We start from the raw sequence: 72,089 nt of genomic DNA, 5'->3' as shown, positions 1-72,089 counted from the left end.
GGGCTGGGATTTCACCCCAAATGTGTTGACATCTTTATTTATCAATAAATAAGGAAGATCGTAAGGAAGATCAGAAAAGATTCTCTCAGAAATATGATACACTCAGTTGTCCATCATTTTGGCATCAAATCAGTGTCAGCATTCTGGAGATAGTTTAGAAAACGAAACCTAATATACCTCTTTCAATAATGTTAACTAGCTCTGAACAAGTAATTAATAACAAATAATTTTGGAGACACACTCTGCCTCCCTATTTGTTCAAGGGAGACTTGTGAATAAATGTTGATTTTTCTGAAATCCATTTGTTGTTCAAAATTATTTATTGAAGTTTCTGCAAATTTTGTTTCCTCTGTGGCTTGCTATGTGAACTGTTTTGCTTAGCTGTGATAGGTCACATGAGGGACATGCATTGTTTCTTATTCTCTAGTTGGATGCATGTGACTCTAGTTACAAGACTTCTGATGTGAATGTTCTTGGAAAGTGAATTTAAAATGTGCCGTCTGCAACTTTTTGAGAATGTGAGTTTAAAATGTGCTTTCTGAAACATTTGTGGTAGTAAAACTCAGTCTCAGGAATGTTTGCAGAAAGAAAACTCCAGTGAGCCTGAATACAACCCTAAACCAATTTTTAAACCAATTTTGTAATAAATATTTGTGGAAATATTTTTACTGTACTTGGCCAGCTCTGATGTTAACAATATTTTGGTGCTTACTCTCTAGGGAAATGGAGAAATTAATTAAATAAATAAAATCCCCCAATAGATTTCATTTTGTTAAGAAATTAGTATTCCAATAATATGGAAAGATGGATTCAGTCTAAAGGAACATTGTGACATAGTCAACTATGTCAAGGTATATACATCAGTAGGAAAGCTGGAAAATAAGAACATTATTGATGGAAATATCATGAGTTCACTTGTCAGAAAGGCATTATAATTTTCTGGTAGGGAAAAAAAAACAAAGATATTAATGATTAGCTAAATAACATACATGTACAGATTTTTTAAAAATAGTAAGACAAAGTCCTGCCAATCTACAAGAGAAGTTGTTCAGGTGCAAGAGATTATGGAGAAGATAGGCTGTATTAGTGAAATAAGGTATAAAAGGAAGTATTGGCTTGTGGGAGAGGCCTCTGGGCCATGGAAGGAACAGACTCTGAGCTGAGAAATCCTGTCTGCCACAGGACTGTCCCTCATAAAGGAATGGAGACCTGATATTTCCTTTTATTGGATTCATGAGGCTGTTGATGCAGTGTTCTCTTGGGTATTTTGTGTGGAATAACTACTCCCTGGATTATGAAATAAAAGCCTCCTTATTGCTAACAGTTGTGTCTCAACCTGCTTTGTGAGCCCCAGTTGGCTGGATATTGCATTCTTCTTGGGGCTGCCACAAAGACACATTGTTGGTGTTATCTTTAAGACCACTTTTTCATATTTTACCATTGCTGCACAGATGTTTAATGTTGCTTTTGAAAACTCTTTATGTTTCATTGTGTTTCAAAAGGCAAATTTTTATTTGAATATCTTAACTCCCATACTTCATTTCAAAGTGGATTCTTAACTTCCACAAGCTTCAAAAGCTCGTTTGACACAGTATCTGTTGACCATCCCAATGGCATTGAGTAGCTTGCATTAAGTAAAAGAGATGGTTTCTTTAAAAGTTTTGTGAAGGGTGGACTAGGAGAAGAAGCTTGAGCATGGTCCCGCCTTTTCCTCAGGTTGAGTGATTAGAATAGTTATAGGTTTCAGAGTAGCAGCCGTGTTAGTCTGTATCCGCAAAAATAACAGGAGTACTTGTGGCACCTTAGAGACTAACAAATTTATTAGAGCATAAGCTTTCGTGGGCTACAACCCACTTCTTCGGATGCATATATACTAATCCTTTCACAGAGATGAGCATTCATGACAACTGGCGTGCTTTTACAACTAGGGCTTTATTAACAAAAGCAAGAGGACAGTTTGTGGAGATCAGCCTTGGAAATTTAGGAGCCCAATTAATGTCATGGCACTGCACTGCCATGTGATGGTTGATTTAAGGACAGTTGAACCTTAAAGAGCCTGGTCATTTTCAGAACCAAATAAACTTTTCTGGGAGATGCAAGTGCTCAGCACTTCTTGAATTTGACCGCAGATGCTTATCCAAAAATACCTCCTTTAGAAACTGGGCTCTCTCATGGGGTTCATAGAATCATATGAGATTAGTGTTGGAAGAGACCTCAGGAGGTCATCAAGTCCAACCCCCTGCTCAAAGCAGGACCGACCCCCACTAAATCATCCCAGCCAGGGCTTTGTCAAGCTGGACCTCTAAGGATGGAGATTCCACCACCTCCCTAGGTAACTCATTCCAGTGCTTCACCACCCTCCTACTGAAATAGTTTTTCCTAATATCCAACCTAGACCACCCTCACTGCAACTTGAGACCATTGCTCCATGTTCTGTCATCTGCCACCACTGAGAACAGCCTAGCTCCATCCTCTTTGGAACCCCACTTCAGGTAGTTGAAGGCTGCTATAAAATCCCCCCTCACTCTTCTCTTCTGCAGACTAAATAAGCCCAGTTCCCGCAGCATCTCCTCATAAATCATGTGCCCCAGCTCCCTAATAATTTTGTCGCCCTCTGCTGGACTCTCTCCAATTTGTTCACATCCTTTCTGTAGTGGGGGGCGCAAAACTGGACATGGTACTCCAGATGTGACCTCACCAGTGCTGAACAGAGGGGAATAATCACTTCCCTCGATCTGCTGGCAATGCTCCTACTAATGCAGCCCAATATGCTGTTAGCCTTCTTGGCAACAAGGGCACACTGTTGACTCATATCCAACTTCTTGTCCACTGTAATCCCCAGGTCCTTTTCTGCAGAACTACTACTTAATCAGTCGGTCCCCAGCCTGCAGCAGTGCATGGGAGTTTTCTGTCCTAAGTGTAAGACTCTGCACTTGTCCTTGTTGAACCTCATCAGATTTCTTTTGACCCAATCCTCCAATTTGTCTAGGTCACTCTGGACCCTATCCCTACCCTCCAGCATATCTACCTCTGCCCCCAGCTTAGTGTCATCCACAAACTTGCTGAGGGTGCAATCCATCCCATTATCCACACCATTAATGAAGATGTTGAATAAAACTGGCCCAAGGGCCGACCCCTGGGGCACTCCGCTTGATACTGGCTGCCAACTAGACATAGAGCCATTGATCACTACCCATTGATCAGGGTTTCCTGATGGTGTTTGAAAGGATGGCTGAAAACACAGAATTCTGCCCTTGGTGATGTCATGGGGGAGATACTGTTCATGTATAATACCTTCCCAGTTCCATAGGGTTGGGAGAGAGTAGACCTCCATGTTTGATGGACAGGCATCCATGAAGGACCTTAAAGGGACCCTGGTCCTCTTATACTGCATGGTCAGCGGACACCTCTAAAACAAACAGTCCACCAGTATGCTTAAAATTAGATGTTGACATTGTCTCCCACTACCAAATCCCAAGCCATTGGGAAAGTGGGGGAGGAGAAGGATCTCCCCTGGGCCTCTAAGCAAACCCCAATACATATCATATTTATTTGGTGGGGAAATGCCAGTTTGAAAATTGGCTTGGCCCCTGTTTGTGAGGATTGGTCAGCGGATTGTAGAGCTGTCTTACACCTCTTATATCCTCTTAATCATGGACCAGGAAACAAGTACAAACCCCATATGATCTTTAGCAAATGAACAGAATAGTCTGCAGGCAATCTTTGATAACTTCCATGCTAGGCAGGCAGAATAGTGAAGGTGGCTTCACTCCAAAATTATCACAACAGAGACCACACAGATGGGGAGATAAGAGTTCTCTGTATAAGCTCCAGACAATGCACACCATTTTATTCAGAATCTTAGGGATTCAGAGGTAAGCCACCTGCATTCTGATGACATCACAGAAATAAAGGACAGTGCCTGATTGCTTGATGGTGCTCTTTTATTATCATATATCAGGTGTCACCTGCAATTTCATGCCTCAGGCAGTAAGACAGAATCCATCTGTCATCTACCAGTGAATCTCAGTGAAATTTCTTTTCTTTTTTTTTTAAACAGAGGCTGCTAGACTGGTGAAGCTGACATAAGAAGGCCCAAATATTAAGAAAAGATTTGAAAACTGGTAAGGAATAAAAACATAAGCTATTTCATGGAAATAAACTGATGCTTAATTTATAATGCTGGCATCTTAAGCTCTATGAAGAAGAGCCTCTACTTCATTAAATTTAATTCCTGTAAATTGGAGGTATGTTTGGACATATTCTGCTATTAGTGTAAAACCTCATACTGGTGTAAATCAGGAGTAACCTCATTCAAGTCAATAGATTTACGCTGGTGTAAAACTGATATGGGGAGACAATGAGGCCTGTTGAATGTAGTCATAGAGGCACTGCCTTTACATGTTGGGGAATTCAGGATGTTCCCCCTAGAGCTGTGACACTCCATATGAACCACATTGGAATCACTCATCATCCTGGGGGTGAACTCTATGGGTGCAAGGGGAGTGGATCTGCTACTACACTCTTTGTGGAGTGTAGCTTATTCTTATTTGCTGTGACAGACCTGTCACTTTGCCATCCCTTTGCACTATTGGGTACCCTTGGAGAGTAGAGAGGGAACATGCCTTCATGCAAAGGGGGAAAAGGCTGCCATTGCCCCCACACTCACTGAACAACCATGTAAGGGCAAGGAAAAATCTGCCTCACAGATCAAAGGCCATCGTCTGCCACATTTACTCATGTTGAGTAGTACCATGAGGCATAGTAGTACTGCTATTAATAGTAGTAACCAGTAGTACCACTACTCTATGAATAGATAATTTCAGTGGGACTACTTCCTAAGTTGAGTACTACTCAGTGTAAGTAAGGGCCCACTTCTGCTGCTCTAAATATTATCTCGTACTTATATTTTATAGGATCATAGAAATGTAGGGCTGGAAGGGACCTTGAGAGGTCATCTAGTCCAGTGGCTCTCAACCTTTCCAGACTACTGTACCCCTTTCAGGAGTCTGATTTGTTTTGCGTACCCCCAAGTTACACCTCCCTTAAATACTACTTGCTTACACAATCAGACATAAAAATACAAAAGTGTCACAGCACATTAATACAAAAAATTTGCTTTCTTTCTCATTTTACCATATAATTATAAAATAAATCAACTGGAATATAAACAGTGTACTTACATTTTAGTGTATAGTATATAGAGCAGTATAAACAAGTCATTGTCTGTATGAAATTTTAGTTTGTACTGACTTTGCTAGTGCCTTTTATGTAGCCTGTTGTAAAACTAGGCAAATATCTAAAAAAGTTGATGTACCCCCTGGAAGACCTCTGCATACCCCCAGGGGTACTCATACCCCTAGGGGTACTCATACCCCTGGTTGAGAACCACTGATCTACTCTAACCCCCTGCACTGAGGTAGGACCAAATAAACCTAGATGATCCCTGACAGGTGTTTGTCCAACCTGTTCTTAGAAACCACTAATAACAGAAATTCCACAACCTCCCCCCTTGGAAGCCTATTCCAGAGCTCAACTACTCTTATAGTTAGAACGATTTTTCTAATATCTAACCTAATAGGTTAAGCCCATTAATTCTTGTCCTACCTTCAGTGGACATGGAAAGCAATTGATCAATGTTCTCTTTATAACATCCCTTAACATATTTGAAGACTTTAATCTGGTTCCCCTCTCAGTCTTCTTTTTCCCAGATTAAGTATGCACAGTTTTTTTAACCTTTCCTCATAGGTCAAGTTTTCTAAACCTTTTATCTACTTTGTTGCTGTCCTCTGGAATCTCTCCAATTTGTCCACATCTTTCTTAAAGTATGATGCCCAGAATTGGATGCAATACCCCAAGTGAGGCCTCATCAGTGCCATCCAGAGCAGGACATTTACCTTGCGTGTCTAACATACAATATTTCTGTTAATGTATCCCAGAATGTTATTAGCCATTTCACAACTGCACACTTTGTCAACTCATATTCAATTCATGATCCTCTATAATCTGCAGATCCTTTTACAGCAGTTCTACCACCTCTTCAGTTGTTCCCCATTTTGTAGTTGTGCATTTGATTTTTTCCCTCCTCAGTGAAGTATTTTGCTCTTGTCTTTATTGAATTTCATCTTGTTAATTTCAGACCAATTCTTCAATTTGTCAAGATCATTCTGAATTCTAATCCTGTCCTCCAAAGAGCTGCAACCCTCCCAGGATGGAGTCATCCACAGTTTTTATAATCATTCTCTCTACTCCATTATCCAAGTCATTAATGAAAATATAAATACTACCAGGCCCAGGACTGACCCCTGTGGGACCCCACTATATATGCCTTCCCAGCTTGACAGCAAACCATTGAGAACTACCCTTTGAGTATGGTCTTTCAAATAGTTGTATACCCACCTTATAGTAATTTAATCTAGACCACATTTCCCCAGTTTGCCTTTGCAATTATCATATGGGACTGTGTAAAAAGCCTTACTAAAATCAAGATATGCCACATCTACTTCTTCCCCTAAACACTAGGCCAGTACTCTGTCAAAGAAGGAAATTAGGTTGGTATGGCATGATTTGTTCTTTATAAATCCATGCTGGCTATTTCTTATAACTCTAATATCTGCTAGGTGCTTACAAATTGATTGTTTAATCCTTTGATACTTGGAAAGATACTGGAACAAAGTTAGGCTGACTGGTCTATAATTCCCTGGGTCCTCTTTGTTCACTTTTTTAAAGATAGGTACTATGTTTTCCCTTCTCCAGTTCTCTGGGACCTCACCCATCCTCCAGGAGTTCCCGAAGCTAATTGCTAACGGTTCTGTGATTATTTCAGCTAATTCCTTAAGTACCCTTGCATGAATTTCATCAGGCCTTGCCAAGTTGAATACATCTAACTTATCTAAATATTCTTTAACTTGTTCTTTACCTATTTTGGCTTGCATTCCCTTCCCAGTGTTTTCTCAGGAATTGAAATTAGAGGAGGTGTTTGAATTTACAGGGGTATTGTAAAACAACTAAATTGGCAACATGGAAATTGTAACTAGTTAACCACTGGGAGGGGGGAGGAGGAGTTGGGGGGCGGAGTCTAGGGAAATCCTCCTTTCACCTTGTTGTTAATATTAATTGTGTTGAGTATCTGGTCGTTGTTAACCTTTTTAGTGAAGACCGAAGCAAAATAGGCACTAAACACCTCAGCCTTTGTGATGTCATCAGTTATTACCTCTCTTTTACAGCAGTATGTTGTACTGTGACATGTCATGTCTCATTATGACATGGTATTATATACCAAAATAATAAAAATGTGTTGGGAAATGTTATGATTTTTCCCAAGTTACTCACAGTATTTGTTTTCATACAGAATGAAGTAAAATGATATCACTAATAACAAGGTACAAAATTTATGTTAGCTTTTATTACTGAAATGGGACTATTTTAAGTTATTGCAAAGGACATGCCTTTTCAATAGCCTTGATTCTGTAAGAAACATTAAGTCTCCTTTAAATTCAATTACTATGAAAGGGTTTCCAAGTCTTGCTTTTTACTGATTGGATTTGAACTTTTACTGGCCATATATGAGCACTGTCTGAACTGCTAGCAGACAGGGGCTCCAGGGCAGCAGTAAAAGACAGATTCTGTACAAGAAAATTAACATAAGTCAAGGGCCAAATACCACATTCCTGTTGATGTTCTGAGTTTGGCAATGAGTGTAAGGGGGTAAAAAAACAACAACAAAACCCACCAGACTGAAACTGTTATTATTTCATAGACAAAGAGATGCAAAGATTCTGAAAATTAAAGGAGTGGGAATCCAGGTTTTCCCACTGGAGACCATTGTTTTTAGTACCATGTTCCCTTGTCTCTAACTCAGGGTATGTCTACACTACAGTGGCAAAGCTACAGTCGACCTAACTGTATCTACAGTGGGGGATAGGTTGACCTAACTATGTTGCACAGGGTGTGAAATTTTTCACAGCCCTGAGCAATGTAGCCGGGTAGACCTAAGTTTTAGGTGTAGAATAGGCCCTAGAAATCCTGTAAATGCCAACGTTTAGCATGCAGTGTAGTTCTACCTGTGTCAGTCCCAGGGTATTAGATAGATTTGAAGAAGAGCTCTGTATGGCTCGAAAGCTTTTCTCTCTCACCAACAGAAGTTGGTCCAATGGAAGATATTACCTCACCTACCTTTTCTCTAACGTTTAGCATGATATTTTCCTAACTGGCAAACATTGTCATCCTACGATCTGACTACCTGTGCTGAAAATGCACCCAGTCCTGGGCCTTTCACCAGAATAATCAGTATACCCAGTAGTGTTTGCAGGCTCGAGCCCTATGAAACAGTTAATTCTAGCTTTTTTAAGAGTGGCACTGTCAAAGAAACCCACTAGATTGTGACTTGGACTACGTGTCTGTGCACAGAAGTTGGAACCTCCTCCTCATATCCCTGGGTTGGCACCTTGCCTGCTTACTCACTCAAACCCTGGAGCAAGTGGGCAGGGAATGGGTGGTCCTGCAAATCACTGACCATCACAGCTAAGCCAGTATAGGGGATGTATTTATTTGATGTTAGTATAGGTCAGCAGCAAATTTCTATGTCCTTCAAGCAAGGAGGAAGCAGCATGGGATTGTGCCTAGAAAGGTGTCTCTAAGGCATATGCCCCTTGGTTCTACTCCCAGGATTGTGAAGCTTCTCCCTTGCTCAGGGCTCTGCTCTGACCACTCCATGCTCACCTGTGCAGGAAGGTGAGTCACAGCCTTACTCTCCCTCCCGGCCCTTAATGCTAGATGTGCTCTAGGTAGAGGGTGCATGGTGTAACCTCATGCTCCCTTATGCCCCTAAACTGAAGCATATTGCCAATGATGGTCTAACTCTTTACCAAAAAAATATCATATTTTGTTAAAACTTTCTTTCAAAAATTGCCCCTTTTCAAGTGAAAATAAACCTATTTCTAAGCAAAAAGGGGTACCTTCCAAGTTGAAACTGGTTTTGACATTTAAAGCTTTTGCATGTTTGAAATTCATTGTTTTACATATTTTTGGTGAAAAATGATTATTTCATCAAATTTGTCAAAACAGTGAAAATGTGATGGGTACAAAACTCCTCAGAATGAAATGGTGAAAATTGTTGTGTATAATTTCACAAACGTTTTCACCAGCATCCTACAGCTCTCTCATGTTGTCAGCATTATACAATGCTGATGAAATTAGCTCATATACAGTACCAGTCTTCAGTTACCATCAAATCCATTGTGCTCCTCATTCTAGCCAGTGCCACTCTTAAGCAAAAACAATGGAAACAACTTATTTTCAGAGCCCTGCATAGACTCAGTATCACATAGGCCACTTGAGGAGCAGGAGAACTGGTGTCAGAGGCAGTTTAAACCTGATCTTCCCATTAGCAGTGGACCTAAAGAGGCAACTCGTGGCTTGATCTTTTCTCATAGTAGTGGGACCAGAGCCAGAGACAGCATAGCCCAATCTCCTCCTCTAGCAGCATGAGACCCTGCAAATTGGAAGGCAAGTCCTGCTTCCATCTCTCTTTCAATCTCTGCAGTAGCAGAGCAAAATAGAATTATGCATAAACTGTGACTAATTTGTGGGGTTTTTTTAATTTCTTGGTGCACAGTGAGGGATATTGTTTTCAGCAGATATTTAGCATTTGGAGGTCATACACAAGATATTAGTTTCAAAATATATCAAATTTAGGGCCTAACTTCTTTAATAGTACCTGTCTTTTAAGGGAGGCATCATTATCTAGTGATCAAATTAGGAGACAGAGAGTTAGTCAGGAAGCCAGTATTCCATTCCCTATTGCAACTAGTTACTGGGTAACCTTGGGCAAGTCACTTAATCTCCCTATGTCTCAATTTCCCCTTCTTTTAAATGGAGATATTTCCCCATCTTTGTAAAGTGTTTTGAGGTCCTTGAATTAATGACGCTAAGAAGTACAAAGTGTTATCTCTTTTATATCCCAAAGGGAAGTCTGTTGATATATGTATTGACTTGTTAACACTAGAAGTTGGTAACATCTAAAAGTGGCTATTTGATATTGGCACTCTGAATCAGTTTAGAGCAGGAGGTAAAGATGATAATGTATCTGATACAACTGAGGTTAGGCATTGTCTACCCTGAACAGATTCCTCTGCTTCTTAATCAACAGGTAAAAATGTTTGGACTAAGGATTTCATTCTTAATAAGCTACACAGCAAAAGAAACTTTAAAAACTTTGTTGATCAGAAATGCAAATTCTCATCTGTTCCTTTTTTAATTAACTTTTTAATTTTCAAACACAAAGATAGTGTTGATGATGACTGGTAAGCTTGGGCCGAGAGATGTACTGATCAAATGCTGTTCTTTGGAAATCTGCAGAGAAATGAATCTCAGGGAACAAATGAAATGATAATGGGATTTCAGTTCATCAGAGTTCAGTTCCACAAAATAAATGTTCAGTTTCACAGATTGTTTCATAAATGCCTTTTTCTGTAATGCACAAAACTGATTCATGACTCAGATGGTAGTTGAAATTATTATTGTTATTAATACTATTATTATTGTTGTTATTATTTCATATTATCATTACAGAAAGGCCCCAGTCAGGATCAGGACCCCATTGTACTAAGCACACACATGAAGACACTGTTCCTGCCCCAACGATATTTGAGCCTCATAAAATAAAGGCTGTGAGATAGGGATACCATGAAATGTACTGTAGCCTTAAGAGTATCTGAATGGAGGAAGTGAGAGCAGATTATGTTAAAATCCAGCAATTCATGAAGACTCTATTACCATTTCCTCCTATGGCTGCATTTAAGGGCTTGTCTACACTGCCACTTACAGCGCTGGAACTTTCCTTGCTCAGGGGTGTGAAAAAACACCGCCCTGAGCGATGCAAGTTTCAGCACTGTAAAGTGGCAGTGTAGATCGTGCTACAGCGCTGGGAGCCGTGCTCCCAGAGCTGGTAGCTATTCCCCTCATGGAATGGTTTTTTTACAGCGCTGGGAGAGCTCTCTCCCAGAACTGGAGCTGCAACTACATAGCCACTTTAATGTCGGCTGCGTAGACATACCCAAATTAAATGTAGCCGTAGGAGGAAATGGTAATAGTGTCTTCATGAATCAGTTCAGACAGATATTTCATGTGTGGGATAAGGGATAGTGTGGAATTAGGTGGAGGGTCATTAATGAGAAATGCTGCCAGATGGATAGACTAGGTTGGCATCACTGAACAGCAGAAGAAGCCAGCATGATGTGATAAGGGCTTGATGCTGGAAGGAGCGCTGAGTGCCCTCTATTCCAGTTGATATAAGTGGGAGGGAAGTGTTCTCAGCACTGTGCAGGAACAAGCCCTGTGGAATTGGTAGATAGTAAGAGAGGCAGAGTTGAGAAGTGTCTTGGAGGTGAGGACAAAAGCGTGGTGAAACAAGGCAAGCCAACAGAGGGAATCAAAGGGGGAGCAGGAGTTATGAGTAAGAAAAATAGTTTCACAGTTGAATTTTGAATAGACTGGATGGAGTGATGAGAAACAGAAATTACTGAAGACTTGTCTAGATGAATATTTTCAATGGGCCTGGTTTATGTGATTACTCATTTCAATGCAGAAACCATTTAAGGCTATTGAAAATAAAAATAACCCTGTTTTTCCAATTGGCAGAACACTGTGAACACACAGGGCTGATTCTCATTTACAGCACTTTACACCACTCTAACAATGTTGACCCCAACTGTAAGGCCTCTTTATGCAGCCAGGGTGGTGTAAAAGGGCCTTAGTGTAAATGAGAATCTGGCCTATGGAATTTACAGTACTTTGAGTCTTAATATTGCCTCTCCTTTCTAATTTGTGTCAGAATGGGAGTGAAGAAAAAAATTCCCAAAGATAAACTTTCTGATAGCTTTATAAACATTTGTTCATATAAATGATGTCTCTCCAAAGCTAAGAAGTATAATAATCTTCAGCAAGCATACCCTCATAAAGGTATGATTGGAACTGGCAGTGAAATGTTGTGACAAAAATTGTACACCTGTAGGGCTTTATGAGGGATCTTCCATTGTACATGATGTGACAGTCTATACTATTATGTTCACCACTTTTACAAGACTATGATACATTTTGTACAAAGTATGCCTTGGAAAAGTCATAATCTGCTGAATATTATTGTCCTGGTAAAATGTGTGACAACATTCTATGTAACATTACAAGATTCTACTGTATAACATTGTTATAACATGCTCTGAGGTTAAGAAAAGCAGATCCAAACCAGTTCCTCAGAGACAAAGGCACACTGGCACCCCCAGACAGGTACCAACAAAATCATGTGGGCCATGACTTAGTTAAGTGACCATTCTCCAGCAGGGGGAAGGTGTGAACCATCACAGGGATGATTCAGACCTCACATCCCACAAGAGACTATTTGTCACCTGCACCACAGCTGGGGTGGTATAAGAATGAGAGACCGTGGCCTCCAAATTACCACTCTTTGTCCCCATTTCTATTCATGGCATCTACCACACTTGAAAGACAAAGAAAGCATCATTGAACTGAGGGAAGGGTGGTCTTGGCTGGAAGGCTTTTCAGCCAGTACAGACTACCGTAAGATTATGAGAAAATCTTATAGGTGAGAGAAACCTTTTGGTTTTTAAATTCACTTATCTTGCTAAGTTAGGTATTAGCTTGTGTTTTACCCTTTCATTTCTTTTGTAACCAGTCTTGACTTTTATGCATCATTTTCTGTAATCACTTAAAATCTATCTTTCTGTAGTTAATAACCTTATCTTATTGTTTATCTTAACCAGTGTGGTTAAAGTGTGTGGGAAACTCTATCTGGGATAATAGGGATGATTCATATCATTTTCTTTTGATGAAATGACGAACTTTCTATGAGATTGTACTATTCAGAAGGGTATTGAGCAGTACAAGATGCACATTTCTGCAGGACAAGACTCGGACTGGGAGTTTGCTGGTGTTGCCCTGTATGTAATTCATGTAATGCTGGCAGAGCATTCATATAATATAGCTGGGAGTGATTTTTGCCTGCTAGAGACTGTGTGTGAACAGGCCAGGAGTGGATGTTCTGACAGCAAAGCAGTGTAAAAGGCACTCCAGATTGGAGAATTGAGGGAACACAGCTGTTCAACAGTCCACATTGTACCCTGGGGAATGGCACACATGCCTTATGACTTAGGTTGCTGCAGGGTCAATAAGTTCCTCTGGAGTTGCCAGGTAAGTGTACTCTGATTGCTTAGCCTATACTAGAGTAATTAGATGTACAAAGGAAACGCACAAATTAGTGGATTACAGCAGTTCCTTTTAATGTTTTGTTACTAGTTTTTATTTGACCAACGATGGAAATGCTTGTTTTTCCAATTTACTCTTCCATCTTTAAGTGTTGGATACACTTTTTCTTTTTATGCAAGGAAAATAAGAAGAAAAAGGATTAACTGAAAAAAAATAATGAATTGAGCAAAGTGCTGCCTGACAGAAGAATATATCATGGGCAAGTATGTAGGAGGATTGTGCTTGTGTGTGTATTCATAGACTCATAGAAACATAGAGCTGAAAGGGACCTCAAGAGGTCAGGTAGTCCCAGTCTCCCCTGTGCTGAGGCAGGACCAAATAGACCTAGACCGTCGCTGACAGGTATTTGTCTAACCTCTTCTTAAAAACCTCCAATGATGAGGATTCCACAACCTCTAGACGCTTATTCCAGTGCTTAACTATTCTTATAGTTAGAAAGTTTCCCCTAATATCTAACCTAAATCTCCCTTGCTGTAGATTAAATCTGTTATCTCTTGTCCTACTTTCCATGGACATGGAGAACAATTGATCACCATCCTTTTCATAACAGCCCTTACCATATTTTAAGGTTCCCCCTCAGTCTTCTTTTCTCAAGACTAAACATGTCCAGGTTTTTTAACCTTTCTTTATAGATTAGGTTTTCTAAACCTTTTATCTTTTTTTGTTGTTCTCCTCTGGACTCTCTCCAATTTGTCCACATTTTTCTTAAAGTGTGGCACCGAGAACTGGACACTGTACTACACCTGAGGCATCATCAGTGCTGAGTAGAGCAGGGCAATTACCTATTGTCTTATATACGACACTCCTGTTAATACACCTTAGAATAATATTAGCCTTTTTCACAACTGCATCATAATGTTGACGCATATTCAATTTGTGATCCACTATAACACCCAGAGCCTTTTTCAGCAGTACTACCACCTAGGCAGTTGTTCTCCATTTTGAAATTGTGCATTTGGGCATTTTTCCCCTTCCTAAGTGAAGTACTTTGCACTTGTCTTTATTTAATTTCATCTTGTTGATTTCAGACCAGTTCTCTTATTTGTCAAGGTCATTTTGAACTCTAATCCTATCCTGAAAAATGTTTGCAATCCCTACCAGCTTGGTGTCATCCACAGATGTTATAAGCATATTCTCCACTCCATTATCCAAATCATTAATGAAAACATTGAATAATACTGGATCCAGGACTGACCCCTGCAGGATCCGACTAGATAAGCCCTCTCAGTTTGACAGCAAAGCACTGATAACCACTCTTTGAATATGATCTTTCGACCAGTTGTAGTTTCATCTAGACCACATTTCCCTCATTTGCTTATGAGAATATCTTGGGGGACTGTGGCATATATGGGACTGTGTCATGTGTGTGTGTATGGGTGTAGAGTCATATAGATGTGTGTGGTATACGTATGTATCTATTCTACTGGTAAGCCATTAACCAGAAATAAACAGTATCAAAAAGTCAACATGTAGTGTACCAAACTGCAGAATTAATAGACTTTATTCCTTAGAAGCAAAAGACCTGAATAATCATGGTACCTCATTACCTTTTTCTCAGCAACACAGAGCCTCTACAAAGTCTGACATTCTTGCAAGGCTGTTCTACTTCTGAACCTGGCTCAAAAAAACGGAGGGGTTCTATCTTAATACAGACAATGTATTACATGCAGAAATTAAACCAAGCAATGGGTGGTTGATGGAAGGGGTGAATAGATAATGATTTTAAAAAAAGTAAACTAGCAGTGGTTACATTTTCTATGGTAGATATAATTGATATGTTTGTTTTCTGTGATTCACACATTATTTTAAGGTTCTGTGGGTGAATTTTATTACAAAATATTCTGCATTTTTAAATACCATTTAATTATGGTTTGTTTCCTTAGGGATTATATCACCATGAGATTTTAATTTGGTATATACCCTAAAGGGCAGCATATTTTCAATTATGAAATATTTCCTCCAGAAACAATAACGGTTCAATGATTTATTGCAGGATCTTATTATAAGGTGCCTCATACAAGTGAAAGCTGAAATGCAATTGGCTTAACAGTATAGTATAGGCAGCACTAAAATGCATGTGAACTGAGCATATGTGCCTTTTGCACAAAAACTATATTTATATACTTTCATCCTTTGCATAATACTTCAATTATTATATCTTGAAAAACTAACTTGGAAAGCTGAGAGCTATGAAACATTTACATTATTATCTCTTCAAAAAGTTCATTTTTGGACAAGTATCATTTGGATAGGGATTAACTTAATCAGAGATTTTGAATCTTCTTTACTTTAATTTTTAATCTCTTTTTAAAAATATGTCTGAATCTTAAAAAGGCCTAAACCTGTAGTCACAAAGCACTGCTTCAAAAAAGGGGAAAAAAAGAAAAAAGAAAAAAGAAAGTTTTTAAAGCAGCCACCAGCTGTAAGAGAGATAGTGCAAGCAGCAGATTTGTGACAGAGTGGAGCATGAAACCCATCAGCTGATGAGTGAAAATCCCTGGTTTCTAATTAATCGAGGTACACAGGCCAAGGGATGAAGAGGATCAGGGAAATGAAATCAGGAAAAAGATACCATCAGTCATTTCTGCGGCCCATTGTCATACTTCAGAATCTGCTGTAATGAATCACTCAGGCATTCCACAGATACATTCAAATGGTGAAGAAAATTCATTGTCCGGTGAAGAGTGTTTGATAAAAATCTTTCTTTTCCCCCCTCTTTGTCAGAAGCCTATGATCAGAAAAGGAAATCCAGACAGCACAACAGGTGTGCTTTTGCAAGCCTGGTGAAATCTGCAAATGAACTGAGGTACTAAAGAATTTTTTTGTACTAAAATTTCTCCAAAATGAAAAAAAAGTATCTTGTAATAGCAGACAGTGGTAAAATGTACTGAAAAAAGCTAAAGATTAAGGGGATAAAAGGTATAAACGTTCTTCTGGTTGGGAAGCTCCTGTCCCTATAAAATCTTCTTATATGAAAAATGTGAGCAAATATTTTTGTAAAATATATTTGCAGAGTTTAACATTTCCAGACATGGACGTCTACTTTGAAGAGCTATTAATCCACAGGCTAGCTCTAATTTAAGAGAGTATTATACTGTACCTTTCAAACTTGACTGGAAAAAAAAATTTACCTACCTAAAAGAGAGCAGTTTTGTTTCCTGCTCAGATTTCCTGGTGTTTTTCACAAAATACAAGGGAAGCACATACCCCTGAGTATTGGGTTTCTATGGGCATGTCTCTCTATAAGTTCTATTTACAGGTCCCAGAATTCAGGACTGAATTGCACTGAAATTCTTTAAGGATTTCATACCTTCTTTGTTTTAAAAAATATTGAGAACATTTTCCCTAGTATCTCACAAATGACACTGAATGTGAATTTTGCCTGTGGCTCAACTTTTTGACCCTGAACAATTCCTTTAGGCAGTTCAAAGTAGTGTGTGCCATTAGGTGAAACCAGGAGATAATTGTTTTTAAATAATCAGGTGCTATACTGAGACATATAAGGATGGCTGATTCATTTTAAATTTAATTACCATAATATAGGGTTTCGCTGTCTATAATATCAATCACTAAGACACTTTATAGTTGATAATATTAAATCGCAACAATAATGAGAATTCTACTTCATGATGAAAATAATTTTAATCATGGATAGATTACAAATCCATTTACTGTTACGTTTACTGAGAATTCTATTATCTAACTCCTATTGTGAAAGATGTTAAAACTTGTTTTCAGGAAATGTAAAAGATTATAGAAGTATACTGTCCATGTAAAGTTTCTAGCACAACATAGTGACCAAGAACCTGTCTAACAACTGGAACTGTGAAATATGAGACTTATAATATTATTTTTGGCTCTGCATGAATAAGTATCTTCTTGTGCACATCCAGTTACAGGATCAACGCCTAAAATTGTAAGTTATTTGGGACATGGACCATGGCTTCTTATGTGGTTGTACTGTACCTTGCACTGTCAGACTATGAGACTCTGGGTGCCATCTCAGTAGAAGTGTTAATAGTTATTTGAAAGGGGGTGTGGTAGTGTAGTGTAGTGGCTAGGAAACAAGGCTGATACTCAGTAGAGCTGAGTTCTATTCCTGGCTCTACCAGTGACTTCAGACACATCACGTGATGACTATGAACTGCCACTATGTTGTGGCTGTGGAAAAAGGCTACTGCAATCCTAGGATGCATCAGGTGAGGTATTTCCAGTAGAGCTAGAGAAGTGTTACTAGTGTTATACTGGCACTGGTGAGACCTCATCTGGAATACTCTATGCCATTCTGGTCTCCTATGTTTAAGAAAGTTGAATCCAAACTGGAACAGATGCAGAGAAGGGCTAGGATGATCAGAGGAATGAAGAACCTACCTTATGAGAGCAGACTTAAGAGGTTTGGCTTGTTTAACCTAACCAAATGAAGGCTGAGGGGAATATGATTGCTCTTGGTAAATATATCAGAGGGATAAATCCCAGGGAGGGAGAGGAGTTAATTAAGTTAAGGGCCAGTGCTGGCACAAGAACAAATGGCCATCAATAAGTTTAGGCTTGAAATTAGACAAAGGTTTCTAACTATCAGAGGAGTGAAGTTCTGGAACAGCCTTCCAAGAGGAGCAGTGGGGACAAAAAACATAACTGGCTTCAAGACTGAGCTGGATAAGTTTATGGAGGGGATGGTATGATGAGATTGCCTACAATGGCATTTAGCCCATCTGTGACTACTAATAGCAAATATCTCCAACAGCCAGAGACAGGACACTAGATGGGGAGGGCTCTGAGTTATTACAGATAATTCTTTCCCAGGTGTCTTGCTGGTGTGTCTCCCCAACATGCTCAGCCTCTAACTGATCACCATATTTGGGACTAGGAAGGAATTTTCTCCCCAGATCAGATTGGCAGAGACCCTGAGGAGTTTTCACCTTCCTCTGCAGCATGGGGCACTTGCTCGTTTTAATTACAGTAAATGGGGAGTTGCTGTAACTTGAAGTCTTTAAATCATCATTTGAGGACTTCAGTAACTCAGCCACAGGTTATGGGTCTATTTCAGGAGTGGGTGGGTGAGGTTCTGTGGCCTGCAATGTGCAAGAGGTCAGAGTAGATGATCATGATCGTCCCTTCTGACCTTAAAGTCTATGAGTTCACCTCTCTGTGCCTCTGCTTCCCTACCTACCCTTTTCAGAGTAGCATCCGAAGAAGTGGGTTGTAGCCCACGAAAGCTTATGCTCTAATAAATTTGTTAGTCTCTAAGGTGCCACAAGTACTCCTGTTATTTTTGCTACCTACCCTTTGATTGTTAAGACTGTAAGCAAACAATTAGTCATATTATTTGTTTATAATTCCTGGCATAATGGGGCCCCTATCTTGGTTGGGCCTTTAGGCACTACTGAACTATAAATAATAGTAATAATAGATTGGTAATGGGATATGGAACCTGATCTGGATCTGGCCCAGGTTTAATAGTGTCCAACAATCATTGCAATGTAGTGGCCTGACTGAATGAGTTGAAGGTCTCAATCCACTTCCTAGTCGATTTGAAACAAAACAAAAAACACACACACCACAAATGGTCCTAACTGGCATCTTTCCTGGCAGTGTCAAAAGGAAGGTCACAGACTGAATGGGCATGGGAACTGATCAGCCTTCTCACCCTGGAGGTGGTCCTTCCAGGGCAGAGGTGGAGTAGCATGCACTGCTACTGTCCCTGTTCAGTGGATAAAGTACATCCAAAAATTGGTGTCAATCCATCATCTTTCATGAAATTCATTCCAATTTTAATAAAAACAAACAACAAACAAGCTGCTAAAGCAATTTATTATAAAGAGTTTTAGCAAGGGACTCCGCTTTTGCTAAAACAAAAAGCAGGATTTTTCATCATGCCAAGTCATATCTTGAAACAGAACATATATATATACACACATACGTATTATAACTCGATTGATATATTAATATAATAGCATTAGTTAAGAGCTCAACGGAGTTATTCTCGATTTGCACGAATGTATCTGAGATCAGAATTTTGGACAGTTTCTTGTCTCAAAAATATCTGTTTTGTCTGTGCCTTCTTTTTCTTAAAGAAACTGATGAAAACTTAATACTGATTTGTCATGTATAACTGTGCAGTGGAATCAGATTTCTCTTTCCAGTTTCATCACTATTTCCAAACGGGGATTTTAAAAGATTGGAAAAAAATTAAAAACTTAGTAGAGAATCAGTTTTTATCATCAAAGTCAGCAGGAGCTCTCTTACTAGTGTGCAAACTGCGCCCCGCACTGGTCCCCTGCTTTGGAGGAACTCTATGAATAAATTAAATTTCTAGAAACTGCCAGCTTTGTAATCCTGGCCTACTGCTCTTGGAAAAACAGCTCTTCCTTCCTAGTTGCATCATTTTCGGGCTTCATTTTCTTCATTTTATTTCTCTTGCAGACCAATGAATCTGGGGGGTGGGGGGAGGGAAGGCCAGGGCCTCAGAAACCCCAAGCTATACCTCATGATCAGCAGTAGGTACAAAATAGTTAGAAGTAAAAACAGAAAGATATATTTGTAATGCATTCTGCTTATGGAGCATCACTGTATAATATAGGTGTTTGCATCCTAACAGGCAAAGATAATATTAATACCATCAGCAAATTGGATAATACAAATGGAGGATCAATCTATTTTTGTCAATAAATTAGGTTTCTACTTTTTATTATAGTGTCTTTGCATGCTTTTTGCAGAAATGTTGCTACTGAATCATATTAAGCAATCAAACTTTAATCTAAACAATGAAACCATCATATTTTTTTTACTTTGGGTTTAAAAATGCATGAAAATGGAAAAAGAAAAAAAATATAGGGAACATGATCTTTGTGGGCAAAAGTGAAAACATCACTACCAACAAAACCTTCCTAAGCAGCCTGTTTGGAACTGGAAAGACCATTTGGAAAGATTTAATCAAAGTGATTTTCTGCAGATATCTCACAGGTGATCAGGATAAAACCCCACAGCTTCAGCACTTCAAATATTTATCATATACATGTTTGCCTGAATCATGATAAGGGTGAGGTTTGGGACTTATGGACACTGAGATAGGATGTCACCTGAGACATCCATCTGATTCTGATTGCAGACAGAAAGGAAATGCCTTGTAGAGGCCAGGAGAGAGAGGCAGGGGAAGGGGGAGTAAGGGATAGTAGGAATGGACAGCTCTTGTTCCCAGCTCTAATATCCCAGTGCAATTATTTTGTGGACATCCACTCCTTGCCTGCACAGGAGATAGGGCTATAAGTGTATGTTATTTTTTAATTACAAGGGGGTAGAAAAAATCCTGATGATGGGCTGGAAGGTGCCATTGCATTGTTATTTTTTTTCTCTCCCTTCGTTTGCTGATTATGTGAGCTGGGCTCCTTTGCTAGCCGATGATAAGCAGAATTTCCATGTTCTCTGCATAATTAATCCATCTCTGCCTCTCTTCATGCCAACTCGCCCGTTATCGCCGGCACATGCCTGAATTGCAAAAGAATCCGCTCTTCAATTGGAACTTATTGATATTCTAAGAAAAAAAAAGAGAGAAGGGGAAAAAACTGAAAATCCTTAAGTTTAAGCCGCAGATTTTTAAATGGATTAATTTCACTGCAATCGCAGCCATCTAAGGCGGGAAGGCAGGCAGAGCAAATTGAAAGCATCTCCATGTTTGCAGAATTGGGTCCAGAATGCTGAAATGTACTGGCACAGCTCTCTTTTAAAGTCAGAAAATTACCATTCATTTACATCACATGAAATACTTTTTTATGCTAGAAATATTCAAGAGACGTTCTTTAAATGCCTGCTAATGCTTGATAACATTTCTAACTTTCAACATTTTGCTAGACTTTGATATGACATGATAGGAATGCCTGCCAGTGAGGAATATTATATGTACTAGTAATCTCTTTTTATCACATATTTAGATTATATCATCCTCCTCTTAACCATCCTGAAGTAGTCTTTAAACAATGTACTCGGTGTCATAGGCTCTTATTTAGTATACTCATGCAAGCCAAAGTTAGTAGGGTATATTTAGACTTTGTCTACAATGGAATTTTTTTTAAGTGCCAATGCATCTTAAAAATATAAAAGTTTATCTTTTTACACTCTTCACACAGTTAGCCCTGACTTCATAGGATTCACTTTACATTTAGAAATGTTGTGTCCATCTAATTTGTAACATATAGTTTTTGTTATTTTGATACAGTTTGTGTGGATCCTACTTACATTATGAGAAAACTCAGCTGTATTACATAGAAGGCTGGCATTACACTTTGAATATCAAGAGCTAACGGAAAGGATGCTACCCACCCCCTTCTCCCAAAATATTACCAGAACCTAAATATTCCACTCTTTTTGCTTCTTTAATACAAAAGTCACATTCCTCATTTCCTTGACCCCAGGAAGCAGCAGCATTCAGCAAGACTGAGAGATGTTTTTTTTAATGCCTCAGCTAAGCTACAACATATCTAGCATTCCATGTCCATATGCTAGAAATCAGCAATTTATGCTGTTGTAGAAGGTAATGTTGACATTCATAGTTAACAGAGGGGAGGAGAAGTTGCTACAATTGACATTGACTACAAATGGAAATTTAGCTGTTTTGAAATCTTTGTCATTATTAAACAGATCTGTTCCATTTTAAACATACTATAAGAATGAACTGCAAAAAAATGAGACACAGGCAGGCACATACCACAGCAAAAAAATGAAACAGCAAAACAATGATATTTTTGGAGACATCTGCTTCAGTTACAAAACAATGATTTTAATAACTGATGGGCCACCTCAGCATAAAATACCAGCATTTGTGAGAAAATCAGTGTAGCTAATAAGTAACTAAAATGTCAGTATTCTATGTTGTTTTCAGGCAATAAACTGAACCACAGAGAAATGGCTCAGTCACTATGTTAGTAATTTAAGAAAAACAGCAAAAGAGAACAAAGAATTTACGGTCGCTTTCAAATGACTGAGCATTATAAGGCATTGTTAAACTTGCAGATATTAGTGCTTACATTACAATATAGACAGTGCAATTTTTACCAAATGGTGTTGTTTTAACGATTTATTTTGGAGTGAATATTCTTATGTTCACATACAGTTATAATAGCTGCTTAGCTGAATACTTAAAACCAAATTAAAAAGAAATGAATTAAAAACTTGAAAATATAGATTTAGCAAATGCCTGTAAACTATGAATAAAACAATTTCAATTACTTTTTCCACATACATCTATCATCTAAATATGTAAATGAAAAGCTATAGTTTCAAAGTGCATGAGAATTAATTTCCAGTTGTGTAACACTTTCTGAGAACAGAATTTTGCTTTATTTTCTACCAAATGTTGAAATTCTAAATATAACACAGAGTGTATCTGAAGTGCATATAACTACAGAACTCCCTCATCTAGGGTGAAATCCTGGCTCCACTGAAGTCAATAGCAAAACTGAATTGACTCCGATAGTGCCAGGATTTACCTATAAAATAGATATAGGACGTAATCCAGTTTGCACTAAAGTAATTGTCTGAACTCTCATTTACTTCGCTGGAAGTAGGATTATTTTCATAAAAAGCTGAATTGTAAACTTAAAGCATTTACATTATTATATACATATATAAAAGCATTAGACACTCAAAACATGTTATATTTATTAAACAATAAAAATAAAGCACAGATAATCTTTAATTACAATTTACTTATTACCATGCTGGTTTTAGTGTAAAATACTTCTTTTGTGTATTTTCATTCTGTTGTTAAGACTTTAAAATGTAATAACATGCTATAATAGGAATTATTAAAATAGTTGTAAACCAGTAAATATTCAATCAAATTTTACATATGAGGGTACTAGTAAAGAAGGCTGCATTTTAGTATCATGCAAATAGGACTTGTCACACAGAAAAACTAAGAAATTCTTCCATTGCTGCAGAAAGAAAAATTCTTCCAATAATACTGCTGTTTATGGTTGGTATACACCAGTTGACGGAGTGAAAATGTGTAAGGAGTGAAAATGAAGACTGTTTCTTGGAGCAAGCAGTGGCTGCAGCTGATCTCCCAACCATAGGCTGCCCCTTGTTCTAAATGATAAACTGAAGACTTCTAGATTTCCTTCTGGCCTGTATTTATATTGATCTGACCGTGCAGTTTCCCAAGAGATGGCCGGTGGTCTTCGACCATAAGCCACCAAATGCTCCTCCCCAGGACAGAAGCCTAAAGCAGACACAAACTAAATGGTTGAAGTCTACCAGTCTAGATTTCACAGTCTTGAGTGAACACAATCCCAAAATACCTAACTGGAAGAAATTTAATTGCCAATTGGTTGCAGATATTCCCTGCAAAAAGTATCTTGAAAATGTCCAATAAATAAAATATCATAAGTAACTGCAATATCAACTTAAATAATGATATAGAAAGGAAAACACATTACATTAGTAAAAACAAACATACATCAAGTAACACAAGAAATTCAATAAATGATCATTCTGCTCCAGCAGGTAGGAGGGTAGGTGAGTGCTATAGAACTAAAGGAGAGCCAAACGGGCTTCTTCTGTAGCCTCTCTTAAGAGGGGAGAGCCTCCCAGCTCCACCAGCCAATCTTAGGGCCCAGAGGGCAACCAACACAAAATTGGGCTAGGATTAGTTGATGGATGTGTGGGCACCAAGAATTCTCTCTGGCCAGTGACAACAAGAGCAAGATGGCCTTGCTGCCTTGAAATAGGGGAGAGGCCTGGCGAGATGGAATATTATCATCTATTTTAGTTTCAGTCTGATTTGGACCCCTATTTTATTACTTATGCAAAAAGGAGTCTCTCAAAATGTACCCCTTTAAGCTACTTATGATGAGTGCCCCCTCTACTTATGGTGAGCTACTCTGAACATCATAAAACAATATTTTTGCCAACAGTTACCACACATCTGTATGTGAAGTAACACAAATTTTCCCTAAATGCAGAAGGAAAAATAAATTGCAGATACTAGAGTGTGTTCAATGTGACTTTTTTTAATAGTTAACATTGTATCTCACAATTATAGAGCCCAGAAGCTTTCTTCCCTTTTTTCAATCTGCAGTGAGAAGGAATAAAGTGTATCTAATTCTAAACCCCTTAGTTCTACCAAAGATAGCATATATAGTCTATAAAAGACATTCAATGAATGCCAGAATATCTCTTAAGGAGATGGAGGAGATGAGCAGTAAAATGTTGAATTGATTTGGAAGGTACAACTGGTTTTCAGAACAAAAACTGGGACAAAACTACAAAGGCCTTGCCCAGACTGGAAATAAACTAGACCTCTCTGTGGTAGAAGTTATAGTGTGGACAGGATGTAGGCATTTTTACCACTGTGTCAGCTAATCCTACACACTAGTGGAGCTGAACTGCTGCAGGAAAATACTTATAAATTTTCCCCGTTTAAATACATCCACAAATGTGGTTTTTTTTGCAAGAAAAAAACACACACTCAAACAATCTTTTGCAAATTTTTTTGTGCAGAGTGGAAATGCATGATTTATTAGAACCAGAAAAGCTGTCTGCTTTATGTATTCTCCTCAAAATTCTAGTATTTGTTGAGAGCCGAATACAAAAAAATAAGACGCCACAATCCTTGACCGAAGGAACGATATAACTTGGCCATGAAAGAACAATTAAAAAATGTAAAATACATTAGCTGATGATAGAAAATTGAAGTGCATAAATCGTGCAGTGCTGGTTGAGGCGCTTTCCAGAGGATTATTTCAAGGAGGTGCTTGAAGATGGAATGGGAGGTTGCTTGGCACACAAGAAGAGGGAGACCTTTCCAACCTTAAGGGGCAGCATGGAAGAAGACACCAAGATGATGACACAGATATCAAGAATGATTATGTCAGGTTTCTACTACCCTGAGGAAGGGAGATGGGCTCTGACAGGGTCACTGACTCTTTTGTGTAGGTGAAACCAATGAACTGGCTATGGAGGGGTTCCTTGTAGATTCCACATTTGTGTCACTTTCTTGTTTGTTTACAGACATGTTTAAAAAATGAAGCGAAAACCAGTAAAGGAAAACTTTCCATTCAAGATTTGCTGAGAGGCAGAATGAAGAGTAGAGAGAGAGAAGGCAAAGCCACAGACCACTATGGAATTGTCAAAATTTGACAAATCACAAATGGTCTCTCTGCATAGCTGAGAGTGCAAGAGGAGCCCAAACTGTCTGAATCTGAGGCATCTAATGAGCAGAAACAAAGTGATTTCAAAATATTAACACAGGAAAATCAAATTCTCCAAAGCTACTCAGAGCATTTCCTCTGGGTCATTGTAGCTCAAAACAAAAGTAAAGCTAAAGCCTACTCAGAACTGAACATATTTTTTATTTTTCCATTTGAAACATGGGATTATTTCCTGCAGGCATTTGGAAGGAGAGTGTATGCAGGACCTTGGTTGCCAGTAAAAATTCCAATTTTGGAAGCCATTATCAGTCAGCATGAAAATGGGTCCAGTTCTATGGAAATTAGCTCATTACTATTATTTTTTTTTGCTGGCAACTGTACAATTTGTGCTTTTTGAATTTTGAAAAGCAGGACATGAATTGCAAAGAAAAAAATGAGTTAGTTAATTACTGAGGAATCCAAACCTATGTCTGGAATAACATACTCAGACATCCACCTGAACCTCAGGCCATATGCTCTCCTAGATCCCCATGTGTAGCTCCAGCTCCTGTCAAACACAGAAGCACTGAGTAAAAAAATTAGCATACAAAAATATTAGCCATTGATATGTTGATACTCTAATGATCATGATTAATAGCTGAAATCTATCAGCATCACATAGTAAACAGTGACTGCTGTAGAAAACAAGTTAAATATTCACTCTGAATTGTGATCATGTTTCATTCTCTTCACTTTGTTTTGTATAGGATTGACCAACAAGTCCATTACTGTTTCTTTAACAGGGTGCTTACTTATGGAGATCTAGCTTGTTACCTCATCAAAATACAGTATTTTCAGCTGCAGTATATTGAATATTTAATGGTTTAATTAAATAAATGAAGGCTATGCTCTCCTTCTGATTGATCCCGAGGTGTGATACTTAGTAGAATAAAACATAAAGATGAATTAAATACATTGTAGTAAATTTTAACTGCATAATTCCAAGGATAATAATATTGCTAAAAATATTATTCCCTCAAGAGCAAGAAGTCATTTACCTTTAGCTCTAGCTTTCAGCTTGGTCCTACATAAGCATTCAGTTATAATTTATTATAATGGTATTCTTTACTTATATTTTTCAAACACAGATCATCTAGATTAAAAAGTATACACTTGTTTAACTAAATCCCATTTATTTTACACTATATTCTTGTAACCTAAAATTTAAAAAAAAAAACAGAAAGGCAACTTGCCATGATGCTCAAGGCAACATCTTTGATGAAAGGGTTGTTGTGGTTCGATAGGGTACAATGAAATGACAGGTATGAGTGGCAATTTATCATGCTCACCCTTAAAAATTCAGTATATGCTTATGTGAGCATATTTGCAAACATATTTAATGTTTAAGCAACTCACCTTTGCGACTGTTAGCTAACCTAACAAAAACATAACAAATTCAATCTTAGATTTTAGGTATGTGATTTTTCACATTTGTGTGATCTTTACATTACCAATCATATATTGAAACTATTGAATTGTAAACATGTTGCAGTAATACTAGGCCATATTTTTAGAAAAGTTAGATACCTAATTTGGGTAGGTATTTTCTCTGATTGCATGAGCATATTTGTGTGCCTAACTTGCAGCTACAAATGATTACATCTTAGATCAGCAATTTAGCTTTGGCCATAATTAAGTTCATGTGCTAATTTAGCTAATGACTTTATTCCTGCAAACAGCTCCATTCAGGTACAAGGGTTTGCCTATGCAGAGCTCTTTGCAGGATTGTGTTCTAAATTATGCACGTATTTTGCATACTCAGTTGTGCACCTAACTTGTTTGAAAATGTGTCCAACATTGGATATAAATTAGGAGTTTTACCCGAGAAAGGACTGCAGGGTTGGGACTCAAAAATCCTGAGCAACTTTCATTGATTGCTTTTCTTTATGCCTTATATTTCCTTAAATCCTTATTTATGCAAACAACACACAGGTAGTGTACCCATATTTGAATAACAGAACAATAAACAGCAAAGAATAATGCAGTTGGGCAAAGCAGAAACTCATGAGGCAGAAAATAGTATACTGGCAAGCTTGCTGTTGTACACATTTTAAATTCCTCTAGTTTTATTGGAAAATAAAAAGTGCTTGATATACAAATACATTAAGCACTAGATTGTATGTGATTCAAGTACTTTGATTTATAAACAAATGCTTTATGATTTGCGCTAATAATCTTTATGCAACTAGTCAACATTGTATTTGAAAAATATGATTCTGAAAGAAAGATTAATATATTAGCTTTAAAAATAGATATTTACATGTTTGCCTCCTGTGTTCATTAAAGTATATATTTTCATACAGAAAATAGTAATGAAAAATTCTGTTTAAAGCACAAATCCTAAGCAATTCATTTTCCATTTTAGCAGCAGAGTTTCAGTGATCACTGTGAGCTTTATTATTGCTTTATTTCCAGGAATTATTAGATCTTTCTTAAATTGTTCTGTTGCAAATTTTAAACATATGATATTTTATATTACAATATTTAATAGAAAGCTGAGAATTGCAAGATAGTTTACAAGTGGAACTAGTATTACACTTCTTGTAACATCTTTCCATTAAAAACTTAACAAGCTGGATTAATTGCTTCATGATAGATGGTCCTTTTAAAAACTTGTTATTTTCCATGCAACATAACATAAATATCTTATATATCAGTATTAGTCTGTTTTGAAATATCTATTTTCTCCCCAAAAATATAGAGTACATACACATGCTGCATTCTAATGCTCTATTTTATACCATAATAGCTTCGCAAATCAAGGAACTTTAAGGTACCAACACAAATGCATTTGCAGTATGTATGAAAAATAAAACAGACTGATTCTGGGAGCCCAACACTTTTATAATAAACTTGTAGATTGTAAAAATATATATATACAAATCACATTATAGTAATAACACATTATTTTGTCACTCAGATGCTATTTTGATGGGTACCAATATAGAAACTTTGATAGAAATCCCTGAAATGAGTGATCAAAATTTAAATATTATACAGATTTTCTAATTCTAGATGAAATTCGTACTGAAAGCAAATATAGTTAGCATGTATTAATTTTCAAAACTATATATTTGTATATAAAAATTAAAAGATGTAGTAGTATTGTGTGGATTTATATTCAGATGACCTATTTATTATTAACAACTAATTGTGAATATTAATTAGGTTATTCATCTGTTTCACATCTATCTACATGTATCTTCAAAAAAAGTATATTAACATCTCAGACTAAAAACCTGGCACAGAAATTATACTCGGCATGTTTTTGAAAATATATTTTACACTTAATATTTGTATAATTCAGTGAATATGAGAATTAAGTTATTTCTGCAGCAAATGTAATTAGGATATTATTCAGTTAGAATGGACTACATTCAATAAGAAATAAGATTTTTGCAGCTGTTGTTTGCTAGTACTAGGAAGTTGTTGCCTCTTAGGAATGAAGCAAATCCTGAGGAGACAAAAATGTCTTTACCTTGAACAGAAAATTATATTTTCAGTTTTCTGCATCTACTTATGCAGATTGTCTAGATCTTTTGCATCTAGCTGTCACCTCTATCTTGCATATGTGATGATGAAAATGGCCATCAGTTGATGACATCAAATGGACTTCACTAAAACCCTGATTCATCAAAAGCACTTTAGCAAGGGCCTGATTCATATTCTATTCTATATTGGTTCTTATATCACGCTCATCATCATAGTATCTGAACACCTTCCAGTATTGTATTAAGCAACTTGACTGCACATTCGTCATGTGTTATTTGTTCTCTCAACCTCTCTCCACAGGGAGAAGCACATGCAGTAGTTACTATGTATTTATAGTAGAGACGGTCAAAGAAATGTGCCTTGCACTTGTAGCAGTGATATCTGTGATGGTCCTTATTTCCTGTGGGAATTCATTCCACAGTCTCAGGTTTAAAACAAACAAAAGGAAGTATTTTTTCACACAACACACAGTCAATCTGTGGAACTCCTTACCAGAGGATGTTGTGAAGGCCAAGACTATAACAGGATTCAAAAAAGAACTAGATAAATTCATGGAGGATAGGTCCATCAATGGCTATTAGCCAGGATGGGCAGGGATAGTGTCCCTAGCCTCTGTTTGCCAGAAGCTGGGAATGGGTGACAAGGAATGGATCACTTGATGATTACCTGTTCCGTTCATTCCCTCTGGGGCACCTGCCATTGGCCACTATCGGAAGACAGGATACTGGACCTTTGGTCTGACCCAGTATGGCCATTCTTATGTTCTTATGTTCAGGCTGGCTCTCAAGAAAGCACTGTCTCCCTTATTGTAGGGAGTTCTGTTGTGCCAGAAAAGTGTACATGTCAACCATGATCTTCATCCTGGAGTTTTACGTGGTCTTTTAGATATCCTGGGTCCAAGCCATGGAGTGCCTTGAAGTTAAAGACTGAGGCCTTAAAGCTGATTAGAAATCCTATGGGAAGCCAGCGTAGAGGGGAGGACACATTTGATCACAGTAGCCTGAGTTGTGAGGAGGCACCCTGCAACTTCTATACTAGTTGAGGTTTCTTAAACACTGAAAGTTTCATGTCCAGGTATACTGCATTGCTGTAGTTGAACCAAGAGGAGACAGGGCATGAATAACTGAGGCCAGGTCATCATCTGCCAGGATGGGACAGAGTCTCCTAGCCAACCGGAGATGATAGAAAGCATTACTCATGAATGCTGCTATGTGAGAGCTTAGCATCTGTGAGGAATCCAAGAGTACTCCTAAACCATGGACTGAATTGACCAATTGTGGGTGTGGACCTTAAGATAAAGGAGATTGCACCGTGGTTGGAAACCCTTCAAAATGCTTTCCTGTGCCCACCACCATCACCTGTGTCTCACTCGAATTCAGCTCCAGCCAGCTGTTCTTAAAAAAATCCATTGAAAACTCATTGAAGCCAATGAAAACATGCCCTTTGACTTGTGGGGATTTTGGATCAGGCCTTATGTGTATAACTTTAAGCACATAAACAGTCTTATTGACTTCACTGGTATTGGTCACATGCTGGAAGTTATGCACATGCTTTGCTAGATAACTAAGGTCCAAATTATCAGCATCTTGCAAGATTGAGTCCTAAATGCTATGCTAGATCAGGATCTAAGTATCCACTGAAGTCCATTGAAGGAGAGCTGGATTCTCTTGAACTAACTGCCCAAATTAGCTGTGGACATTATTAAAGCAGTAAGAAGAATTATAATATTAAAAATGTACACCATGTAGAAAAAAAGGTAGTTAGTGCACCATTTGGTGATTTCCTGGAGGCATGCAATTAGAAACACTGATCTGGAAGTTAAGTAATAGAACTTGGACCTTAATTTTAAGAAATATTTTTAAAGTAAAATGATACTTAAACAGAAACATGGAATAAAAATATATTTTAATGGCACATGGTTCATTTTTTGATCCTCCTGTATTAGGCTCATGGAGTGTTAAGGCAGATAAATTTAGCCTTAATTCTCTACCCATGATGCCTTCGGTAGGAAGTATCAGTATCATGTGCCAGCAATCATGGCTGGCTCCAGGCACCAGCGTAGCAAGCAGGTGCCTGGGGCGGCCAATGAAGAGGGGGGCGGCACATCCGGACGTTCGGCGGCAATTCGGCGGCGGGGCCGTCACTCCCTCTCGGAGCGAAGGACTTGCCGCCGAATTGCCACCGATCGCGATCGCGGCTTTTTTCTTTTTTTGGTGCTTGGGGTGGCAAAAATGCTAGAGCCGGCCCTGCAGCAATGCCCCTCTGCCATGTACATTGGCCAAACCAGACAGTCTCTATGCAAAAGAATAAATGGACACAAATCAGACATCAAGAAGTATAACATTCAAAAACCCGTCGGAGAACACTTCAATCTCCCTGGACACTCAATAACAGACTTAAAAGTTGCAATTCTTCAACAACAAAAACTTCAAAAACAGACTCCAAAGAGAAACTGGAGAACTGGAATTAATTTGCAAACTGGACACCATCAAATTAGGCCTGAATAAAGACTGGGAGTGTATGGGTCATTACAAAAACTAATTTCCCCATACTAATTTCCCCCTACTGTTACTCACACCTTCTTGTCAATTGTTTGAAATGGGCCACCCTATTTACATTGGCCTCATTACCACTACAAAAGTGATTTTTCCTCCCTTGGTATTCTACTGTTGAGAATAGCCCACTTCCAGTTTAATTGAATTGTCTCGTTAGCACTGACCCCCCATCTTTTCATGTACTGTGTATATGTACCTGCCTACTGTATTTTCCACTCCATGCATCTGATGAAGTGGGTTTTAGCCCACGAAAGCTTATGCCCAAATAAATTTTTTAGTCTCTAAGGTGCCACAAGTACTCCTCATTGTTTTTGCAGAAAAAAAAGATATTTTCATGGCCTGCATGAGTTTCCTACTGAATAGCTTGGCCTAATACTAAACGGAAGCCATTTCTAATACCTTACATGGCAAATAAGATTATGCAGCATTTCTGCTTGATAAAGCTCTTGTTAAAATAGAAGTTTTCTCTGTTTGATAAGTTGTCCTTCTTCCATGAGAGAACACTTAAATAGAACCCTTGGAAAAGACAGAAGTAAACAACAGAGTATATTTTATAGTACACAATATTTCATAAACTATGGAATTTGTTAACATAAATGGTATTTTGAATAATACAACTTCTAAAATTTTGAAGCATTACATAATTTGCATCTTGGATTTATCATTAATAAATATATAAATCATAAATCATTTATTCATACAGTGTAATGTAGCAGTTTATTACATACTGTGTGAATTTTGTAATCAGGGAATCCCCTGATGAAAAAATAGCACAATATTAATTACCAGCACCATCTGTGCTAAACAATAGGGAAAACAATATTTTAATACAATGACTTCATGCATGTCAGTTATCTTCAACATTAAACACTGCAGTTTTGTTGATGTCGTTTACCTGTCTACTCATTTAAATAACTGATGTTCTTACAAAGGTTAAAACTATGAATAAATGAATTACAATGATATATAAGGAAATATACTAATAGGTCCTACATGGATCTAGCTCATTCATCAATTATGTGTGTATGCATAGATGTGTATACACACACACACACACATTTACTGTGCCACCTGCCAATCAGTCATGTTAGTTTGTTATAGCTTTGTTCAGGGTTTCTATCTTTTTGAAGTTAAAAGTACTGTAGTCATTGGATCCTCACAACAGAAATGTGAAAGCATTTGAGAGATCATGTGTGATTATAAAATATTCTTCTTCGAGTGTTTGCACATGTCCATTCCATTGTAGGTGTGTGCACATCTTGTGCACAGTTGTTGGAGAATTTTTTCCCCTCAGCTGTACCTGTCAAGGTGGTCCAAGCACCCTCTATCACCACACGCCACTGCATGCTGGTATAAGAGGTCAGAGCTGCTCCTGATTCCCCGCAGTTCCTTCTTACCACCAGCAACAGTTGTTGAAACAATTCCAGACTTCTTGCAGCAAGTGCTTCCCTCACTCTTTTCTGTATATATCCTGTTTTTGATGTTAGAAATTAGTTAGTTTTAGCTCGTTTTTAATGCTAGGATTTTGTTTAATGTCTTTAAAAAAAAATTTTTTTGGTACCAGGATTAGTACTGGAACAGTGCCTCACTTCCTGGGGTTTCAGTTATGCCAGACTTGCGCTAACCCTCTGCCTGTTAGCAACACACACCTGGGCTGCTTAAAATGTTTGGGAGAACCCCACATTAGTAACAACTGTCATATTTCTAAAGGATGCAAGCCCCACTCAAAGAAAGACAAAGCAGTGAGGCTCAAGTGCTTACTTATGGAGGCAGCACTTTGCCATCCAAGGAGTCATCATATGGAGAAAGCGCCGCAAGTACATCAGTTTAAGTGCAGAGTACCCTTCCAGAGATATCTGTGGCTTCTTGGTCCCATTCACCAGTTCTGAAGAAAAGATTTAGGTCTTGCTCAGGTTTGGTACCTTGATCAAGTGTGTCAGTACCGAAGCCAAATGCAGGCAGAGACTCTGCAAACCATTTGGGGGAGAGGTTCTCCCTGGAGCACGTCACCTAAGAGGAGGGTATCGCTGCCTCTGAAACCTGTGCCAGGTCCATTGAGGCTGTCCCCTGAAAGATCTTTGTGGCGCCATCAGATAGTGCCGCTTACAATCACCCCGGAGGCATACACAGCTGCCAGAGATCTTCTTAGCCTCTCAGTACTGGTATCACTGGCAGTACAAGAAGGTTACCAATGCCTGCAGATCCTACCTCACCACATCAAGAGCCTGCGGTACTGTTACCTTCCAAGCATCCGCAAAAGCTAGTGCAATTGAGAGGCAACTCAACAATGGTATCCCTGATACAACCATCCCCGGGCTCGGGCTACCTCTCTCCATTCCCAACTGGTTCTGCCCTCCATTGTCAGAAGTATCAGACACTTCTTCTTCAGACTTAGAGTTGAGGTCATCTGTATCCCATCTAGAACAGGGAACATACCTCTCCCTCTCCCCCGCCCCCCCCACCCGCATCAGTGTCTTGTGGACCATTGGCCATGCAGCAACCTCGGCATTGGCCTCCTTCTAAGGATCAAGAGTTAGGGCAAGGATGTGTCCAGGCCCATATCAGTTGGCTGTTCTGGTAACAGTGCAGCATCCCCCGTCCAGCTAGGACTTAGCCTCCACTGTCTTCAAGAGCACTGTGGGGGCATTGGCCCTAAGGGCATTATTCTCCAGTTCCCGATACCAATGTTGGTAGTGACCAGCCAGAAGTCACTCAGGCAGCTTCTTCACTGCAAGACATAGATCAGTCACCACCTCAAAAGCCTGTGACATCCTCTTCCTCATCACCAGATAAAGCTGCTGAGATGGAAAGTGATTCACCACTACCGGAGGATCACAGAGCTCACTGAGAGCTTTTGAGAAGGGTGGCCTCTGTGCTCGACATTAAGGGAGAGGAGGTGTGTGAAAGGTCTCACAAGTTGGTGGACATTGTGGTATCAGTGGCCTCTGCCAGCGTGGCTCTGCCAATTAAAGAAGCCACTATGGAGCCAGTCAAAGCACTTTGGCAGACACTTCCCTCCTTGCCTTCCCCAGCAAAATAAGCTGAGAGGAGGTGTACTATGTCCCCTCTAAGATATATGACCATTGTTACTCTCAATCTCCTCTGGATTCCCTTGTAGTGGCAGTTGCCAATGAGTGGGAGAGAAAAGCCTCAATGCCAAAAGACAAAAATTCAAAGAGGCTGGATCTGTTTGGTTGCAAACTTTATTCCTCAGGAAGAATGTGACTCAGGATTGCAAACCATCAGGCAGTCCTGAGTTGCTATGACTTCACTCTCTGGGAAAACATTATAAAATTTAGAGAGAAGTTACCAGAGGACTGTAGGCAGGAGTTTATAGTAATGGTGAAAGAGGAGGTAAGCTGGTCATCAGCACTGCTCTCCAGGACAGTTAGTGCAGATTCAGATGCTTGAACCATGGCATCAGCTATTACTATGAGAAGGTGTTTGAGGTTCGAGTCATCTGGGTTACATCAGAGGTCCAGCAGACCATTTTGAAGATCCCTTGTTTTCAGAAAAAACAGATAAAAGCTTTCTGGGCAACACTAAAATCTCTTAGAATCTATAATCCAGTGAAGGAAACAGTTTTGTCCACAGCAGCCATACAGGCACCAAGTTTTTGCTCCTTGATCCCAAGATCCTCCCAGGGGAAAGGGCGGGGAGTTATAGGAGGTGTGCTCCACCATCCTCCTCTTTAGCATCAGTGAGCTCATCCCATCCAGCCACCTCATCCAAACAGCCATTTTGATGGGTTGGTCCAGGGCAGTGTAACAGTTATAATTCCATCATTTCCCCACCTTTTGTTTACCAATCACTTATCCCACTTCCTAAGTGCTTGGGTCCAGTAACATCGGATCGGTGGCTCTTAAGCATTGTGGAACTGGGATATACCCTCCAGTTCATTTCAATCCCTCTTTCCCATTCCCCCCTTTCCTGTCCCTTTTCACAAGATTGTCCTTCAACAGGAGGTCCAGTCTCTTCTTCAGGCAGGGGCCATAGAGGAAGTCCCATTGTGCCTCAGGAGGAAAGACTTCTATTCTAATTACTTCCTCATTCCCAAGGCAAAAGGGGATCTCAGGCCTATTTTAGATCTAAGAGAGTTGAACAAATTCCTGAAGAAAATAAAATTCCTCATGGTTACCCTAGCTTCAGTTATTCCCTTCCTGGAACAGGGGGACTGGTATGTTGTCCTCATCTTAAATGAAATGTACTTCCGTGTCGTAATACACCACAACCATTGGACGTTTCTCAGATTCTTGGTGAATGGATACCATTGGCAGTGCACAGTTCTTTCATTCGGTCTTTCAGCTGCTCTTTGAGTGTTCATGAAGTTCATGACCGAGCACTTCTATGTGGCAGCACATCTATGAAAATTAGAAATCCATGTATTCCTGTACCTGGATGACCGGTTGATCAGAGGTTGGTCTGAGGCTCAAGTGTTATCCAGCATATCCACCGTCCTCACCATGTTCAACACACTGGGTAAATCGAGTCAAATCAATCCTAAAACCAGTACAGAGAAAAAGTTCATTGGGGCAGTCTTAGACTCCACAAAGGCCAAGGCCTTGGTATGCAATGCAGGTTCAAAATGTTATGAGACCTAGTGCTGCAGCTGAAAGCATACCCTCTCACCACAGCACACAGCTGTCTCAATCTCCTGGTCCACATGGCAGCTTGTATTAGTTCAGCACACCAGGCTGCATCTCAGAAAGCTGCAGACCTGGCTAGCTTCAGTGTATGCCCCAAGTCATTATCGTTTGGACAAAGTGGTTTGAATGCCAAAGTAAGTTTTATCATCTTTGGATTGGTGGATGGATTCTCTGAAAGTTTGCATGGGGGTCCTGTTTGTTCCCCCTCTACCAACCCTCTTTCTAGTCACAGATGCATCATCCCTGGGTTGGGGAACTCATATGGGGTCCTGCACACTCAAGGTCTCTAGTAATCTCAAGATCTAAAGACTCATATAAATGTCCAGGAGCGAAGAGTGATATGTCTAGTCTGCTCAGCCTTCCTCCCCCACATAGAGGAAAGAATTTATTTTCTAACAGACAACTCTGCAGCTGTGTTATACATAAACAGGCAGGGTAGAAGAGTTAAAAGCCCTAGTATGCAGTTTTCCACAGGCATAAAGTTTATCTTCAGTCTCACCCCAAATTTCTCACTAAGGTAGTCTCTAATTTTCACGTTAACCAGGCAATCTATTTGCTGACTTTCTTTCTGAAACTTCATGCTAATACAGATGAAGAGAGAAACTGTATCCACTGGATGTGAGAAGGGCTCTAGCTTTCTACCTGGAGCGTACTATGTCCTTTAGGTCTTCTACTCAGTTGTTCATTGCGATTTCAGACAGAGCTAAGAGCAGTCGAGTGTCTACTCAAAGGGTTTCATCCTGGATCTCCTCATTCTTTCGTTTTTGCTACCAGTCGACTAATATAGTTCCACCAGCTGGAGTACTGGCACATTCTACTAAAGTGCAGCAACATCAGTGGCTTTCTTGGCACAAGTATCTGTCATAGACATTTGTAAAGCAGCAACTTGGTCATCTGTCCACACTTTTGCTTTTCATTAAGCCATTTCCCATCAGTCCAGGGATGATTCCAGTTTCAGATGGGTTGTCTTACAGTTACTGTTCAGGTAGATTCCAAGACCACCTCCACGTTTGTCTGCTTGTGAGTCACCTACAACGGAATGGGAACATGCAAGCACTTGAAGAAGAAAAAATGGTTACCTACCTTTCTGTAACTGTTGTTCTTTGAGATGTGTTGAACATGTTCATTCCATAACCCACCCGCCTTCCCGTCTCCATCAGACTCTATCCAGTATGAAGGAACTGAGCAGGGTCGGGGGGCGGCTCTGGGCTCTTACACCAGCATGCAGCGACTCTTGACAAGAGAAGGCTCTCAGACCACCCCAACAGGTTCTTCGGAGGGAAAATATTCTCTGACAACTGTGCACAAGACTCTCACACACCAACAATGGAAATTTACAAAAAATTAAAATGTCAAATAAGATTGGTCCCAACACCAATCCCTGAGGAACTCCACCAGTAACCTGCCTCCAGCCTGATAGTTCACCTTTCCATATGACCTGTTGTAGTATCCCTTTTAACCAGTTCCCTATTCACCTTTCAATTCTGATATTAATCCCCATTTTCTCCAATTTAACTAATAATTTCCCATGTGGAACTGTATATAATGCCTTACTTAAATTCAGGTAGATTAAATCTACTGCATTTCCTTTGTCTAAAAAAATCAGTTATCTACTCAAAGAAGGAGGTCAGGCTGGTCTTGCACAATCTACCTTTTGAAAACCATGTTGTATTTGATCACAATTATCTTTTACCTCTTTCAAAATTTATTCCAAGACCTTGCATACAATCGAGGTCAAACTAACAGGGCTGTAGTTTTCTGGATCATTTTTCCCCCTTTCTTAAAAAATACTATATTAGCAATTATCCAGTCAGAGGGTCTGAACCCCAAGTTTACAGATTCATTAAAAATTCTTGCTATTGGGATTGCAATTTCATGTGCCAGTTCCTTGGATGGAGATTATCTGGGCCCCGATTTAGTCTCATTAAACTGTTTGAGTTTGACTTCCACCTCGGATGTGGTCATTTCTGCGTCCATATTTTCATCCCCATTGGCCACCCTGCCACTACTCCTAAGCTCTCATTATCCTTTTTAAAAACTAGGCAAAGTATTTGTTTTCTTTCCTTATTTTCTTTTTATTTTTTATGGCTATAGAATCTTTTACTGTTGGTTTTAATTTCCATTGCAAGGTCCAAATCTGCTTGGCTTTTGGCAGTTCTCACTTCATCCCTTCACTTTCTGACCTCCAAGAGGTAGCTTTCCTTGCTGATCCATCTCCTCTTCCATTTCTTGTTGGCTTTTTGCTTTCTCTTAATAACCTGTTTGAGATGCTTGCTCATCCAGCTTGGTCTGCAACCCTTCCCTACAAATTTTTCCCGTTGCTTGGCATGCAAGCTACAGATAGTTTCTGCAACTTTGACTTAAACAATTCCAAGCCTCCTCTGCATTCAGATCTTTGAGTTCTTCAGTCCAGTCCTCTTCCCTAATTCCCTTAATTTTTTAAAGTTTGCTCTTTTGAAATCAAGGACTCTAGTTGCAGATCTATTTTTGTTTATCCTTCCATTTAGTTTAAACTGAACTATCTCATGATCACTCGAACCAAGGTTGTCCCCTACAACCAGTTCTTCTATGAAAGCCTCTCTACTCACCAATACCAAATCTAAAATGGCATCATCTCATGTTGGTTCAGCGACTATTTGGTTAAGAAATCTGTCAGCTATCACATCCAGGAAAATCTTGGCCCTGCTATTATTAGTAGTACTTGTCCTCCAATCTATATCTAGGAAGTTAAAGTCTCCAATAATCACACAATTCCCAGTAGTATTTATTTCATTAAAAACTTTAAAGAGGACTCTATTCATATCAAAATCAGATTCTGGGGTCCACAGCATACCCCAAGCATTATGCCAGGGGTACCCCTGGTAGCTTTCTTCCCCAAGGTGCTTTTTGACCCAAACAGACTCTATCTTATCCATTCCATCACTTCTAATTTCTTTACAGTCTACCTGATCATTAATATACAATGCTACTCCACCAAATTTACCTTTATTTCTGGCTTTCCTGAACAGCACATACCCTTCAATACCTATACTCCAGTCATGACTGTTATTCCACCATATTTCTGTTATCCCTATAACATTTGGTTTTACTTTCTGCACCAGTAGTTCTACTTCCTCCATTTTGTTCCCCAGGCTCCTTGCACTGGTGTACAAACATCTTAGTTGTTTCTGGTTGGCTCTGCCCAGATTCCTCACCCAATAGGTTATAGCCATTCTACTAACCAGACTGTTAGCTTCTCTAGTATCAGCACTATCTTTCTTCTTAAGGTCCATTCTCCTTCCCACTATTGTTCCTTTCTCCATTGCTATATTCTCTCTTTTTTGATTTTCTTCCCACTCAATATTATAATCAGGCATGGAGATTACATGAGCATCTCCCAACCGTCTCTCCCAAGTTCCTTGCTTAAAGTCCTTTTAATTAGTTATGTTAACCTCCATCCCAATCTATTTCTCTCCCTACTCAGATGGAGTCCATCCCATGAGAACAGTCCTCTGTCCATGAAGGCCTCCCAGTGGCCGAACATCCTAAAGCTCTCCTTATGGCACCGCTGCCTGAGCCATCTGTTGATCATCACAGTCATGTCTTGCTTTCATTCTCCTCCTGTAGGGACAGGTAGAATCCCACTGAAGATCACCTGAGCCTCCATTTCTTTAAGCATTTTCCCCAGCCTGGCATAGTCTCCCTGGATACATTCCAATGACAATCTAGCTGTATCATTTGTTCCCACGTGAAGGACAATCAGTGGATTCTTTCCTGCTCCCATAAGATCCCCTTCAGCCTCAGGTCCACATCCCATATCTTATCTCCCGGCAGACAGCACACCCTTCTGTTCTCCAGATCAGGTCTGGTGACAAGCCTGTCTGTTTCCCCTGTTTTCAGGTGGCTTCTGTAACACTGCTCCCGTACTGCCTCCTGGCTGCTTTGCTGCCTTTATAAGCCCCTAATCAGGGAAGCCCCACTCCCTAATCAGGGAAGCCCTGCCCCCTAATCAGGGCTCTGCTTCTCTCACAATACACTTCCTCCTACTAGTCCCTGCAAACTGAACCAACCCCCCACCACAAAAACACAAACACAAAAAACAAACCACACAAAAACTCACTTCCCTTAAGGAACAGGGGCTTGCCTTCTCCCTTCTCATCCACTGAACTCCCACTCAAACTCACCTGTATTCAGCTCTGTTTGCTGGCACCTGCGCTGCTGCTCCTCTTCTATGCTTTGGAGCCATAGAACTAGTTCCAGTTCAGCACAGGGGAAAGAGGTTCGATTCCAAGTACTTTTGGTTCCCAAAATGAAGGGGGAATGGAGACCAATATTAGATCTCAAACATCTAAACAATTACACAAAACAGCAGAAATTCAGGATGGTGACTCTCACAGCTATAATTCCCTTCCTAGATTCAGGTGATTGGTGTGTGACTCAACCTTCAGGATGTGTATTTTCATGTCACAATTCACCCCTCTCACAAGAAGTTTCTTCGTTTCATAGTCAACCATGACCACTTCAAGGACAGTGTGCTCCCTTTCAGCCTCTCCTCTGCCCTAAGAGTATTCTCAAAGATCATAGCGGTCGTAGCCTCCCACTTATATCAACTAGGAATAATCATCTTCCCTCATCTTGATCTTATTCGGGGGTTGATATTACTAAGAGCTCCTGTTGGCAGTACAAATAATATGGTCTCTGTTTCACAGTTTAGGCCTCCAACTCAATCTCGAAAAGTCTGCTTTGACACCAGCGTAGTGGATAGATTTCATAGGAGTTTCTCTGGATATAGTGACACCCAAGGCTTACCTATCTATGGACAGGTTTGTCACCCTAAAATATCTCTTCTCGAGGATTCAGATAAGTCCCAGACCTTGGCAAGAAATTGTCTCCAACTAATAGGTCATATGGCAGCTTGCGTCTTCGTAATCCAACACAACAGATTACATCTTTGATGTTTCCAGAGATAGCTCAGGACTGTTTATGTACTGGACAAGCACAGTCTGGATAAGCAGGTGTCTGTTCTCCATTGGATTCTAGAGTCACTCAACTGGTGGAAGAACCCTTCCAAGGTCTGTGCGCGAGTCCCTTTTCTCCAAGCTCCTCCTACCATCATTATAACATCAGATGCATCCATCTTGGGATGGGGGGCACATCTAGGGTTGCATACAATCCAGGGCAAATGGTCATCCCAAGAACATCTTCTTCACATGAACCTTTTAGAACTGGGAGCAGTCATAAATGCTTGAATTCACTTCCTTCCTTTGATCAGAGCAAAATCTCTCAAGATTATGATGGACAGCATGGCCTGCATGTTCTACATCAATCATGAGGGTAGGGCACGGTTCTCCTCACTTTGTGATGAAGCAATAGCTCTGGAATTAGTGCTTTGCAAACCAGATTGTCATCTCAACTTCTTACCTTCCTGATATACAGAACACTACAGCTGACAACCTCAGCAGGCACTTCTCCCAGAATTACAAATGGCAGGTGGATTCACGAGTCCTCAACTGCATATTTGTAACCTGGAGGGTTCGAAAAGTGGACATCTTTCCAAGTGCCACCAACACAAAGTGCAAGAAATTTTGCTTGAGAGGGGAACTTGACCCTCAATCAATAGGGGATGCCTCCTTTATTTCATGGATAAGAATCTTCTTTTCACATACCCACCAACACCATTACTTTTCAAGGTACTGAACAACACAGGGCCAAGGTCATTTTAATTGCACTGATTTGGCCATGACAAGTTTGGTAGCCTTACCTTGTTCAACTTGCTTCTCATCCACCACTAAGACTTCCAGTCATTTGCTGTCTATTGTCTCTGAATCACAATCAGATTCTTCACCCAAACTTTGAAATTCTGCAACTCCGGGCATCATTCCTGGATGGTTCTCGGGGATAGAGACTTCCTGTCCAACAGAGGTACAACAAATATTGTTAAATAACAGAAAAATAAGTCTCTCCTGTTCACTCTCCTCTTTCAACTGTCTTGGACTACCTGTTGGAATTTAAAATATCAGGTATCGCTATGAGTTCTGTAAAGGTTCACTTGGTAGCTATAAGAGTCTTAAACTCATCCATGGAAGGTTTTGGATTTTTGCTCACCCTACAACATCAAGATTCCTCAGGGGACTAATGGATCTTTTCCCACAGATTAGAGAACAGGACCCACTATGGGACTTGAATTTTGTCCATAACTGTCTTATGAAATGCTCCTTTGAGTCTTTAGCAACACGTTTGCTGCTTCATCTATCCATGAAAACAGCTTTCTTGGTGGCCACCACTTCTGCCTGGAGGATCAGAGAACAGGGGGGATTTAATGGCAGAACTTCCTTTTACAGTGTTTTTCAAGGAAAAGGTATTATTGCAACCACATACCAAATTTCTACCTAAGGTGTCTTCTGAATTTCATATTAACCAGACCATTCATGTCTCGTTTTTTTCCCCGGAACCAAATGAGACTAGGCAGGAATCTGCCTTCCATACTTTGGATGTCAAAAGGGGATTAGCTTTCTATTTTGACAGAACCAAACCATTCAGAAAGTTTCCCAGTCTGTTTCAATTGCGCACAGATCTAAGGAATCAACAATTTCCACCCAGAGACTTTCAAGATGGATTTCTGGGTGTATTATTTCATGTTATGATTCTGCCAATATTCAACCTCCTTCGGGAGCATTAGCCCATTCTAGATCGTAGTCTACTTCTATGGCATTACTCAAGGATGTTAACAGTAGCTGAAATTTGCAGAACTGCAATTTGAACTTCAGTACATATTCTCTCCAACCACAATATGTTGATTCATGCCTTTAAATCAGATGCTGCAGTTAGCAATGCAGTTCTGTCTTCAGTATTAGACTCTGTTCCAAGATCCCTCCTACCTGTGGAGATACTGCTCGGAAGTCACCTGAAGTGCAGCACCAATAGGAACACTATTCGAAGAAGGAGAGGCTACTCACCTTGTGTAGTAACTGGAGGTCAAGCTACATTCCCCTGTGGGTGCTCCACTACCGCCCTCCTTCCCCTCTGCTTTGGAGCTTCCTCTGCAGGACACTGAGGTAGAGAAGGATCTGAGAGCAGTTCACTTGTGCAGCTCTAAATCCTTGCAACGGGGCACGAGAATGTACTGAGTGCATGCGCAGGCAAAAGGGAGGGGCACTGCTTACAAAAATCTCTGATCCAAGGTGCAGGGGCATGTGTGCACCTGAAGTGGAGCACTCATTGGGACACACATCTCAAAGAACTCCAATTACTGCACAAGATGAGTAACCTCTCCTTCGCCACTTGAACATATCATTTGAAAAAAATTAACCAGGACCTCTATTCTTCTTTCAGTTGCAAAGTCTCTCACCCATACCCATCAACATTCTAGTGATCTCATCAACTACAACATTCTTTATTCAAGCAGCAAAGAGTCCTGTGTCACCTTATAGACTAACAGACGTATAGGAGCATGAGCTTTCGTGGGTGAATACCCACTTCTTCAGATGCATGTAGTGGAAATTTCCAGGGGCAGGTATAAATATGCAAGCAAGAGTGAGTAAGGCTAGAGATAACGAGGTTCAATCAGGGAGGATGAGGCCCTCTTCTAGCAGTTGAGGTGTGAACACCAAGGGAGGAGAAACTGCTTTTGTAGTTGGCTAGCCATTCACAGTCTTTGTTTAATCCTGAGCTGATGGTGTCAAATTTGCAGATGAACTGAAGCTCAGCAGTTTCTCTTTGAAGTCTGGTCCTGAAGTTTTTTTGCTCCAGGATGGTTACCTTTAAATCTGCTATTGTGTGTCCAGGGAGGTTGAAGTGTTCTCCTACAGGTTTTTGTATATTGCCATTCCTAATATCTGATTTGTGTCCATTTATCCTTTTACGTAGGGACTGTCCAGTTTGGCCAATGTACATAACAGAGGGACATTGCTAGCACATGATGGCGTATATTACATTGGTGGACGTGCAGGTGAATGAACTGGTGATGGTGTGGCTGATCTGGTTAGGTCCTGTAATGGTGTCGCTGGTGTAGATATGTGGGCAGAGTTGGCATTGAGGTTTGTTGCCTGGATTGGTTCCTGAGTTAGAGTTACTATGGTGCGGTGTGTGGTTACTGGTGAGAATATGCTTCAGGTTGGCAGGTTGTCTGTGGGCGAGGACTGGCCTGCTACCCAAGGCCTGTGAAAGTGAGGGATCATTGTCCAGGATGGGTTATAGATCACTGATAATACATTGGAGAGGTTTTAGCTGGGGACTCTATGTGATGGCCAGTAGAGTTCTGTTGGTTTCTTTCTTGGGCTTGTCTTGCAGTAGGAGGCTTCTGGGTACACGTCTGGCTCTGTTGATCTGTTTCCTTATTTCCTCATGCGGGTATCGTAGTTTTGAGAATGCTTGGTGAAGATTTTGTAGGTGTTGATCTCTGTCTGAGGGGTTGGAGCAGATACGGTTGTATCTCAGTGCTTGGCTGTAGACAATGGATCGTGTGGTGTGTCCGGGATGGAAGCTGGAGGCATGAAGGTAGGCATAGCGGTCGGTGGGTTTTCGGTATAGGATGGTGTTAACATGACCGTCACTTATTTGCACCGTGGTGTCTAGGAAGTGGACCTCCCGTGTAGATTGGTCCAGGCTGAGGTTGATGGTGGGGTAGAAGCTGTTGAAATTGTGGTGAAATTTTTCCAGAGTCTCCCTCCCATGGGTCCAGATGATGAAGATGTCATCAATGTAGCGTAGGTAGAGAAAGGGCATGAGTGGACGAGAGCTGAGGAAGCGTTGTTCCAGGTCAGCCATAAAAAAGTTGGCATATTATGGGGCCATGCGGGTGCCCATAGCAGTGCCACTGGTCTGGAGGTATATATTGTCATCAAATTTGAAATAGTTGTGTGGTGAGGATAAAGTCACAATATACTTGACACCATTCTTTATTCAGTGTATTCTACCTATTCTTTCATTAAATCTATCAACAAAATTTTCTGTGTTGTTCATATCATCACCAAGCACTTCCTGATTATGTTTGAAGACTTCTCTACTGCTCCTCAGAATGACCTTGTCTCCTCTTGTCCGTTTATTTTCATACATATCATATACTGTGTCCTATCTGCTGCTTTCAACCTATCCCCATAAAACTGGACTATTTCCCATACCTCAAGCTTTCATTGGCATACATGACCTTCCACTGTATATGTCAGAACCTTGGCAAACAATCTATGTTTCATGATGGTGTTTTTCTTTTTGTATCCCTATGCCCTCAGTAGTCTTAATAATTTGTAGTGGCCTTTACCAGAAATTACATGATGCACTTTTTCCTATGTATCAGCGATAACAAGGTTAGCAAAGAATTTGCAAGAGAAGAACCAGAAATGAGAGTCCAGAGCTTCAGAAACTGCCCAGAGCATCCACAGAAAAATTAACTGGTTATTTACAGCCATCAGCTCACTTACTGTAGGGCAATGTGAATTCTCTTTGCCTCTGGGAAATCAGTTTTCCCAAGACCATCTATGAGCTGCATATTATTCTATAGTTCTCTGACCTGTTCTTGCCTGAGGCTGGATGGCAATTCTAAAGACGTGATGCTCCCTGCCCTTCTACATGGTATCTTGCCATTCCCCCAGGTGGTTGATTTCTACATGCTTCCTCATATCAGACATGGAGTAGCCTGACACTACCTTGCCTCAAGAGATTATGGCTTTGTGCCCTTTGCCTTTGGAGTTGGTTTTTCTTGAGGTAGAGTCACAAACTAAGGATAACTCTCAGAAGACCGTATTGCACTTTTCCCCCACAGCATCCAGAATAAAGTGAAAAGGGAGGGGTTTGTACCAGAACTTGCCTAATTGGCTAATTTTAAACTCTAAGAGACCAGTAACAGGACTTGACAGATAGTGGCATTTCATTGTGACATTCCCAAATTATTATTCAAATGATTCGGAATCCCTTCATTATCAGTAGATTTGTGAAGAAATTGAATCCAGATCAGGTATTCATCTCCTTTCCAGTCCCATCTCTGTCTGCTAGGAGAGCTGTAAATCTCATCAACAACTCCACAGGGATGCTCTACCATTGCAAATTCAGTCTAATTTATTTTCCTTCCTCACTTCCAAGTGTGCTGGTAACCATTGCTCCATTTCCATATCAGTAATTCTCCTCTCCATCCAGCCTGCTTACTCTCGCTTCCCAGTATTTTCTTGTAAAGTTGAAAAGAATTTCATTTCTCTCTTTCAATCTAAGGTCTCTCTAATTTGTGATAACGACTCAAGACTGATAACTTCTCCTTCCTTGCCCCTGTGTCTACTTTCTTTTTCCTTTCCTTGCCTCCCTGGACCTTCCTAAAATTATGCATTAGAAAAGAACCTCCTCCAAACACCACTATGCACAGACTTTTACCTCATAACAAAGTGCTCAAGAAAATCTCCTCCTCTAATCTTTCCAAGCACCTGTCTTACAATATTATCCTTGACCAATTTCAGACTGGGTTTCACTCCGGCCATAATATGGAAGTCACTTTCTTTTTATAGTTAGTGACTTCCTCCTTCTGCTGCCCATAGCTCATCGTTTTTTCTCAGAGACCTAAGTGTTCCCTTTGATGGCTGTGGACCACTCCACTCATTTGGACCTCTTCTATAGCTTCTATATATCAATTCCCTCTTGTCTCAGTTTTACTTTTACCTACCTCACTTAACCACACTTTCACTTTCTCAACAGTGGTTCCTGCTCTGTGACAAGACTTGTCTTTTATGGAGATCCACCAATCTCAATTTCCTTTTCTACCTATCTCTGCCCTCTAAGGACCCACTGGTCTTTTCTGTCTAACTGTTCCTAACTCTTAACAGTGTAACTATAATGACCCCTTTTATGAGGATGATGCTTAATTGTAAATCTCTTTCAACAGTTTAATGACTCCTCCCTTTCCACATACCCTCTGCCTATCTTGGCTAGGTAAAACCAAAAGCTTAAGGCAGACCTTCTTACCTCATCCTCTCACTACCCACCCACATACCAACCCTCCCAGTTGGAGTGAGAGCAGTTTTAGACATTTGGAGTAGACTTTCTATATCTCTTCACCTCATCAACTCTTACATCACTTTTCAAATCTTCCCTGAAAACATATATATTCTCCCTGGCCTATAAGTCTTTCCCACTGGTAATATTTAACTCTAATTTATTATGAGAAAGTTTTATGAAAGGTACAATTCAAAATAAGGGTCAGATTCTGCGTACTTTGCTCATGTTCGTGATCCCATAGAAATCTCATGAGCAGGATTTGGCCTTACAGTGCTATCAGAAGAACATAAGAATGGCCATACTGGGTCAGACCAAAGGTCCATCTAGCCCAGTATCCTGTCTTACGACAGTGGCCAGTGCCAAGTACCCCAGAGGGAATGAACAGAGCAGGTAATCATCAAGTGATCCTTCCCCTGTCACTCATTCCCAGCTTCTGGCAAACAGAGGCTAGGGACACCATTCCTGCCCATCCTGGCTAATAGCCATTGATGGACCTATCCTCCATGAATTTATCTAGTTCTTTTTTGAACCGTGTTATGGTCTTGGCCTTCACAACATCCTCTGGGAAGGAGTTCCACAGGTTGACTGTGTGTTGTGGGAAGAAATACTTCCTTTTATTTGTTTTAAACTTGATGCCTATTAATTTCATTTGGTGACCCCTAGTTCTTGTGTTATGAGAAGTAGTAAAGAACACTTCCTTATCTACTTTCTCTACACCAGTCATGATTTTATAAACCTCAATCATATCTCCCCTTAGCCGTCTGTTTTCCAAGCTGAAAATTCCCAGTCTTATTAATCTCTCCTCATACAGAAGCTGTTCCATACCCCTAATCATTTTTGTTGCCCTTTTCTGAACCTTTTCCAATTTGAATATATCATTTTTAAGATGGGGAGACCACATCTGCACACAGTATTCAAGATGTGGGCATACATTTTCTGTCCTATTATATATCCCTTTCTTAATTATTCCCAGCATTCTGTTTGCTTTTTTGACGGCTGCTGCACATTGAGTGGATGTTTTCAGAGAACTATCCACAGTGATTCCAAGATCTCTTTCTTGAGTGGTTACAGCTAATTTAGAACCATCATTTTATATGTATAGTTGGGATTATGCTTTCCAATGTGCATTATTTTGCATTTATCAACGTTAAATTTCATATGCCATTTTGTTGCCCAGTCACCCAGTTTTGAGAGATCCTTTTGTAGCTCTTTGCAGTCTGCCTGGGTCTTAACTATCTTTAGTAATTTTGTATCATCTGCAAATTTTGCCACCTCACTGTTTACCCCTTTTTCCAGCTCATTTATGAATATGTTGAATAGGACTGGTCCCAGAACAGACCCCTGGGGGACACCACTATTTACTTCTTTCCATTCTGAAAACTGACCATTTCTACCTACCCTTTGTTTCCTATCTTTTAACCAGTTACCAATCCATGAGAGCTCCTTCCCTCTTATCCCGTGGCAGCTTACTTTGTGTAAGAGCCTTTGGTGAGGGACCTTGTCAAAGGCTTTCTGAAGATCTAAGTACACTATATCCACTGGATCCCCTTGGTCCACATGCTTGTTGACCCCCTCAAAGAATTCTAGTAGATGGGTGAGGCATGATTTCCCTTTACTAAAACCATGTTGACTCTTTCTCAACAAATTATGTTCATCTATATGTCTGACAATATTGTTCTTTATTATAGTTTCAACCAGTTTGCCTGGTACTGAAGTCAGGCTTACGGGCCTGTAATTGCCGGGACCACCTCTGGAGCCCTTTTTAAAAATTGGCACCACATTAGCTATCCTCTAGTCATCTAGTACAGAAACTGATTTAAATGATAGGTTACAGACTACAGTTAGTAGTTCTGCAATTTCAAATTTGAGTTCCTTCAGAACTCTTGGGTGAATACCATCTAGTCCTGGTGACTTATTGCTGTTTAATTCATCAATTTGTTCCAAAACCTCCTCTAATGATACCTCAAACTGGGACAGTTCCTCAGATCTGTCACCTAAAAGGAATGGCTTAGGTTTGGGAATCTCCCTCACATCCTCAGCCATGAAGACTGATGCAAAGAATTCATTTAGTTTCTCCGCAATGGCCTTATCATCCTTGAGTGCTCCTTTAGCACCTCGATCGTCCACTGGCCCCACGGGTTGTTTAGAAGGCTTCCTGCTTCTGATGTACTTAAAAAAAATTGCCATTTTTTTTGGTCTCTTTGGCTAACTGTTCCTCACATTCTTTTTTACCTTCATAATTGTATTTTTGCACTTCATTTGCCAGTTCTCTTACTATGTTTTTTAATTTGAGGTATATATTTAAGTTGAGCCTCTATTATGTTGTCTTTAAAAAGTTTCCATGCAGCTTGCAGAGATTTCACTTTTGGCACTGTACCCTTTAATTTCTGTTTAACTAACCTCCTCATTTTTGTGTAGTTCCCCGTTCTGAAATTAAATGCTACAGTGTTGGGCCGCTGTGGTGTTTTTCCTGCCACAGGGATATTAAATTTGATTATATTATGGTCACTATTATCAAGTGGTCCAGCTATCTTCACCTCTTGGAACAGATCCTGTGCTCCACTTAGGACTAAATCAAGAATTGCCTCTCCTCTGGTAGGTTCCAGGACCAGCTGCTCCAAGAAGCAGTCATTTAAGGTGTCAAGAAATTTTATCTCTGCATCCCGTCCTGAGGTAACATGTACCCAGTCAATATGGGGATAATTGAAATCCCCCATTATTATTATTGGGTTTTTTATTTTAATAGCCTCTCTAATCTCCCTGAGCATTTCACAGTCACTGTCACCATCCTGGTCAGGTGATCGGTAATATATCTCTACCACTATATTCTTATTATTAGAGCATGGAATTTCTATCAATAGAGATTCTGTGGTACAGTTTGATTCATTTATGACTTTTGCTTCATTTGATTCTACGCTTTCTTTCACACATAATGCCACTCCCCCACCAGCACGACCTGTTCTGTCTTTCTGATATATTTGGTACCCTGGTATTACTGTATCCCATTGATTATCCTCATTCCACCAAGTTTCTGTGATGCCTATTATACAATATCCTCATTTAATACGAGGCACTCTAGTTCACCCATTTTATTATTTAGACTTCTAGCATTGGTATATAAGCACTTTAAAAACTCGTCTCCTTTTAGCTGTCTGCCATTACACAATGTAATTAAATGGGACTCTTTTTTATTTGACTCTTTCTGATCAGACCCTGCCTGTATTTTATCATTTTCCATTCTCTTGTCCTCACGAGGACATAGAGATTCTCTATTAATAGATCCTCCCCTAAGGGATGTCCGAACCATGTGCTCCTCCGCACCTATCGGCTTTCCCCCAGCCCTTAGTTTAAAAACTGCTCTACGACCTTTTTAATGTTAGGTGCCATCATGTTGCATTGTTTTCTTTAATATGCTATAGGAATAGTTATTTTACAAATAGTAATTTACAAACATGAATGTTATATAGAAACATTGTGAAAAAGTCCTAAAGCTGACCCATTACAAAAAGTACAGTCAATTGTATTTCAGAAGTCCCATACTTTTGCTTAGAAATCAAGAATAAAATGGGAAGTAGCTACATATTAAACACCAAACTAAAGAGGCACAAATGCCACATATGATCTAGCTTATCAGCCTATAGTACAAATGACTCCTGCACTCAGCTGTCTGGAACTTTTTGAAAATGAGCAACTTTAAAAATATAGACATTTTGAATTAATATTTCAAAAGAGGATGACTAAGCCTTTAAAGACCAACTGGTACGTTGGCAACCTGCTAGGAACAGGAGGGCTGTGCCTAATTTGCATTAGAAATTACATATTATTGTAAATAAAAAATAAAACACACAAATATTGTCTGCTAGATGAACCAAAATTACTTCTTTGAGTTCACCAGCAACAAGGGCCTGCAGCTGATAACCTTTGTGCTTGCAGGAAGAGGGTGGCAGGAGAGGATGAACTTTAGGGGCCAGGTGATGATCTTCAGTTGTGGCTGAGGAGCACTAGATCAGGGGTTCTCACAGCAAATTTTTTGGTGGCCTCAGAGTGCGGCCACCAACTCTTGCTGGTGTCCACTCTGACAATTTTTCCTAAAATACTTAATTAACTTTAGGAAAGACAAATAAATATGCACATATATGTGTCTAAATCATTGTAATTTATTTATGTCGGGTTATTTTGCAGACTCAGTAATAAAAATAATGTGCAATTGTCTCTATTCTTTACTGGACATAAACAGAATAGAAACACAAATAAGGTGCTTTGTTTTGCTTTTTGGCTGATTTTTTTTTGACTTGCTAGTTAGTAAGTTTGCTACTGTGAAAAATGATATTTGTATATTTGTTAATATCAATTTTCACAGCAGACGTACTCAGCCCCAGCAAGCTGGGCGACAAATTAAGCCCTGGATGGGGAGGTGGGTAGGGAGGCGGGAGTACCAGGGGCAATGGGGGGGCTGAAGGCAGCAGTGGGGGTTGGGGCAATGGGGGTGGGGGTAAGCCTGTAGTCCCGCTGCACAGCAGGGGACTGGAGGAGGCATAGGGGACTGGAGGAGGCATAGGGGCTGGGGTGACGTGTGGGGGGGTAAGCCTGGGACTGGATCTCTGGGGCCAGAGCTCAAAGCCCTGTGGCTGTGGGCCAGAGCCCGCCGCCGCACAGCCAGAGCCTGCCACCCATCACCCCAGGGCTGACGCCTGAGCAGCACCGCCCCTGGGAAGGTAGGGAACTCACACTGGTTGCCTGCTCTTACCGTGTTTGTGGCTCCAGGAGGCATGGACCAGCACTTGCTGGTGGCCCTGAGGGAGGGGCTGCTGCTTTTCCTCTCCCCCAGTCACCACTCAGAAGACTGTGGCCGCAAGAAAAACCCCTGGTGGCCGCATGCAGCCACGGTGGCCACATTTGAGAAACACTGCACTAGATATAGAAGTGAGGGAGGAGGGTCCATAAAAGGTGTGTTTTGAACATTCCTGGTCTTTGAAGCACTTTAAACCAAGCTGATCCCCTAGCATAGGTTTGAGTGCCCTATGGGGCCACAATGACTTTTGGGGATTGGAGGGGTGTCCGGGAATCCAGCCATCTCCCCTAAGGTGGCAGCAAAGACAGGCTAGCATAAGTGCCAAAACAGTGGCTCTGCACCACTTAAAGATGCTCCTACCTAGAGGGGATCCTCTGAGGGCTGGATCTTTTGGGTTTAGTGCTGCTTTATGCTGATAAAACAGCCAGAGTATACCCTAGAATTGGGCCAAGGACTCCACAGGGCACGTATTATCCAAAGAACACACCTACTTTACATTTTGATCCAGAAGGAATGACCCTATTCCAGCTTGGTTCTTCAGCAGCACAATAGGTAACGTATGCTAGGTTTGAATCCATGCAGGCGAAATTGACTATCCCACAGTCACTTGTCTATTTTTGTGAGCACCGCTTTTGTAAATAGCTTTGTATCTCATTCATTCCAGTTTTGCAGGGGTCTGTATGTTTTAGTAATTGTTGAAAGACTGGTGGTAGAACATTTACACTTTTAATAGGGTTCCCCTCCAGGTATATGAAATAGATTCCCAAAGAATAGGCCGCCCTTTTATCCTTATTTTCTTCAAATGGCAATAGTGTGTTTAATGAAGAAAACATACTTTGCCCAAACAGGATGAGGCTGACTCATTGTCTGGGCAAAAAACAGAAGAGTCATGAGGTGGAGTTGCTGGACCCTATTTATGTAAATGGTGTTATTTAAGAATGAAGATTTAAAAAAAAAATGTTTTTAGTTATGTTACATCAAAACACAGTTTTAGCTAATAGTCTTTGTAGAGCTAAGATTTAGAGGTAAGGCATTTGTATACTCAGAGGTTAGTAAATAAATCACCTCTAATGAGGTTTTCTAAATAACTCCTTTCCATTTTCCCCTTAGATAACACAAACATTAGGGATGGGACATGTACTGCATTTAGCTACCAAGCAAAGGTTAACACTGTTTACTGCTAAAACAGGAAACCCATTTTACATTTTCTCTTATTCAGTGGCTGCAGAATTGGCTACAAATTCACCAGTTGGGCAGGATAGAGCTCTCTCTCGAGCACAGGAACAAAATATGAAAATGGAGGCTGAGATCAGCATTGTGAAGAAAGTACCACTTTGCGCTGTGGTACCAACATTATGACTTGCTACTGTTTTAAATAGTAGAATGAAATACGCAAAAGGTAAAGAAAATACTTGAGTCTGAGAAGGGTGTGGTTTTTAAACTGTGCTTTATGATTAGTCCAGTTGCCAGGGGACAATTGCCCACATGACAAAAACAACCACTGTAATTGACATTGTGAGCAGACAGTATAGAGGTCAAGGACTAAACAGGGCAGGAGCCTGAGCTATCCCCTCACTCTCCAGGATCAGGATTGATATATTTTATTGATCCACTGTTCTACCAGTATAATTCCCTCCCACCAGAAACCCCAACGCTAAACTTAAAAAATATGCAAAAAAATGCAAAGGATACACAGGATATCCTACCATAAAAGCTCAACCCCCCTTACCCGACAACTCAGAAGCTGTTGTACCCCTTGCCACTAAAGATAACAGTCTACAGTCTTCTTTTTCAAGTATAGCAAGGAGAAACAAAGCAAAATTATTTACCAGGCTGTCAAAAAGAACATGAACAAAATAAAATCCTGAAACATGGCTGCCTTTGGGATATTCCTCTATGTCCCAGAAGCTGCCCAGGTTGTCAATATAGCTGAAGCAGACCTACTATTGGACCCAACAAAAGAAACCTCCCAGCCCAGTTGCTCTCAGACTAAAAGCACAAAGATAAAAATCAATGGACCTCATCATAAAGGAACATAACTCATAGACTCATAGACTTTAAGGTCAGAAGGGACCAATATGGTCATCTAGTCTGACCTCCCGCATGATGCAGGCCACATAAGCTGACCCACCCACAACAGAATCTTCCAGCCTGCGACCCCTGCCCTATGCTGCGGAGGAAGGCGAAAAACCTCCAGGGCCTCTGCCAATCTACCCTGGAGGAAAATTCCTTCCTGACCCCAAATATGGCGATCAGCAGAACCCCGAGCATACAGGCAAGATTCTACAGCCGGACCCTCATTTTACCCGCGATGGCACGTTAATGCCTAATTGACTAAAATCACGTTATCCCTTCAAACCATTCCCTCCATAAACTTATCAAGCCTAATCTTGAAGCCAGAAAGGTCTTTCGCCCCCACCGTTTCCCTCGGAAGGCTGTTCCAAAATTTCACCCCTCTGACGGTTAGAAACCTTCTTCTAATTTCAAGCCTAAACTTCCCCACGGCCAGTTTATATCCATTCGTTCTCGTGTCCACATTACTACTGAGCTGAAATAATTCCTCTCCCTCCTTGGTATTAATCCCTTTGATATATTTAAAGAGAGCAATCATATCCCCCCTCAGCCTTCTTTTGGTTAGGCTAAACAAACCGAGCTCCTCGAGTCTCCTTTCATAGGAAAGGTTTTCCATTCCTCGGATCATCCTAGTGGCCCTTCTCTGTACCCGTTCCAGTTTGAGTTCATCCTTTTTAAACATAGGAGACCAGAACTGCACACAGTACTCCAAATGAGGTCTCACCAGCGCCTTGTATAACGGAAGCAGCACCTCCCTGTCCCTACTAGAAATACCTCGCCTAACGCATCCCAAAATCGCATTAGCTTTTTTCACAGCCACGTCACATTGCCGACTCATAGTCATCCTGCGATCAACCAGGACTCCGAGGTCCTTCTCCTCCTCCGTCACTTCCAACCTATGCGTCCCTAACTTATAACTAAAATTCTTATTAGTCATCCCTAAATGCATCACCTTACACTTCTCACTATTAAATCTCATCCTATTATTGTTACTCCAATTTACAAGGTCATCCAAGTCTCCCTGCAGAATATCCCGATCCTTCTCCGAATTGGCAATACCTCCCAACTTTGTGTCATCCGCAAATTTTATCAGCCCACTCCTACATTCGGTTCTGAGGTCAGTAACGAATAGATTGAATAAAATCGGACCCAAAACCGAACCTTGAGGAACCCCACTGGTGACCTCCGTCCAACCCGACAGTTCACCTTTCAGTACTACCCGCTGCAGTCTCCCCTTTAACCAGTTCTTAATCCACCTCTGGAATTTCATATCGATCCCCATCTTTTCCAATTTAACCAATAATTCCTCGTGCGGCACAGTATCAAACGCTTTACTAAAATCGAGGTAAATTAGATCCACCGCATTTCCTTTATCTAAAAAATCTGTTACTTTCTCAAAGAAGGAGATCAAGTTGGTTTGGCACGATCTGCCTTTCGTAAACCCATGTTGTAATTTGTCCCAATTGCCATTCACCTCAAGGTCCTTAACTACTTTTTCCTTCAAAATTTTTTCCAAGACCTTGCATACTACAGAAGTTAAACTAACAGGCCTGTAGTTACCTGGGTCACTTTTTTCCCCCTTCTTAAAAATAGGAACCACATTAGCTATTTTCCAGTCCATTGGTACCACCCCCGAGTTTACAGATTTATTAAAAATTATCGCCAAGGGGCTTGCAATTTCTTGCGCCAGCTCCTTCAATATTCTAGGATGGAGATCATCCGGTCCGCCCGATTTAGTCCCATTTAGCTGGTCAAGTTTGGCTTCCACCTCTGATACTGTAATTGCAATCGCCCCTCCTTTATTCCCCTTTGTCCCGCTCCCTCTATTCCTAAGCCCTTCATTAGCCTTATTAAACACCGACGCAAAATATTCATTTAGATATTGTGCCATGCCTAGATTATCCTTAATCTCCACTCCATTTACATGCTTCAGCGGTCCTACTTCCTCTTTCTTTGTTTTCTTCCTATTTATATGGCTATAAAACCTCTTACTATTGGATTTAATTCCCCTCGCGAGGTCCAACTCTACACGGCTTTTGGCCTTTCTCACCGCATCCCTACATGCTCTGACCTCAATAAGGTAGGTTTCCTTGCCGATCTGTCCCCTCTTCCATTCTTTGTACGCTTTCTGTTTTTTCTTAATCGCCCCTTTGAGACGCCCGCTCATCCAGCTAGGTCTAATTCTCCTGCCTACTAACCGTTTCCCCTTTCTCGGGATACAGGCCTCGGACAGCTCGTGCAACTTCAGCTTGAAATAATCCCAGGCCTCATCTGCCTTTAGCTCTCTAAGTATGTTAGCCCAATCCACTTCCCTAAGTAGTTGCCTTAATTTATTAAAGTTGGCCTTTTTGAAATCGTAAACCTTAGTCACAGTTTTATTTCTGTTAATCCTTCCATTTAGTTTAAACCGAATTAGCTCATGGTCACTCGAGCCAAGGTTGTCCCCTACTACCATTTCCTCAACTAGGTCCTCACTACTCACCAGCACCAAATCTAAAATGGCATCCCCCCTCGTCGGTTCAGCTACTACTTGATGAAGGAATTCATCTGCTAGCACGTCTAGGAACATCTGAGCCCTATTATTGTTACTAGCATTTGTTCCCCAATCTATGTCTGGGAAGTTAAAGTCCCCCATGATTACACAGCTCTTATTAGTTTTTACTTCCTTAAAAACATTAAATAGTTCCCTGTCCGCATCCAGGCTAGATCCCGGCGGTCTATAGCACACCCCAAGCAGTATCTCAGGGGAGGCTCTAGTAGTTCTTTTACCCAGTGTAATCATTGCCCAGACAGACTCCGTCTTATCCATTCCATTGGATGGGCCTGACCCAAAGCACATTGAAGTCAATGGGTCTCGTTTTAGTGATTTCAGTGGGCTTTGGATCAGGTCCTAAATTTCTTCTTGCCAAAGAAAGGACACATAACAAATATCATCATCACCTACCAGTAAGTGTCCATCAGGGTAATACAGCCACCTCTCAATCTAATAAATATATGTTTTACTATCATACATTGAAAGGGAAGAGAGTAACTGCGAGTAACAGTTATTGTGACAGCTCTCCCACACCCTAACAGCAAGCACAGGCAATTGCCATCCCAATGAGTAGGTACAAGGCATAGGGAACTCCCTTAATCTTAATAACTATAATATATCCTCTGCTTAGGTAACTTAGAAGAACAGGCACTGCTCTGGACCTCATTAACAGAACTGAAGGCTATGGGTTCCAATCCCAATACAGTAATGAAAAGTAGAATGTGTAAGTGCTAGTACGTCAGAGTGATTGGTAGGGTATTAGAAGCCAGCATTAGGCATAAGCAGACTAAGCAATTGCTTAGAGACTGGGGCAGTTCCAGGGGGCTCCCTATTTGCTTTTTGTTGTGGGGGGGACCCCCCCAAAATACTCCTGCTTAGACCCCTCCCAATGGGCTAGCATCACATCCGTTAGAACCTGAGTAGAACAGAACCAACCATACATGATTATAGACTCCTGTTAAAATTCTGGCAATTAAATAAGGGGGGATCTAATACAAATCAGTCATCAGCCTACTCCATCCTGGAGAAACCTTTTTCTTCAAGGTAAATATTATTTATGTGTTTTTACACTGGTGACTGAATGCTGGCTCAGCCTCTCTGTCTGTTCCACATAACCCTGACCAACACCAGATAGCACCCTTAGCAGGGCTACAATGCAGTCCTACATGTTTGGGTGATAGTGGCTCCTTTCTAACACAATTGATTGAAAGTTCTCTGTGGCTTTGGGTACGCAGGGATGACTTTCACCTTTAGGGCCAAACTATAACAGTTAATTGGTGCTTTGTGCTGGTGTCAGTTCAGGGACACAATCTCACTAGGGAGGCATTGGACATCCAGGGGGCGCAAGGCTTGTCGGAGAGCTCCTCAGCATACAGGTAGACTAGAGTGTACTCACTTCACCTCACTTAGAAGGTGTAGGGTACTTCTCTAAAAGGCTGTCTTGTAGTTCTTTCAGTTTACTCATCCACTGCTCCATTACTGATGCCAATCTCCAGGATATTCCACTGTATAATTTACAGTGTATGTACCATTCAAGTGACTAGGCCTCTATTTTGTTTAAATGAGCTATTCTCTGGCTTCTGTCTGGGGAATCAGGACTAATCTCTGCTCTTGGGTGCACTCAAAGAGCGCTCACTGAAGTTAGAGGAAGCCATGCGTGCAAATAGAATTTGTATTTTAGGTTTTGTTTTAATCTCTAATTCTAAAATAAGTGTCCTAATTTTCAAAATTGCTGTGCCATCAAATTCAAGAAATGCTACTGGTGCTCAGGACTTCTGAAAATAAAATGACTTGTTTAAGTGCCTAAAAGGGGTTTAGGAGCCTAACATTAGGCACCCATTTTTGAGAATTATGTCCTTAAAATTTTAAAGTGCTTTGAGATCCTTGGATAAAAGGTATTGTGTGACTGGAAAATAGTATAATGTTATTATACCTCTTTCATATTATTTACTTCATTATGAATTGGACAAATGATTCTTGTTCTATCATTCTGCCAAATTCATATTTTAAAATTACATTGAAAATTATTTAAATGTCAAGCTCTTTGGGGGCAAGGACTCTTTTTTTTATTTGTCTTGAGGTGCCATGTACATTTATGTCACTATTAAATAATAAGCATAAATTTTACCTAGACATATTTCAATTGAATGGTACTGTACAGATAATTTGTACTATATTGTATATCAGCAAGTTGAACTACATGTCCTAAAATGCCAGTAGCATAAGCAGTTGATAAAAATTAGGCATTGTGAGGGTTTGTATTTGCATCTCCTAGGATAGATTATGAGAATTTGTTGGACATGTAGAAACAAATGAACCCACACACTGTGATCTGATATTTTTGGTTCATGGACATTTACCTAATAATTGGAGGTATAAAGACACCGGGTGTTAAAAAATGGGAGACGCATATTTCTAAATAAGTCAGGGTTTGTTTAACATGTATTTTAAATAGAGTTTCAACCAGCTGTTTGCCAGAGATTCAATCTCTGGGGGACAAGACCCTCTAGGCTGGCTTGGGAAACCTTCCTAACTTCTGCCATGACTATTAGGCATGGGATGAAACAGTCTGAAAGCTGCCAATATTTATGCATTGAGAGTGAGACCTGTCAGGGAGAGAGAGAGAGTTCGAGAACCCAGAACATAATATAAAATGTTTGGGCCTCTATGCTGCAATTGATGGTCACACTGCTGTGCCTGCATGGAGAGCCATTGAAGTCAATGTCAGGGATATGCTCATACAGATCCATTGTCCAGGAACCACCGTGAGTAAGACAATACACAGAGGTTCAGCTAAAGCAAAAGCGCAAGTTTTACTAGCTAAGACATAAAAGAACTAGAGGAAGATCTGTCAGGTGCCTCTTCCCCTCGCAAATTATCAGACAGGATAAGTCCAGTGTAGTTTCCAAAGAAGTGGCTGTAAAGGCAGAGCAGTCCTTAAGAGGAAGGTACCACAGGCACCTTCCTGTGAAATTGACCCAGGGATCAAGACAAAGAAGGTGCCAGATCCCCACTTTCCCTTTCCTCATGCAAGGGACAAGCTGAGAGGTGTTTCTTTCTGCACCAGATAGTGAAGCCTTCCCCTCACTATGCCATGAACAGCAAAGGTCCAGCCAGATGCTACCCAGCCAGTGCCATTGACTGGAACTGCAACAGTCACTCTGGCCCCAGTACTACCTCAGTTAACCCGACTGGACACCTGCTACACAGCTGAGGCAAATAACTATAACATAATGCTCCTCACAGCAAAACCTGTGTGCTCTGAGGAAGCTGAAATCCACCCCATTAGCTGCCAGTCTGTGATGTGGGAAAAGTCCTTCCTAGACCCTTAAAAGGGCACTGGCTGAAACCCAGAGTAAAGCTGGAAATCTAACTAAAGAAACAAGAAAATAAGGAAGAAACAAAGAAATGGTGGGTGCGGAAAAACATGTATGAATGGAGGCCAGTGCCTTGGGGGAAGCGATATAAACTGTCCCTCACCTGCAAGGGTGCCAACAAGCCAATGAGGTGGCCACACAGCCCAGGAATAGTCCATTCAGGCCATAGGAGGGGGAATAAAGGCAGTTCCACCACCCTGCTTTCCTCAAACCCTGCCCATGGCTGCCAAGGAGGCAGGAGAGGGTGCTGCCAGTCCTTCCCATCCTAGGGAGGACCTAAGGGGTCCTCCTCTGCTAGTCCAGCCAACCCTCTCCATAGCTAATGGAGCAGAGAGTAGTATTTGTGAAGACTAGCCCTTATGTGCTTATTTTCTTTGTCCTGGAGATTTCTGTACTGCCTTTAATTATATTTGGCCAAGACAGTGTGATCTTGGAGCGCTTCTGAAGCAAAACAGAATGTGCATGCTCAGGTGGATTTTCCAATGAAATCCATTTGATGCAGTTTTAGAACTTCACTTTAAAATATGCTATGTTTACTTGACTCATGAAATCAAAGGCCTTTCTAAGAAAGTTTTGTAAGAGTAACATTATTTCACATTAATTTAATTTTACTATTAGTTAATCAGAGGCTGTACTGTATGGTGTTCTGAAAACCAGAGCACATAGCCCATTATAATTAATATTATTGTTATTATTTATTAACTAGAGGGTCTATGATGGGGTATCTGCTCCACACAGGAGTAGAAAGTGTTAACGTCAGCAGGGAGCACTGGATATGTGTCCTCTCAGCAGCCCAGAGAGGCTTGATGAGGTGCAGCCAATCAGGGAAGAGTTGCAGAGAGCAACCAATCCGGGCCCAGCAGGCTCAGATAAGAGGAGGTACAGGGCAGGGTCAGTTGCTGTTGGGAGATCAAGGAGTGAGGACTGTGTATCTAGCAGGCTGAGAGACCTGCAGCACCTTGCACAGAGCAACTGTTGGCATGCACCAGTGGAGCAAGAGAGAGCTCCTGGCTGGTAGTTGTATGCCCTGAGGCTAGGAAGAAAAAGGTCCTGGGGCAATGGCCCAGGGAGACATAGCAGCATTGGAAGAAGTTAGAGTCACTGCAAGAGGCTACTATCATGGATCCCTGGGATCCTGTCTTGGGTCCCCCCTACCCCATGGGGGAAGTGGCAGGATTTGGACTGGAAGGTGGAAACGTGGATGGTGACATGGCAGGAGGGCCGAGCCACAAAGAGGATGCTGTGGTTCTTGAAACTGTGAGAGGTGGTTCAGGCAGACAACTTGGACTGAGTGAGAGCATGCAAACCATGGATGGGAAGGTGTCAGCCTTGAACTGATCTCCAGAATAACTAGGAGGAGGTGTTGGACCAATGGTGAGTGGTGTGCCCTGTGACAGGGTCAGACACTCTATTGCTTCTGTAGGCCAAGTGCAATGCACACACCAGGAGCACCTTGCATTCCTCTATTACCTGCCCCAAGTTATTTGTGCAACCTTCCCATCCCCCCTGTATTTCATGGACTCCCTGCAAACCTTCCCCCCATGTCCCATTTCCTTCCTGTGGCAGGGGCTTTTTTGGTCTTTGTTATGGTGTGCACTCACCACCAGAGCACCCCTTTGCATCAAGGCATGATGTTGCAGGGGGTCTTCATCTCCATTAAGCCATCTGCCTCTGCACGATTCAGCCCTGGGCTATGAAGCATCTAAGTCTACCCTCAGATGCTACCCTTAGAACCATCTACCCTTTCAGATAACAAAAGCTCAAACTAATGTCCAAAGTTTTTCAACAAATCAGGTCTTCCCTGGGCTCTGTCTTCAATCCCTTTTCTCAGCTACTCCACAATCTTCTCCCCTAGCTCTGCTACTGAGCACTAGCCCCTCAGACAGCCTTCCTGAGGTGTCTGTTCCCCCACAGACTCAGGTTCAGGTCCCTTCACAGGAGTCTCTCTGTGATTCCTCCTTTCAGACTGAACTCTGTCCCCTTTTATGAGGTCCAGGCAACATCCATTATGTTATCATCTGATGACTTTCTCCTTTTCTCTCTGTCTGAGAAGCAACTAATAAATGATGGCACAGGTGAAGTTGATATAACTAATTGGCTATTAACCCCTTTCTAGACCATAATGGGGTCACAGTCCACCATTCTCCTCCCCTAGGATATGGTCTGTATGTGCCCTCCTATTGACACCCATCCCTATACCAGGGCCCCCCATTTTCTCCTGCATGCCAGGGTCTGTGTGCACCCCCACTCCTCCTTTCCCCTAATCCCCCACCAATTCCCCATACCATTCTTAAGTCATTCAGGGTGTCAACACTTCAAACTGTATTTGGGAAGTTAGGCAGAGATGAGAGAGGATTATTGTTATGCTGGATGCAGTTAATGGCTGCCATCAACTGGTTCTTTGCTCTGTTGACAATTACAGAGGTATCTGAAGTTCCTGGGTCTGTTAACCAGACACAAACGGCTCTATGTCTTCCCCCTCCCCCTCATTGCCCTCTTCCAGTTTTCATGAAAATCAACAAGACTCTATCCCTCGATTCCTAGACCTGAAATTTTGGAATAGATCAGATGCAGTGTTCAAAAGTCATTGCATTACATACAGACAAACAGAGAAATGCCATCAAGTTGAGTGTAGGATCTCACTTTGTAGGGCCAACAGCTTTATCTATTATTAAGACTTTATACAATTTTGCCTTAGTCTTATCTATATTATGCAATATCCATGTCTTTAGAGTTGCTTAAATATATGTTGTTGAGAAGCGGTTCGCGAGCCAGTCTATCACTGATCTATGTGTGTACCTACATGTGCTTGCATTAGGCAGGTGTAATGCCTGGGACCATTGGGTTTAATACAGGTGTCTGACTGTTAAAAAGATGCACAGAGGATTAGGATATTTATAGTGCACAACTTGTACCACGTACACCATTTATATGTGTGTATGTAATCTTCTATGTACCTGGCTGCATGACCTTTTGAAAATTTTCCTCATAATCTTCAGGCCTTTTTTCCTGGCCAGCAGGAAATTTTCTACATCAGTAGCATGACTTTTGGTACAGCATTTAAGATCCAAGCTTTCATACCAGGTTATATTGACTATGTAAGCTTACGCTGATTTAGCTTCCAGTAAGAAACACAGGGATACAAAAATACATAACAACAACAAAAATTCTCAATGGAATTAGCTAAATCAATGAAATGTGAATTGTGACTGTATCTCACTTTAATATACGTTAAAACCAAATTAATAAATGGTCAGCACCATGGCCCACAGATTAATCCATATTGATGTTTTCCATATAGCATTATTTCTACTTTTCTAGCCCAGGATATCCAATACCTATAGCTCTGCCCGTTGACAGTCACATTCTATTCTTTAATAAAATCATGTATTGCATTACTGCTAGACTGAACAATAACGGAATTTCCACATAGGATGTTTTGGAAGAAAAAGTGGCTGCAAGGCTTTTTATTTAGTATATCCAGATATAATTTAGCATACCCATGTCTATTGATACGTACTGTACATACAGGTCAGAATTTGCAACTAATAATCCCAGACACCTACTTGAAGGAAACCTATAATAACCTTCTTTCTGCTATGCCTACTTTATTGTAAGCTCCCATCGAGTGGTTGTTCTGAATGTGAAGTTTTTTTAGTAATTACTACACCTTTCCTACAAGGTGATTTGCCAGGAGCTTACTCAAAGTGACTGATTACCTGTAAATAATGATGATTTTGACAACAGTGAAGATACCAATGCTGTTGGTCTTTTTTTTAGATAAATTAACTATCATCCCTAGTTCTACAATATACACTACAGAACTGGTGCTGTTCATCCCCTCTATATGAGCTATCATTATTTCTAAGCTGTTATCTGATTACTTTCTTGCCATACCCGTGGGAGGAAATGAAAAATATCTGAATCTCTAAATTTACCTTATACAGTCAAAATCAAACACTGAAGTAAGCATGCACTAGGAAGCAAGAAAGTCCTGATTGCCAATCCTAGCTCTCAACAGTAGAATTGGGCTAGTGAAAACAGCCCACTTCCACTTTAATTGAATTGTCTCATTAGCACTGACCCCCCCACCTTGGTAAGGCAACTCCCATCTTTTCATGTACTGTATATATTTACCTGCCTACTGGTTTTTTCCACTCCAGGTATCTGATGAAGTGGGTTTTAGCCCACGAAAGCTTATGCCCAAGTAAATTTGCTAGTCTCTAAGGTGCCACAAGTACTCATCGTTTTTTGCTGATACAGACTAACACGACTACCACGCTGAAACCAATCCTAGCTCTGTCACTTGGCTTGACCTTGGACAAATTATTAAATGTTTGTGTCTTCTGTGAAAATGGGAATAATTATTTACCTCACAGGGTGTTGTGAGAATTAATTAATTCTTTTTGTAGAGCACTTTGAAGATATAAAACACTATTTAATTAACAAGTATTTTTATGCTGAAGGTTGGGTGGCTCCCAAGGAGCATCTTTGATCTATGTGCACTCACAAATCTCTCTGAAGCTGGTGGAGGTGATAGCCATTCAAGCTAAATGGGAGAACAGTTTTGAGTGCCCCTTTGTTTAGTGATAGCTGAAACAGTAAAAGTCACTGCCCAAATCACAGACCAGCATGGCAAGGCTGGCGTAGGAACAGAGACATGTTGTTTTCAGTGTGGACTGAATGGAAAAGTAGGGGCTTGGTATCGTTTGGCAGAGGTGTGTGTGTGTGTGTGTGTGTGTGTGTGTGTGTGTATAACAGAAGCAGCCAGAAAAGCAAGTAGCAAGACAGGAAAAAGCATGTGAATCAACTTGTAGTGTGGCCCCAAGAGAAAGCGAAGAGAGCTTTTGGGGCAGAGTACTGGCTGGAAAGAGGCTTAAATTGTGAGCAAATTGATTCCTACTGTGTTCTGGGAAACAGGATTTTGTGTTCATTCTTTGTACATAAACAGGATTGCATCAAAGATGTACTTGATTCTATCATCAATTTCTCCTAATGAAAACAACCTGCAAGGCCCTGAATATTGGCTATTCAGGCTAAAAATGGGTAACAGTTTTTATTGGGTTCAAAACTACAGTTCTTACTCACAACTAGAACTGGCCAAAAGACACAACCAATTTATTGCAAAATATTTATGAAATTTCTTTACCATTTTCCTTGAGTTTCATTGAAACAATAACTATCATGCTAGCCGTAGAGTTGGTCAGAAAACAGATTTTTTTTCAAATATTTTGCTATTTTTTTTCTAGTTTTTGTTAATTTTGTCTGTGTAGTAAGGACTGAAGCATCTAGCCTATTAATATTATTATATGCAACTGGTTTAAACCCGTTTGTATAATGTGCAAATACTACTTCATATTGGCTCAATATTTGTACATCTGCTAACCACTCATTTAAATTGTGCTGTCTTCTGGCCAGCTCATATTGCTGTCTCCTACATGTATGGATTTCCCATGATATCTGGGGACTTCTGTACACGTAGGAACAGCAGAACATCAGTTAAAAGCCTCTGATTCTCTGAGAATAGAATCATATTAATACATAATTTGTACTAATACTTTGCATTTGTATAGTGTCTTTTATTGGATGACCAAAAAGCACTTTTCATAGGTAGGTACGTTTTCTTATCCCCATTTTACAGGTGGAGAAACCGAGGCACAAAGAGGTTAAATCAACTTGCCTAAGGTCAATAGAGCTCTGCTGTACCTGATATTGGCAAGAGAACTTTAAATTCACCAGACAGAGTTTAAATATGCTTCTTTCCATACCCACCTGCAAAAAACAACCCCCCAAATGTTATGATGGTCTTTCCACCATGTGCACATCCTTTCCCAACAATCGTCATAACGGACTCCTCTCTGGTAGGATAGGGAGCACATCTAGATGCTCATGCAGCCCAGGGTAAGTGGACATCACAAGAGACCACACTATGCATCAATCTCCTACAACTCAGGCCAGTCAGATACGCCTGTCCCCAGTTTTTACCAATAATCAGGGGCAAACATATAAAAGTCATGATGGACAACATGTCATGTATGTTTTATATCAATCAGCAAGGAGGAGCAAGATCCCCCCCCACCTCCCTCTGTACCAAGACTATCAAGTCTACATACACGATGTCCACTGGATCACCCTTGTCTACATGTTTGTTGACCCACTCAAAGAATTCTAATTGATTGGATAGGTATGATTTCCCTTTCCAAAAGCTGTGTTGACTCTTCCCCAACAAATCATGTTCATTTATGTGTCTGATAATTCTGTGGTTGAAACTATAGTAAAGAAATGTTGCCTGTTACTGAAGTTAGGCTTACTTGCCTGTAATTGTCAGGATCACCTCTGGAGCCTTTTTTTTTTTTTTTTTAAATTGGTGTCACATTAGCTATCCTCCAGCCTTCTGGTATAGAAGCTTATTTAAATGATAGGTTACATACCACAATCAGTAGTTCTTCAATTTCATATTTGAGTTCTTTCAGAACTCTTGGGTGAATACCCATCTGGTCCTGGAGACTTATTACTGTTTATCAATTTGTTCCAAAACCTCCTGTATTGACACATCAGTCTGGGACATTCCTCAGATTTGTCACCTAAAAAGAATGGCTCATGTGTGGGAATCTCTCACCTCCTCTGCAGTGAAGACTTATGCAAAGAATTTATTTAGCAATGGCCTTATCTTCCTTGAGTGCTCCTTTTAAGCACCTTCTAATGTACTTAATTTTTTTTGCTATTAATTTTTGGGTCTTTGGCTAGTTGCTCTTCAAATTCTTTTTTGGTCTGCCTAATTATACTTTTACATTTGACTTGTCAGAGTTTATGCTCCCTTCTATTTTTCCCAGTACGGGATTGGTTTGGGGAATGTGTGTTTGGGGAAATTGATGGATTTGTTTTTTGAAGATGAGTGTGTTTTTGAAATATGTAAACAATTGGTTTTGTTGGTGGAAAGTTGTAGATTTCTTTTGATGAGGAGCTTGTGGATTTGTTGTGGCATTGGGGGCCCACTTTCAAGCGTTACTTGAGAACCTATCTGAAAAACCTTACTCCAATGACTGTAAAAGAATGGCCTTGATTCTAGAAGTCTTTGAGTTGTGCATGATGGAGCCCGAGTTTTTGTTTATCTGTTTAAACAAGTTTGAGTCATGGCTATGCAAATAGGCTTAAGCACTGGCATTGTCCTGCACATTGAGCATCAATAAGTCTAAAGCTGCATATTTGTCTGCTCCCTTACTCAAGAGTACAGCATAAAAAACAAGTGGAGAGAATAAAATTGTCTGAAGATATACAGGTTTAAATGTGATGCTCATCAGGCTAATGAGGAGCTTAACGAATCAGTCCCCTCTTGGATCTTACTCCTGCTGCTAGATGAGAATGAACTGGCCTAGCAATTTTTCTAGATTGTAGGCTCTTTAGGTCAGGGACCCTGTCTCTCTCTGTGTTCTCTGAAGTGCCTACCCACCCTGGGCTCTAGCACATTGTACACATGGTAGCTGTGCATGATGGTCTCTCCTTTACATTCACTATGATTGTTTATCCTGAGGTGATCTCCTGTTCATCAACTTGCACCTTTTCACCTTCCACTTACATGCAACTTTAATTATGATTACTTTTAGAATATCTAAGGCACTCAAATAAGATGATTATAAGTATTGAATAACAGCATAGGAAATAGGTAGGTAGATGGATGACAGATGGATGCAACAGACTGCACCCGAACTGTGCAGGATCAAGTCCAGTGTTTGTAAAATCAAACATGGTATCAGTGTGAGAAGGGCATGATGATGTAGTACTAAAAATGGGAGAATTACTGCATATGAGATTTTCGGAAGGAAAGGTGGGGTAGAGGGAGTAAAATAGACCAGATGTGAGGTCCCACTAAGGTCACATTGCACTCTTGGAGTGGAGCAAACGTACCTTAAAGTTGTCCTATGGGGACAGCAGAGGATTCCTCCAAGATGGGGCCACCTTGTGGGAAAGATATATTTAATGGTGTGGTGAGGCTGACGGGGCACAAGAAGGTGGCACTCTATGGTAGGGAGACAGTGTGACAGACTGGAGGGGGAAGATTGGAGAATAATTGGGGAGGAGGAGAGAGAGCTCAGTGGTTTGAGCATTGGCCTCTTAAACCCAGGGTTGTGAGTTCAATCCTTGAGAGGACCATTTGGAGCAAAACAAACAAACAAACTTGGTCCTGCTAGTGAAGGCAGGGGACTGGACTCAATGACCTTTCAAGGTCCCTTCCAGTTCTGAGATAGGTATATCTCCATATATTATAACAATTTGCTCTTCCAACCTCTGGGTGGCAGAAGAGTCCCAAGGATATTTACTGTTCTTACTGTAGTAAATTAGAGCAGCCCCATGGCTTCTCTAGCTTGTGCTGAAGGTTGTTTTGGGCCCCTACCTTTCTTGCTGGGGCAAGATTGCAGATTTAAAGGCACCCTTGTTTCTCCTCATTAGCTCAGTGCAGCTAATGAGTTAAAATTAAACATAGTTTAAACATTTGTTGGAATAAATGAAGTTTCAATTTTTTTCAAAAGAATGAGTTTGGACCATAAATTCATTCCCTCAAAATACTAGGTTAGTGATGTTAATTCTTTAAATAATGCCTCCATTATTTAATATTATGGAGCAATGTTATCTTCACCTAAGGGTTTTTTATTCTAAATATATTTGCAGTTACGTTTTGATTTAGTGAGTGTAATCTCTGGTAAATTTCATGTTATATCTGGGACAGATTGTATAGCTAATCTCAGTGTCTTGGAATTGAGTTCTGTATCTGACTGTTTAAAAGTTTAGAGAAACAAGGTGGGTGAGGTAATATCTTTTATTGGACCTACTGTTGGTGAAAGAGACAAGCATTCCAGGTGCACAGAGTTTTTCTTCAGGCCTGGGAAAGAAGCTCAGAGTGTCACAGCTAAATACAAGGTGGAACAGATTGTTTAGCAAGTTTGTATAACTTCAGTATAAACCAGTTATATCCCACACCTACTTCTTCACCCATTGAAGTCAATGGGAGTTTTGCCATTGACTTCAATGGAAGCAGGATTGGAAACAGCATTTTCTGTGCAATTTGAAAATGAAAGAAATCAGAAAACTAGGAAGAGAACTTCAGAACAATTACTCAGATTGCAGCTGAGGTCCCCTTCTTAGCATTCAGATGGTATAAAGTATTCAGGGTTTGGAGCTGAGGAGGAACTGGAAGATTCTAGACACAGATAGACTGAGACTACAAGAAGTCTAAAGGATCTGGCAAAAAGGTGGGGACGGGAAAATATATTGCTTTGTATCCTGTTTTGGCAATGGGTGACTAATAATTTATCCTTTCCTAAAATTCAGGCACTGGACTTGGAACTGCAGATGTGTCACAAGGATAGACAACTCTTTTTATTTTCTAACTAGGGGAGTTTATTTTACAGGTACCTGTACCAGACATTTTAAATTCAAAGGTCAATTGATTATAAATAACTTGATCTGAGACTTTGTAACTGCAACTGATTGCTCTTAATCTCAACTTGTTTTCAGACATACAAATTCAAGATATTGCATTCTCTAAATAGACATTAGCTCTTAATTAACAAAGGATATATTGCCAGATATTAAATACTAAAAGTAATACAAATAGATTACAGCTCAATACCCTGATGTATTATGCCATAGAAGTCAGAGATAGAACAAGCTATTAGATCATCTACTCCATCATTATACAAATGCAGGAACATTCCCTAAAATATATTCTCTGGTGTTTTGTCCAGTCTAGTTTCAAAAGCCCCAAGTGAAGGGGCTTCTTTTACTTTCATTAGGAGACTGTTCTACAACCTAATACATAAAATACTATCAGGAAGATTTTCCTGATGACCACCTTGAATTTTCTTTTTCTTTCATCTCATTACACGTGGTTATAAATAAGTGTACTACATTAAATGCTTGTTCCCAATTCTTGGCATGGACATCTATCACATATCTGTAGACTCTTACCATGTTCCCTTCTAGTCATCTCTTAGTAAGAGGATACATATTTAGCACTTATAATCTTTACTCATAAGTCATTTTCTCAAGCTACCTGACCATTTTTGTTTTGTTTACTGATCTCTCTCCAGTTTGTCTGGATATTTCTGATAATGTAGGGCTAAGGACTTCAATAGGAATTAAATAGAAAGGGCACAAGAAAGAGGAAACAAGGTATCCTTAATTAGGGTTACCATATCTATTAAATAAAAAAAGAGGACCCTCCACGGGCCCTGGCCCCGCCCATTTCCCCACCCCAGCCCCGCCCCAACTCCGCCCCTTCCCTGCCCTAACTCCGCCCCCTCCTCCCTCCCACTCCCAGCCACGGGGAAAGGGCTGCCCGAGCGCTACCGGCTTCACGGTTTGCCGGGCAGCCCCCAGACCCTGCGCCCCCGGCTGGCGCTTGCCCAGCGCAGCTGGAGCCCGGGAGGGGAAGCGCCCAGCCGGGGGCGCAGGGTCTGGAGGCTGCCCGGCAAACCGCGAAGCCGGTAGTGCTTGGGCTTCGGGCAGCCCCCTTGCCTCCGGACCCTGCGCCCCCAGCCGGGCACTTCCCCTCCCGGGCTCCGGCGGCGCAGGGTCCGGAGGCATGGGGGCTGCCCGAAGCCGGTAGCGCTCGGGCAGCCCGGCTCTTAAACTTTAAGAGCCGGGCTGCCCGAGCGCTACCGGCTTCGGGCAGCCCCCATGCCCGGCTCTTAAACAGAGCCGAAGAGTCAGGGGAGGAGCAGAGCTGCGGAGGCTCTGCTCCTCCGCTGACTCTTCGGCTCTGTTTAAGAGCCGGGCTGCCCGAGCGCTACCGGCTTCGGGCAGCCCCCGTGCCTCCGGACCCTGCGCCGCTGGAGCCCGGGCGGGGAAGTGCCCGCCCGGCGGCTGGGGTCCGGAGGCAAGGGGGCTGCCTGAAGCCCATAGCGCTCGGGCAGCTCGGCTCTTAAACAGAGCCGAAGAGTCGGGGAGGAGCAGAGCAGCCGCGGCTGGAGGCTCTGCTCCTCCCCTGACTCTTCGGCTCTGTTTAAGAGCCGAGCTGCCCCAGCGCTACCGGCTTCGGGCAGCCCCCGTGCCTCCGGACCCTGCGCCGCCGGAGCCCGGGAGGGGAAGTGCCCGGCCGGCGGCTGGGGTCCGGAGGCAAGGGGGCTGCCTGAAGCCCATAGCGCTCGGGCAGCTCGGCTCTTAAACAGAGCCGAAGAGTCAGGGGAGGAGCAGAGCCGCCATTTTCCCGGACATGTTCGGCTTTTTGGCAATTCCCCCCGGACGGGGGTTTGAGTGCCGAAAAGCCGGACATGTCCGGGAAAAAGAGGACGTATGGTAACCCTACGGCTTAATAAGTATAATGTGAATTTGAAAGGTAAGAGAGAGAGAACCATTTACAGTAAATGACTCTGTAGGCTTGAAATATTCAGTAGCAAGTAAGAGGAGGAATATCCATTAGCATCCACATTTTTCTAGCATTCCAAATAATCAAAAGCTTTGTTTATATGGAGGGATTCTGTGACAATAGATATTTCTGTATACTGAGGAACCCCCCACAAAGGATGCCACATGTTGTCAGTCAGTTATCTATTCTGGACTAGTAGCAGTTTCATCTAAATATTGGCGTACATCCTTTTTATGCAGTAATTGTGATGGGAAAGAGGCTGGGATGGGTGAAACAATCAAAAGTGCTCAGTGTTGGCCTATCAGTGCTCCCACTGAAGTAAATTATAAAACAACCATTGACTTCAATGGGAGTAGAGTTAAACCTACACTGAGCACTTCCCATGTTTGGAACAGTTAGATAGCTACTCTGCCATCTTTGTACTATATATATTTTAAAACCTTTTGTATCTTTAACAGATGTAAATCCAAATTTGATTCAGTAGAACAGTTTGTACAAAATAAGGGCCCACTCCTTCAAACACTTACCAAGCATAGAGCCAATCTCAATTCAAGTCTAGGAGTTTTTCCATTGACTTCAGTGGGCACTGAATCAGACCCATAATGCCTAATGCCACGAGCAGTCCCATAGTCTTAATGTCTCCTTCTGAAATATGGAATATAATGGGCTAAATTCTTCTGTGATAGAAGCAGTGTTGTAGGCCAAAGTTGAATGTGAGTTAGTCAGAAAACTAAGTCAGTCTGTTGAATTTCATATTCCACCTCCAATCTTTTTGAGGGATCTATGATGCTGTTAAACATTCACATTCCTTCTGAGTCTTAACCACTTCCTGTTTTT

Source organism: Emys orbicularis, chromosome 2, assembly GCF_028017835.1.
Source record: "Emys orbicularis isolate rEmyOrb1 chromosome 2, rEmyOrb1.hap1, whole genome shotgun sequence".
NCBI lineage: Eukaryota > Metazoa > Chordata > Testudines > Emydidae > Emys > Emys orbicularis.
Note: the sequence above shows the minus strand (reverse complement) of the source record.